This window comes from Solea senegalensis, unplaced genomic scaffold, assembly GCF_019176455.1.
Source record: "Solea senegalensis isolate Sse05_10M unplaced genomic scaffold, IFAPA_SoseM_1 scf7180000014146, whole genome shotgun sequence".
NCBI classification, from domain to species: Eukaryota; Metazoa; Chordata; class Actinopteri; order Pleuronectiformes; family Soleidae; genus Solea; species Solea senegalensis.
This window is the reverse complement of record NW_025320975.1, coordinates 2,535-65,631: the sequence shown is the minus strand read 5'-3', so window position 1 is coordinate 65,631 and position 63,097 is coordinate 2,535. Positions and strand designations below refer to the sequence as shown.

Sequence of the window (63,097 nt, the reverse complement as noted above, 5' to 3'; positions counted from 1 at the left end):
TCCAAAATCAGTCAAAAACGTCATAGTATAGTATGTCGTCCAAAATCAGTCAAAAACGTCATAGTATAGTTTGTCGTCCAAAATGAGTAAAAAAAAATATTAGAGTTTAGGAAAACTAATTTTGGACGACATTCTAAACTATGATATTTTACCATAAGACCTGAGTGACTTGGTGGCGTAGTGGTTTGTACGTCTTGACTATTTACGAAAATGTCAACATTTGACAGTTTTTAGAAAACCCCCACACATCCTATATCAAAACGTGCAGTTTGAACGAGAATGGCGGGCTTTTACTTTTCTTAGCGTTTCGAGCAACCATGGTGACAAAAATTGCAAAAAACTGCAAATAATTTCCACATACACATGAATGGGAGACGATCGACGAAATGATCACAACCCAGCCCAGTTTGTATCCTCACAGCTTTAGAGTCAGTCTCTTTTAAAGGGTGATTCCAATAAAATACCACTTTATCTAAATACTTCAAGTCTCAAAGGTTCAATCCACCCAAATGTTACTCCTTTACCAGCACAAGTCCTGCACCTGACGACATCGGCAGCAAGAACAGCAGGCATGCTCTAGTTTATTCAAGCATTCATTCATTTGTTGCTGTAAACAAAGTAAATCAGCTTTAGGAAATAAGAGGTATTTTTCTATAGGTTTGTTGATATAAAATATAGATTACTGCAGCTTCAGATTCATATATGATCTGGGTCCCTGATGAGCATTTACTCCTCACATTATGTTTAACACTGGAAGAAAGGTGATGACATTGATAAGATGTGATTAAGAAGTAACAAAGAGGCAGCACTTTTCAATCCGATCCATCATTTCCTCCCAGCTTTCCACAGCGTTTCCCAGAAAGAGCGTTAAACTGTAATCTGGTGCTAATTCCTCATGAGAAAAACAATAAGAAAATAACTACAGCGCCATTCAAACTCAAGCATGTGTGATTAATCAGATGAAAATGTCTCTTTTTTTTGAACCAAATCACATCACTTATACTTCTTGAAATGAAAATTTGCTTTGTGTAAGTTTCACAAGCGATAGGCATTTAATGTTGTGACACTAAATCCCCACTAGATGGCTCTCTTGGTCCAGTGTCCCGGCCTCCTCTTCAGCCTCCTCTTCCTCCTCATGTGAGCGCAGGCATTTTCTTATGAATATACACCTGCACAGTACAAACATTGACACTGACTCCTGAAATGAAATTCTATTATGGTCTGTCTTTTCTTATATTCTATGCAGCATAACTAATACCACTGGCTGTTAACACTGACGGATGATCGCTGGCTGAGAAATGGATGCCCACAGTGAACAGTGACAAGACTTTTCTGGATGATTGTCTCCTTGTGATGACTTTACTCAGGTCTTTTGTGTGGATGTGATGTAAATCAGCTCCTCTGCAGACACACAGACACAGACAGACGCTGTCAGTGAGGATACGTCTCGATGAACGAGGCGCTACATGAATCTCCAACACAGTCGGAGAGTAAGAGCACATTTAAAGATTAGTTTTTTTTTTCGTTGTTTGTTTTTTGTTGGGGGTTAAGTAAAGCTCAGCAGTAGACTGACTCAAGACACTTAACCCCACATTGCTCCTTGGCTGTAAACAATGTGTATGAGAGCAGTGTGGAAAAAATGAGTTGCACATAGATGCTCCATATGAATGGGTGAAGAGCAAAACCGTAGTGATCACCAAGACTAGAAAAGTTCTATATAAATGCAGACCATTTACCATTCACATCCATTTATTTGGTTGCTGAGCCACACGGTGGACCATGTGGCTAGCACTGTTACCTCACATCAAGCAGATAATCCGTTCACATCCGGTTTCAGGCCTTTCTGTGTGGGGTTTGCATGTTCTCCAAGTTCTTCAGTTTTCTCCTTCAGTCCAAAAACATACAGATGTTAACTAGACTGTGTCTCTGTGTGTTTGCCCTGGGATGGACTGATGACCTGTCCAGGATGTACCCTGCCTTTCGTTGTAGCCTAGGTCAGCTGGGATTGGTAGTGAGACACCACAGCAGCTATGATCAAGGCAGTTATGTCAAAATCATCTTGTTGAGGTTATTTTGAAAACAAAACATAAATAACCATTTCTAATTCTTGTTAAACTGGGAAACAGTATCAGAGTGTGTAAATGTGATTTCAAATAAGAGGCAAATACATTTAGCTCAAACACATCTGGAAAGTTTATTAACCACAATCATCCACCTCACAGTGAACAGAGCTCACAAACAATCACATGTTGTTTTAACTGAGAGAGAAGAAGAAGAAAAGACAGGAGAGCAAGGTTAACTTCTGCTGCTGTGTCGCTGCAGCCAAACACAGAGTGCGCGTCCACACACTCGTCCCATCTATGTGAAAACTAACCGTCGGTCTGCTGTTGGTCCTGATGGAAATGTGTGTGCTGTATGTCGTGTGATCGGCCACAGAGAAGGAGAAAGAAAGCACATGTGAAAAGCAGGTTCGGAGGAATCAGTCCATACGTCAGTCATGGACAAATAAATAATATATTACAGGATCAGTAACATTCAAGGAGCTTGTGGAGGAAAAACACAAATAAAAGCAAAACATTAACAAATGTGGCCTCGATTAAAATGTGTGTATGAAATCATTTACAGATCATCATCAAAGAGAAATGTACAGTAACTTGTAATGAAGTGAACTTAGTATGTCAGGGGTGTCCAAACCTTTTTTTATCAAGGGCCATATTTGATAATGTGAAGATTTCCGGGGGTCAATGGTGCTTTTTTATTATTTATTTTTTAACAGTAACACTGTTTGATAAAAATTTAATTTTCAAATGTAATGTAACCAAATCTTAGCCATGCAGGAGTGAACAAATGAAAAGAAAAAATGTTTTTTTTTCCACCTGTGGGGTCAAATAACATAATATGAGATGAGTCCCCCAAGTCCCTACCTGGCCATAAATAATAACATCTCACGGTCCGCAGGCCGTAGTTTGGACACCCCTGGTGTATGATGTTGACCAAAAAGTGATGCTGTTACAGTAAAAAAAATACAAATAAAAACAGGCTTTTGCACAAGGGAATAACATTTATACAAAATATATATATATATATATTCTTTCCCCAATTTGGTCAAACTGCCGGCACAAAATAAAAACACGCCACAGGTGAATCTCGGAGAGCGCCACTGGCCAAAAACATTTACAAGATTACAATCAGTAGCTTTATAAAGTGACATTTACCATAACCTTTCAGTCTATATCATGATACACCCTATAAGTACAGAGCAGGGTAAAGGGGCTTCCTAACACACAAAAAGATACCTTACAAAATATTAAAGAAAGACCTACAAATCAGGGATTGTAAACACAACCACAAGTTTATATTTCTCACCCGAAATAAACAAGGTCTCGATTGTGTACTGCAATATCTATCAACATCGCCAGGCAGAAGAAAAAAGCCTCCGTGTTCTCACTGTTAGGACACAATAATACATTTAGAAACTTGTGGTTTTGAATAAACTAAAAAAAAAAAAAATAAAAAAATAATCTTAGAATGATGACGACTATTGATCCAAAAACAAAACACAGACAAAAGTTTTTTTGTTTTTTTTTTACTTTTTCCCCAAGTTGATCACACTGATAAAAATGATTTTAAATACATAAGTTAACATTCAAATGTGAATTAACACTTCAAGCAGTAGCGTAATCAAACAGTAATGTGGGAGAAGGGATGTGTGTCAGCGTTCATAGCAGCAAGAGTTTGAGCCCCATTCGTTTGATTATCTACACAATGAAGAACAAGGTCATTAGAAAAGAAAAGTGGACTCTCAGCTCGAGTATGTCATAAGCTATGGCTTCACTGCTGAACTGTAGAACATACATGTGAAATTAGTGGGTGGGATGTGTCATAATATTGTATACTAGAATTAAAGGAATCTTACTAATATTGAAAATATGAGCTTTTGAAAACCCCCTTCTGCCCCTGACTGGATTCATGTAGAGTCTGTTTTGCTGGTGAAAGTCTTGTCACAAATACTTTTCTACAGTGTAATATCTAAATGTCATTGATTTGTGTTATAAAAATAGCTAGAAATCAGTGTGCTTTTTCACGTCTGTGTGAACATTTTGTGACTGCATGGGGGTGGGTACGATTAAGGCAGGAGGTTGAGTCATGTCTGTGGTGGCTTCCTGAAGCCATGGCAACAATCCTTTGACTAAGTTGCGTATGTGAGCTGTTTTTTGAGGATCTGTTTGTTTGTCTTGAGTGATCACAGTGCACCAGGCTGAATTCTGGAAAATATTCACATACGATCGGCCCTGAGGAGAATTCAAATAACTGCTGTTTTTCAACTTCCTGTTTCCTTTCAGGAGTTAGGAGCTGCTGCTTCTGCTGGACAAAAGAGTGTTGGATAGTTTGACCACGTGAATGTCTTTGTCCTCTCTTATCTGTAAAGGGGCGTTTCTGAGAGGACGGCGCTGATTTCAGTCAACATGTTACACTGCAGAGCAAGCAGCTAGCTAGCTAGCACAACAATATAGCAACTACTGACTTTCGCAATAGTACCATAAAGGTACATTAGATTATAAGTACAACAGGTGTTACATTCCTACCACCTTGCATCTCTAGTCACATCACTTACTATAAAATCACCATGACGATTAAAGAAATCCATCAGTACGAAGCCAAACCAATGCTCAGTAACACACAGACACAAGTTGTGACATCCTGAGCCCATCACCTGCTGCAGCTGTGCTTTTTATCGACTGCTGTAGTCACAAATAGCCACCGGGATGACGATATTCTTCACTCACCCACACAGAGAGCCGTTATCAAGACATTCAGCCCAAAAGAGACTCAGCTGCTTTGGTGCAAATGGGTCTTCATCCTGGATTTTTTTTTTTACAATATGGCTCAAAAAAGTATTTAAAGTTCTCAGGAGAGAGCAAACACCTCAGGCAATACAGTTCTGAGCCAAACTAATGGCCACTTCAAGTGCTGCCTCCATACTGAGGCTGTAACGATGACTCTGAAGTCAAAGAGACCTCAATGAAGCCGTACCAGCTTTGGAAAAAGGTCATGAAACAAATCCAATATACAATACAATAATTGTATGAAAATAACAAATCAAAGTTACAGAGTTCATACTGAGTTTACTTGGGCATGTCCGTCCTTGACTCCTGAGGCCGTCACCACCTTACGTGCTGCGGTAGGTCTTAATAATGTCTTTGATCTGTCTCCTGCAGATGGGACAGCAGGCGTTGGACATCTTCTTGAGTTTGAGGCCACAGGTGTAGCACAGACACATGTGTCCACAGGCGTAGATGACTGTGTCCACCGTGTTCTCATAACAGATGGAGCACTCATCAGACCAAGGCCCACGGCCTGATGGGAATGTAGGAGACTTGGGGAGGCTGATTGGTGAACTCGGGGTTGTACCTGTAACAGAAAAAAAGTGGTCAAAACAATACCAACATGATAGCATATACAACTATCTTGAAGCAGCTGCATTGGTATAAAATGTTATAGTAATCATATACTGTATGTACATATATAGCTCTGGAAAAAATTAAGAGAAAAATTAGCATCTTCACATGTTTGACAGCCATTCCATCCCAGGTTCTGTTGAAAAGTACTGATTAGGTGATCATCTGAACCAAATCTCAAAGAAAAGTGTAAAATGGCAAAAACAGTGTTTGTAGTACTTCAAAAGTAATTGCAATCAAAAAATAACATGGCAAGAACAGTTCAAAACCGGCTCCTAGGGGCAGGGCTCAAGTCATGTAAAGCTATAAAAAAGCCCTTCACCGATGAGAAGCAAAGGAGAGGCAGGCTAAGTTTTGGAAAAGACCAAAAGGATTGGACCACAGAGGACTGGAGAAAGGTCATCTTCTCTGATGAGTCCACTTCTCAATGGTTAGACAGAGAGCTGGAGAGGTCTCTCCATGTCTCTGTGAAATTTGGTGGAGGATCGGCGATGGTCTGGGGGTGCTTCAGCAAGACTGGAATTGGACAGATTTGTCTTTGTGAAGGGCACATGAATCAAACCACATACAAGGTTATCCTGGGAAGAAGTTATCTGCTCTGAAAATGTTCCACAACTCTTGAGTATTTGTTTTTCCAGCAGGACAATGCTTCATGTCACACAACCAGCTCAATCAAGGGGTGGATGAAGGACCACCAAGTCATGACCCTGTCATGGCCAGCCCAATCTCCAGACCTGAACAACATTGAAAACCTATGGAGTGCCCAGGTACATCCAGTGTACCTGGGCACTAAGTAGGTACTAAGTGGGCATGGGCTTTTAAAGTGGGCAAATTGTGCAGGTTCCTTATGGTTTCAGTAACATGGACTTCACATGAGAAGTCCATGTGACCAAGCATGGGTGGAGTCATCATGGAAACCATGGATTTGAGTAATACTTGCTCAAATCTGCCATGACTAGAAAGGAACCAACAATATCAATACTGAGCAGGGAGGTGAGGTCTGACCACAGTCACAGGAGACACAGATTTGATTGAGACTGTACAAATGAATATTAATATACAGAAATACCCCTCCAGCTGTCATGACAATTGCATCTGCTTGAATAAATAAAATGAGACCCAAGTGAAACTTGATGACAGTTGATTATCCGGCTTAAAAAGCAGCCGTTTTTCCTGAACTCATCTCAGAGGAGAGGTACATTTACCTAACAAAACCATGTGACACAACGGCACCTGCCCAACATTATTCCTGCATCAGCACCAGTGGGAGACTGAAGTGTTGGCCATTATTCTGAAGTACTGCTCACTGTCCCATAATGACTTCCATTCAGTCCCAAGTGTGGTGTTGGCGTCTGCCTTTGTAGTAGCTGCTTGCTAACTGGGTGTACCTACCCCCCGCAGAGCTGCAGTAAGCAGCAGAGCACAGGCCTCCATTCAGGACAGGATCAGAGCTGCCACTGCCCAGAGCGCTGGGCGTGTGTGGGGAGGAGGAGGGTGAACTGGGGTTTGACGTGGCCTGTGGATCTCCGGCATGAGTGGAGCCTAAAAGTAGACAAAAATGTGGGGGTTACTTTGGGTGAAACTGATGCTAAAATTACCTCAGAAGACAAGATCACAGATTTCTGGAGAACATGCTAAACTGTATCACATCATCTATCATGGGGTCACCAACCTCCTAACCTTAAAACCAGGACCGCAGACTGAGAGCTGGCTGAAAGGTAGAGAGTGATTCAGAGGACTACAATCCCAGAATAATATAAATTAACTTATTTCACCGCTGAGCCACCATTGCCCCTTAGAATGCTTATATTCTCCTGTAGCTTTCATGTTGTCAAACCTGGAACTGTTCACATTGCACTGCATTGACTGATTTGATAGTGTTAGAATACATCACACAGACTTCATACTCACCGTATGTTACTGTTTGGTAGCAAGAATCACACTGTTCATACACGTATGTTCAATCTAAAATCATACATTAAAATCAACATCAGTGGTGAGCATTTTAACTCCAGCTTAAGTCATGGAGTGATACTAATTTTTACTATGGATGTTTATTAGTAGTAATATTATTATATTATAAATAATACTCTACTCTAAATGAAAACTGATTATGGCAGTGGACACTCCAGCTCCCGATAGCAATGTGCGTTTTATGTTAAATATGTGCAAGCGGCAAGAGAGACCTAGCATGCGTTGCAATCGGTAGGCTAGACCCAGCAAGCGGGGCAGTCGAGCGGGTGTCAGCGCCAGGCTAAAAGCTAACCCACACAGCACTTCCTTCTATTCTGCTATCCAACGTTTGTTCACTGTAAAAACAAAATAAACTACCTCAGACTGGATTTAATTACACAAAGAAAGGTGAGAGACTGCAAGCCATCATCCTCACAGAGAGTCGCAATAACACCGTGGACAGACTTATTACATTCCAGGCGGACAGGAGTCATGCTCTTAGCGGTGAATCTTGGGGTGGTGGTGTATGTATAACAACTGGTGTACAAACTCCAATTGTTTCAAGCCACTGTTCTGAGGACATTGAATTTCTTACACTTAAATGCCGACCATTCTACATGCTGAGACAATTTACATCTATCAGCATCTCAGGTGTGTACATTCCACCCAGTGCAAAACAAAGGAGGCACTGTCTACATTGTATCAGTCTGTCAGCTCAATGCAGAACTCTAATCAAAGTTTTGGGCTCAGCCAAACTGAAGACAGTACTAGCACATTACTACCAATATTTGAACTTTGCGACCAGGGGGGAGAACACTCTTGACCAGGTCTACACCAACACAAACAGGCATTCAGAGCTGAGAGAACCATCTCTCTTTTATGCTAATTACATTTTACAGATCGTTACTGACCAGGAACAAGCCGTCTGTGAAGCAGATCAGAGCATGGCCAGAGGAAGCCACATCAGCCCTCCAGGACTGTTTTGACCGCACAGACTGGTCTCTTTTTAGAAAGGCTGCCACCATCGACCAACATGTTAATTTAACAGAATATACCGAATCTCTGTCTGGATATATATCCAAATGCATGGAAGATGTGACTGTTAAAAACATCACCACAAGAGCAAATGACAAACCCTGATTCACTAGGGAGGTGCGTGAGCTCCTGGGGGCACGGAATGCCACCTTCAAGTCCAAAAACAAAGACACACTTAGATCTGCCAGGGCCAACTTGAACTGGGGAGTGAGAATAGCCAAACGTGCCTATGGACAGAAAATCCAAGCATACCACAGGCACAAAGGACCCCAGGCGCCTGTGGCAAGTCATCCAGTCAGTCACCGACTACAAGCCAACACCCCCTCCTTGTGACGACAACATAGACTTCCTCAACACACTTAACACTTTCTTCAGGCGGTTTAAGGTAAATAATGACTTCACCTGGACCCAGCTGACGTGCGGCGGACCCTACTCAAGGTGAACCCCAGGAAAGCTGCAGGTCCCAACAATATATCCCGGGGCGTGTGCTAAGAGACTGTGCTGACCAACTCACAGATGTTCTCACGGACATTTATAACACCTCTCTGAGCCAAGCCATCATACCAGCATGCTTCAAAGCCACCACCATCATACCACTAACAAAGAAACAGTGAATGACTACCGGCCCATAGCACTTACTCCCATCATGATGAAGTGCTTTGAAAGGTTGGTCAAGGCCCATATAACATCCAGTCTCCCCACTACACTTGACCCATTCCAGTTTACCGTCCCAAATGTTCCACTGATGATGCCATAGCAACAGCCCTCCATCTATACCTGGCTCATCTGGAAAGCAAAAATAGTTCTGCACGGATGTTCATCGACTTCAGCTCCGCATTCAACACAGTCATCCCCCAACACCTGGTGAATAAACTCAGCGAAATAGGCATCAGCACCTCACTATGCAACTGGTTACTGGACTTTTTTACCGACAGACCACAGACAGTAAGATTCCACAAAAACTCCTCAGAGATGAACACTAGGTTCCCCCAGGGTTGTGTGTTGAGCCCCCTCCTGTTCACGCTGATGACAAATGACTGTTGTGCCAGATACAATTTGAACCACATCATCAAGTTCGCAGATGACACAACAGTGGGCCTCATCAGTAATGATGACGACTCAGCCTACAGAGAGGAGGTAAAACTGCTTATCCACTGTGTGACATCAATGACCTTCAACTAAATGTGGACAAAACAAAAGAAATAACTGTAGACTTTAGGAAGAAACACAGGCCACACACCCCATTCACCATCACTGGCAGTGCTGCGGAGTCTGTGAAAAGCACCAAATTCCTGGGAGTGCATATTTCAGATGATCTGACTTGGTCTACGAACACCACCTCCCTAGTCAAGAAGGCACAACAACACCTCCATTTCCTTTGCAGGATGGAACTTTCTGCACTCACCACCTTTTAAAAAGGTGCCATTGAGAGCATCCTCACCAGCAGCCTCTCAGTCAGGTACGGCAACTGCTCTGTCGCTGACCAGAAGGCCATACAAAGGGTGGTGAGGACAGCAGAGAAGATTACCAGATCAGCCCAACCATCCATCAAAGACCTGTACCCGTCCCACTGCCTCAAGAGAGCCACCAACATCACCGAACACCCCACTCACCCTGCACACAAACTCTTCTCCTTTCTACCTCAAGAATAACTCCATGATCAGTACTCATAATGACCAACTGAATGTTAAAACTCAATATCTATGCATAATAACATTCATTTCTACAATATGTATCTCCATGCTGCTATACTACACTCTGCATTATTATACCTCTACACCAGGGGTAGGGAACCTATGGCTCGCGAGCCAGGTGTGGCTCTTTTGATGATTGCATCTGGCTTGCAGATTTCGGCTTTTCAGATAAATAATCCATCCATCGATTTTGGAAGTGGAGGAAACGCAAGTGAATGACATAAATGCAGCACCGTTCTATTCCCTGGCTTTGGATGAGTCAACAGACGTAAGTCATTTGTCGCAGTTCAGTGTGATTGCAAGATATGCTGCTGGTGACACACTGCGCGAAGAAAGTCTTGCTGTTCTGCCAATAAAAGGGTCCACAAGAACCAGAAGTCGCATTAATGGTGAGTATTATAACAACATTATTTAAAAGAATAAATTCAGAGGCTTATTATACTCACATTTAGTTAAATTCAGTCTTAAAATATATTATATGGCTCTCACTGAAATAAATTTGCAAATATTTTGCTTTCATGGCTCTCAGAGTCAAAAAGGTTCCCGACCCCTGCTCTACACTGTGAACAGTCTATTTTTGCACTATTATGTTACTTGTTGTTGCACTATTAAGTTATATTGGTTATGTTATCTGTGAGTGTCATATGTTATGTGTGTGTGTGTTATATGTCATATGTGTTTGTCTTTTACTGCACATTTAGAGCATGGGGGAAACACAATTTTGATCATCTATGTAAATTACTTTCACTAATTGCATAGTCTGACTGACAATAAAGTACACTTTGACTTTGATATTGTCATTATCACCTGTTTAGAATTCTGACTTCTTTCTGAATTCTGACACAGTCAGTCAGAGGCTGCAACAGCTGAGGAAGTCATCCAATTTTTAGTTTACACTAGACTTTTTGCCATTCACCCATTCTCACTATGAATGCAACTACAGTATGTACAGAGCATATATCACACATCTTTCATACCAATCCACACACTGCCCGCACAGTCATCAGGAGCAAAGTAGGGTTATGTGTCTTGGCATGCCGAGAATCAAACCAATAACCTTCTAGTTGACAGACAACTCACTCTACCACTGACTCACCATTGCCCCATTGTTTTCTTTTTTTGTAACTGTGCTGTGGGTGTCTCGATGCCCGCGTGTACTGTGCTTGTGACCACTGTTCTAACAGTTCACTGCAAAGAGGTCAGTGGCAAAATGAGAAAGGTCTTCAAATACACTCCAGACTTAAATTACATTCTCTGAAGCCTTCTGTCAAGAGCATGGTGACTCTCTCCTGCACAAATGTGAAACCAGAGTCGTCTGGTGTGTGAAGCCAATTTCACACTACATGACTTTTAGAGTCACAGAATCTCTGACTGCAAAGACTTTCCATCACTGCACTGTATTTCGTGTGGTGTGGGACGTACACAGCACGGTGAGATCACAGTACATGTGAGCAGTGACGGAGATGTCACTGTCTCTTCAAGAACACATCTTCACCTCCAGATGCAGGAAAAGGGCCACCTGCATCATGAGAGATCCCACACACCCAGCACACACACTGTTCACCCCCCTCCCCTCAGGCAGGAGGCTGCGGAGCATCAAGAGCACGACTACGAGACTGAGGAACAGCTTCTACCCTGGAGCTGTCAGACTCCTGAACTCTCTGTAGCCCCCATTGCCTTGCTGCCCCGCGCACATGCCCCCAGTACCGTACACCACCCTTGCACAAAATTCTTTTTGCACAGCACCTTACCTCCAGAGGTCTAAACTTTAAACTTTTTAAAATTTATATTTTGTTAAGTTAAACTGTTGGTTCTTCTTTCTTATTGCTGGGCCGACCGGGTTCTGGAGAGACTGATTTTCATTCTGACCTCATATCTAATGTGTGTTGGTATGACAATAAAGTAATCTTGAATCTTGAATCTTGAAGAAAACGTGGTCACAAACACACACGTGAGACATTACATGGGAAGTAACCAGGCTTCATTTAGCTTACTTTCATGTCTACAGTTTGACTGCTGTGTGTGAACTTTACCACACAATTTTGTTGTAATTGGTCTTAAAACTGAATTACTATTTTTAATCATTTAGTTTCATAAGTGTAATTCTAAAAATCTATGAAGCAGGACTAGCACATCATGTAATATTCATTTCAACCTAATTCTGCAGGTCTTCTACAATCAATGTGTGTGATATGTGCTATGTGAAACATATATGCACAGTTATTATTTTTAATATGTAGTATTGCAATATTTGTATGTGCAAAGCAGATTATAAGTAAGTTTAAATACACTGTATTTTCGCTGCATCAAGAATTACTGAAGGAGAAGACGAGAAAAAGTCGCTCATCTATTGGTTAATGCAGGGCAACTTCTGGCACATAAGAGCAACACATGGAGCTAATTAGTTTAAAAACGTTGTTGTTCTTGTAGGCGTTCACAATCAGTTGTGATATATTTTCGTCCAATCATATTTTTATCAGAGATTTGACCTTGTTCTCACTCCATGTTTCTCCCGGCTATCATTCTACATGCTGTTCTCATTGTGTTGTACCCACAATGCCATGCTTTGTAGTCTTTTTTAGGCAGACCAGAGTTCACTTATTTGTTGTGCATAGGGATGCGCCCTAAATACACACAGACAGAGTCTGACTGTGCAGCTGTATTAGATGTCAACGTATCTGCGTGTGCACGTGTGCACCTGGGAATGCACTGTGCATGAGTGACAGTGAGGGAGAAATAGGAGCCAAGGGTGAATCAAAGCTCCAGTCACAGTGATGTAACATGACATAAGTCTCAATTGTGCCAGTGGCTGTAAATAAATTTAGATAGGAGCGATGAAACTGAAACTACTGCTGTAAGATAAGGAGGGGGTCTCTATTCGCTCTGAGGACAGATAGCGTTCATGCAGCTCAGGAATCCTTAAACTACCTCTGAATGTGGCTCATTGGGACTGCTTTGATGTGGTCCTTGACAACCCCCAGGGGTTGCACTGGTGCCTTGAGGAGTGTAAATGATATGTACAGTATCCACAGTGTGTGTAACGTGACGTACGAGGTCACTTAGGGCACTGGTGTTGAGTGAGTACATTTTGAGCAGGGGAGGCTGCATTGTCCTTCTTCATACAGTACGTGTGAGACGGTGAACCCTTTGTCTATGTATAGATACAACAACAGCTACAAGTATGAGTAAACACTGACCACATGACACGGACACATCGCCTCTTCATCACCAGCTAACACACTTTACCTCTCATCCAACATTCAAATAGAATCCATACCAGGCCCAGAGTCCACAGGCATTATCTTAATTTTGCATAATTCTCAGTTATCTGCAGTGAGGTTTTCTTAGTGTGGTTCCTCATGCAGTCAAATTATTCTCACAGTGTGCTGTGTTCAAAGACCTGTATGTTCAGTACTCACAGTCGTGTTGTAAATGTGGTTGTTTGGTGATCATAGTCCCTTTCAATGACAACGTGTGAAATAGTTCGCTTATTACATATAACAGACAACCATGTTTTAAATGAACTCAGAAGCCTTTTTTCACCACAGGAACTTTTCTCATTTACCCGGGATTTTGAAAAACATTTGCGTGTTTCCATCAAAATCACCCGGAGTAAATGTTCCTAAATTATACATCAAGGTTGAAAATACTCCAGTCTGTAGCATGAGTCCACCCCCCCCGTTAATCCCCCTGGCAGCCGCTCAGCTCCTGCCCGGGGCAGCTGTGCCCGGCCTTGATCCCGCCTGTTCACTACGACATTAAATCGAGCTGCGTGAACAGCTGTGAAAGCGATGATGCAACGCTGTGGCCACATCTCTACTACTCTCTCCTTCTACACGTCCATTTAATCAGCCAACCATCCATCCATCTTTAGCACATGTTTGGAGGGAGCCTCTTCCTTTCAAGCATGGCAGCTATGCAGAGTATGTGACAAGAGAAATGGGTGGGGCCAGCAACGGGGAGGGCGGGGGTTAAAACAGTATGTTTGCGTGTGTAAGGATCACATTTGACAGCAGCCTGCAGGCTTGTGCCAGTCATAGATTACAATGTGACATGAAAAAGCGAAGGAATCTGCTGTCCTATTACAACAACAGCACACTCAGTGTGTGTGTGTGTGTGTTTAAATGAGAGATAAAGCAGCTCACAAAGGTATAAGTTTAAGGTTGCATTAAAAGTTAATAGTCTCTCTGTGTCTGTGGTGGAGATATAATCTTAAGAGACAGAGGAGCTGATTTGGAAGGAGGACACAATCATTCCTCACCTCCATGCATGTACACATGTGTACACATGTACAGGGCATGTGTGCTTGAGGATGGAAAAGAAAACACCGTGCTTGAGCTTCAGGAAATGGCTTTGCAGTTGAAAAATGATCATGAAGAGCTGTTAGACTGCCTTTTCCAGCTGGAAACTACAGTTTGTGTAGATCCCACAGCCTCCTGCCTACTGACTCCACAGTAGAACAGCAGCTCCTGTGTCCACACAGGCTGGAAAAAAAAGACTTAAGCTGGTGTAGACTTTAGTCTCCCCACTGGCAGCCATGTTTACAGAGAAAGTGATGATGGTTTCAGGTGAGGACGCTGCTGACCGTGTGTCACTATCTCATACGACCACGCTTCAAAACAAACCGGGACCGTTTATTACATGTTTCAGTTTGATTATTGTTGTTATTGTATTTCTGTCTTTCTCTGAAGTGGCACTTCATAAAGTAGATCTGCCAGAAAACCCAAAGGAGAGTGGAGTTCTGCGTCTTTACCAGGGACAACAAAGGACTGTATGCCTTTAACTCTCACAGTAAGACTACGACATCATAGGCCACAGGCTTAGATGAAGCCCTGAACTGTATACAGTATAACTCCTCGAGGAGAGGAGAGGAGAGCAGCTGAGATGGCAGAAGAGGAGAAGAGGAGTGTGGCAGCTGCAGTGTATGAGGATGTGGGGGGTAAGACATCAGCTCTGACATTTTAATAGAATCTATAATACATGTGAAGTAGGTCACTGGACGGGTGTCCTATTTCCTCACCACGAGACACAGGGTCTCCTCAATATCTGTCAATATCTCTATCAGCTCATCTATTTATGCGTTTGGATTTAGCCACATTAAAGATATGATTGGACAGCAGTCTATGAGTTCATCCGCATTGGTAAAATGTCTCAAGATGAAACATCTTACCAGAATAAACCATCCATATACTGCATGGGGGGTGTTCTGGCTGTGGGTCAAGCAGTTTCCACCCCAACTATTTTCCACCCCTGGCTTACAATATGCAAATATATGTGACTTTTAACCTCCCACATGTAAGCTGTTATTACCTTTCATTTCAGATAACACCTGGTTTATTTCTTCCTTTGGCTTTTTAATGTTAAATGAGGATATTTACACGTGATAGAAGCAGTAAAATTGCCTGCAAATATGGCCAAATTTGGACTTTTTTTAATACATACTGTATATATATCATTTTGTTGATGCCCTGTAAAACCAGGAAAAGTCAGCAGAGATTTCACAATATGACGATATCCTAAGACCATATCCTGCCTCATGTCACAATACAGATATACTGTAACATCCATATATTGTCGAGTACTACTTCATGCCTGGTTTGACGTGAGGTCTCTGTAATGATTGCTTTATATTAGCGTCAAGTGCAACATCACTCACTCCATGTAGAAGGTGAGGATCAAACTGAGTCCAGTTTCTCCCCAGTCAACGCAAAGTAATAGATCAAGAGCTGCAACCATGTGATAAGAGTTGCTTCCTAATTGGAAGCAGCTGGAATGTAAAGATGATTCACACTTCAGTGGGAATTCAAAGATCTGCTCCGATAAGGAGATGAGCCTCTGACCTGCTTTCATTGTTCTGCTATTCCTGTTTTGTTGTGCTGCCAAGGCTCTCTCTGGTTTCAGTAAATGACTGTTAGAAGTGTACACAGGGAAACTAGGTGGTCTATGATCTCACAGTAAAGAAACACATCCCGTATATCTGCTCATCGCACCATCCACGGAAACACACAATATACAGTTTGTATGTTAAGTGCCTATGGTAAACCCAAAGTGCAACATACAGAGAGGATTATATTGATAAATGAACGTAACATGTCAGTCCGTGTGTTCTCGCGTGTGGAGTCCCAGCTGATGCTGTTCCCCTCTTTTAGCCTCTTTTAACCTCAGCTTCCTTTTTCCGCTGCTATCACTGACAAAAAGCAGGATGTATTTTTAGAAGATTCTTCCTCCACAGACAAACACTTGAGACATCCAAGAACAGGCTGCTGCCACTGTTGTGACTGTTCTGCACATCTTAACTGCAGCATTAACAAAAGATGTCTTTTACTGACAATTTTTCGCTGCAGAGCTTTCTTCACACGTCAGTGACAAACCTGTTTTTTTAAATGCAATAGTTTGACGTCTCGTTTGCGCAAGAGCAATTTTGTGGCTTCTTCCTTTCAACAGGACTTTGCATGTTTTCTTTGACAGTTGTGGGAGTTAATACTGTGCAGAATGACATTCAGGAACAAAGCCATTTAAAGAGCGTTCTCCTGCAATTCACACGCTTGAAGTGCCATTTTCTGATTTTTTGAAGGCTAGTGGTTATGAGATACTCACATACTAATCGCTGCTGACTTTGTTGTGTGTGCCTTGGGTGCACCACCAACACCAGGAGACAAAACATGGCTTTCGGCAGGAAAAACTAATTTCAGCCACTTAACAAAAGGCTTGCTGACTAAAATCTGCACCTGCTTATGTCTATGATATCTTAGAAACACGTTGCCTGCTCAGCTGCTGGTCTACTGCTGCCTCATTTCCAAGTTTGTGTCACTGAGCGTCCCAAAATAACACATTTAGATCCCCATGGAAACACAACAAATCACAAACAACCTTTTTCCTTTTTTTCGTAAACACATCACCGTTTCAGGAATTTATTTTATTAGATTTTTTTTTAAAATAAAGCCTTATTCAAATAAGTATACATTGCAATGTATACATTCAGAGACAGAATGAAGAAAGCCAGGGTGACTAAGGAAAGAAAATAAAAGTTATCGCAAAGCCAACATACCAGACAACCTCGAGAAACAAGAAGATGAAGACGACAACGACGAAGATAAGAGACCACGAATGCAAGCACAAGAGAGGTGACACTGGGCAGGGGTGGCATTTTTCAAATATATGCCATTTCCATGTGGATAAAACAATGATATGATGAAAAAATAAATAAATAAATTCATATGGAGCCCCTCAAACTATTGATGGAGGCAGCAGTGGATCAACAACTCTTCTGCTAACAGTGAGCCTCTATGTCTCAGGCTTGTGTCCACCACGTACACAAAAACATGAACCGTAACTCCCACCACCCCTCGCCTCGCCTCAGGAGCCCCTCCACAGCCACCACCACCTTGTGTCAACACAATAAATGTACAAGTGCAGATGCAGGCCTGACACACACAGCTTTCCCCGCTTCTGTCATTATCGTCGTTTTAAAAAAGGGTAAACAAACCACAGGTGTCCCGGCTCAGTGTCCATCCTGCAGAGACACCGTGTCCTCCCTGCTGCATCTACTGATTTATGTGCATTAACACTTCCTTTCTCTGAGCATCTGTTGTGACACACACAGTAACAACTGACTCTCTCTTGCCGCTTAAGCATTATTCATGACTAGGGCTGCAACCAACGACTGTTTTGATGAATTCGATGTATAAAGAAAATGTGCGCAGGACTTGGCGTACGCACAGTTTTATAAATCTGAGATTTTCTTTGTGTACGTACTTTATACATGAGGCCCCTGATCTCACTCAAAAACTTAAATCCAGTGGCCTATTGTGACCTTTGTATGTCCCCAAATGCACGGAAGCGTCATTCAAGACCTCTTTCAGTAAACTATGCCCAAAGATGTAATGGGAGTTATTGGCTTACCCAGAATCCTCAGCTGAGACACAGCCCCGTGAAGACCAAAGAACATCCAGAGTGGGCGGGAGTTGTCCACACACACCTGCATGCCCACATTAGTGCCATTGTGACTGAGAATGACCTCCCCTTCCTGGTTCACCAAGAAGCCCAGAATGTCATTGCTTTGTAGAGGAGTGGGCACCCTACACACGGCCCAGAACTCCTTCCTGTCCACCAAAGCTTCCGGATTGTATGGCAAATCGCTGGGATGCAGCACCGCCGGATCACAGGACGTCACGCCGTAGGACAAGGAGCCTGCACGCGCCGGGCTGGATTTAGTGACATTGATGAAGACAGTCTCTCCGGTGCGCAGGGGCCGGTTGGTGAAGACCAGCGTGCGCTCGTCGCGTGCGTGTTCAGAGCGCGCCACCGTCTGCTCATTCAGCGTCTTGATGTGAGCACCGCGCAGCTGGTGGAAGTGGAGGTCACTCTCTAGGGCAGAGGGCAGCAGAGATGACTGGTGGGTATTGAGAGAGTTCTGGGGAATAGGGCAAGTGGAGGAGGAGGAGGCGGAGGCCAGGTGGAGTGTGTGGCGGTGGGCGTGATTGTGAGCGTTGCCTCTGTCTTCCTGCTGCAGGTTGAGGTCACACAGGCTGATGGACAGGCGGGAGTCATCCGCTTCGCGTCGCAGAGAGGAGGAGCGCACCGTGGTGAAGGAGCGTGGACGCAGGCAGTCAGGCGGAACAATCTCACTGCCTGGGGAGGAAGGAGAGCAGAGGACATGGGATTTAGGAGAGAGGACAGCAGTCAGTGGCAGACGCACTCTGATTTGCTTTGATAGACAATTTGCATAAAGCCTGCGGTGAAAAGTTTACATTCAGCTGAATCCTACTTGTGAACATCCATTCCAAATACACGACATACTAAATATGACATTGTAAAAATACCACGAATCAAAACATTTGTATTAAATGCTCTTAACGACAGCAGCTGTGACTGTGTTACTCCCATCATGCCTCTGGCTGTTCATGAGCACGCCGAGCAAGTGGAGAGGCTCGTTCACATATCCAAGAGGCATCACACAGCGCCTGCAAGTTAGTTTTTGAATTGTTTTATTATTTGCTCTTCTTGTATGCTGCAAGTTATCGTTAAGTAGAGCATTTGAATGTTTACCCAGAGTTCAATGTTTCAATCAAAAGTCTATACTCTTTTAAAGTTAAAGTTTAAAGAAAATAAGGGTTGTTTTCCTAAAATCATCATCATTGATCTGTCAGCAGCAATTAATGAGTCATAAAATGGTATTGACTAAATATCTTTATCTTTAGAGCTAAAACAATTAATCGAATTGATTTATCAGTTCAAAGCTTTTTTCACGATTAAACCAAGATTTCCGATTGTTTAAGCTTCTTAAATGGGAGTATTTTCTTATTTTTTTTGCTCTGGATAACAAAGAAATCATTAAAAGTGAATCAATTTGGTTTGTGGACAAAACAAGACATTTGAGAACATCATCATTTCCAGGTTTGATGAACACCGATCAACATTTTTTACAGTTTTCTGATTTATGGATATGGACCAAACGAAAATAATCAACAGATGAATCGATTATGAAAACAATCGCTAGTCGCAGCTCTAACCAAGATATTATTGTTTTGCCCATATCGCACAACCCTAATTCTAACTGATGACAGGCTGCCAGTGAGACACAAGGAAACACAGATTTTAGCCTCTTAACAAGTACTCAGCCTATGCCACTCTATTTTACTGTTAGAAAACCATTTCAGCCTGGAGACTGAAGTCTGTGTTGCCTTCAGTTTGTTTACAGCTCATCCTACTCCCTAACACTGCTGCTCAAAATAAAATCTCTGAATGTGTGTCCACCTCGGCTGTGTGTGGGCTAAAATTAGCCGGGTGTTGTTAGAAAGAGAGATACTGTTTCGACAGATTAAGCAGGTATACACAGGTTTTTTTTTAACATAGGTAAAAGTCAGTAAAACAAATGTGCTGTAAACAAGAGGCCACATAACTACATTTTCATTTTAATTACGCAAAACGATATTAGGGGAAACAACAATGATGGAGGTGTAGGAGTGTAGGGAGTGGGTTTGGGGGACACGGGGGATGAAAGACCAGTCACTGACCATCTCTGGAGAGGCTCTCCACATCCTGGTCAGCTCTCTGCCCCTCTATCAGACCACGACCTAAGAGCCTTAGTCCAGATAAACCTCTTAGCTTCAATTACCATAGCTGTGGGACAGTCCCCCTCCCTGCAAACTGCACCAGTGACAACAGACCAGCCAAGCCTCTTATGATGCTCTAGTCCCACAACTGACAGAGACACGAGCCACAGGTGGACAGATACATGACAGCTCTAAAGAGAGCAGACGTTCTGAAGCCTGAAATAGGAATGTATGTCACAATAACCCATTCATACGGTGCACGCCAACAACAAACCCTTAACCTTCGCGTTGGAAGACGACCCACTCAACCACTGATGCACAGCAGCCCGAGATCATATTGGAGGCCTTATATAATTATAAAAATACAGTATATAGTTATTATCAAGCATGTTCCTTGAAGAAGGTGACTGTACAGTATTTCAGGAAATGATGTATGTGAGAGATTTGTTGAGACGTGTAGGCCACCTACAAAGACAAACTGAACTGATGCAGCATCTGTAGGCATCATGGGGCGATGAAAAATGAAAAGAAATGGAGTGAAGAGAAAGTAGTGGAGGTTAGCACTCTTGCCTCTGCAACCAGACAACAAACAAGGGTCATCATGGCGTTTGCATTGAAAAGTTGAATAACGTTTGTGAATATTTGGAATTGTGAATGGTGTTTCTACGTGAAAGTATGAATGAGTATAAGGAGTTGAAAGATGTATGAAAATGTTTAAAAAAAAATGTATTTATTCCTGTGGGGAAAAAAATCAGTCGGAAAAGTTCAAGAATTTGGAAAATATTGAATATTTTGGAAAACTAAATACCAAGTGATTCCTAAATGAGCTGTAGACGAAGTTACATGTCAACAAAAACAACAAAAACAGAACCGGTAGAAGAACATTACTGATAGTCCTTTTTAATGTGGACTATTAAATATAAGGTTACTCTCCTCTTCAAATACATTTTAGTAAAGACGTAATAATCGATCATCATATTGATTATTTTGGTAGAAAATATGAATCTAACCCACCTACTCGTATCAATACACAACTGGAGTCGGAGCCATTTTTAACACCAGTCTATTACTCAAGCCCAAGTCTAAACCTCAAGAAGAAAATGGTGTCAGACTGTGATAAACAGCTGATTCTGAACAAACTAGTCATATAGTTGATCACTTTTAATAATGACATGTAAAGACAAGAGTACATCACTGATTTCATTTATTTTATGACACTTTAGAGCAGGGGTGTCAAACTCATTTTTGTCCAGGGGCCACATACAGCACAATTTGATCTTAAGTGGGCCGGACCAGTCAAATAATAGCATAATAACCTATGACCAACAAGAACTTCAATTTTACAAAACATGACATTTCTTGAGAAATATAAGTGCAATTTCAATATCATGCCAAAATGTACTATTTACACATCACACTGGATCTATAAAGGCACAAACATTTAGTCAAAGGTATCTGGAAGTGAAAAATATTGCATTTGACATTACGTTTAGATTGTAATTGTAGTGTGAAATTTTAACAAAATTCATCCTGTGGGCCGGATTGGACCCTCTGGCGGGCCGGTTCTGGCCCCCGGGCCGTATGTTTGACACCCCTGCTTTAGAGGAAGCAGAGTTTTCCTTGCTGTCTTAGAGCAATCGCCTCTGGTTAAGGTTAAGGTTAGGCCAGTAGTAGTTATGGTTAAGGATAGAGTAAGTCTCCAGGAAATGAATGTCAGCCAATGTAATGCCCTCTGAATTCATGGAAACCAGACTGTGTGTGTGTGTGTGTGTTCCAGAGTGGGACAGCTCTCTGCTGCTCATCACTTGATCCAAAATTGGATTACATTGTGACAGACTTCACTGCAAGGCCATAGGGCAGGGGGAGCTGAGCTGCACAGAGGATGAAGACATGTCCCAGGGTAATAACAATGGACGGAGAGAGAACAGAAAAGGAGAGGTGACGCCAGGAATGACAGGCACGACAGTCTGTGACAATGTTGGATTTATGTTGAAGGGAGTCAGCAGAGGCTTCCAAAGAGCTGCACATCAGTTTGCTCTCCCTCTCTTTCTCTCTCTTTCTCTGTCACTATGACTTTAACTCAAACGCAGACACAGACAACATGGTCAAATCTAAGGGTTTATGCTTCATTTATTCATTTCAAACGCACTCTGGCATTTTGCGCCTTCTTTAAAGGCTGGTGAGAACCACCGTACTGTACGCGCTCCTAATGCTTGTTGTTAGCTTGAAAGAGGAATGAAAGAACAGTTGATCATCCACCCTGCATGAGAAAAACGTATCTGTGTGTGTGTGTGTGTGTCCGTTTGTGACCTCAGCAGCTGCTGCCTGCTAATCATGGTGCACCTGCGTTTTGAGCTAATACAGTCCCTTTGTCCTATTGGTCCCTTTCAAACCCACAATACACATGCTCTTTTCCATTGGACGAGGCCAGAGCATTAAACTGTTTGTGTGTGTGTGTGTGTATTTGACCAGAAGTACTCATGGGAAAAACCTGGCCCTCATGAGGCATTTCTAAAAGAACTGGTTAAGTCTAGGGCTAAGATTTGAATTGTGGTAAGGTCAAGGTTAGGGTTAGGCATTAACTGGTTATGGTTAAGGACAACGCTTTGTTTCTGCTGTCCAAATGAATAGAAGTCAGTGTAGGAGTTCTTAAAAGAAACCCTGTGCGTCGGAGAGAGAGAACGATGCATCTGCTGACATTGTTTGTCTGGACAGGTTGAGGAGTGGGTTTCATCACATGAATCTTAATTGTGCTTACATTTCAAATTGAATGCAGCAACTGTCGGGTTGGACCATTCATTCGTGCACAGGGAGCGCCCAGTGTGACATTTATTTGGCATGTACATTTGTACTCAGCTCCTCCTTTTACCATTTTTCCAGAATAAACACACAGACGAGTGGAGCAGGTGACGGTCCATGCAGGCTTTGTTTCACACCATAATGTTTTTCATTAGGGAATAGCTGCAAAGCAGGTTAGCTAATGCTGTGCATGGGGAGGTGGATGGAAGAGGAGGCCGACTTAGTGGCTTTCCTAGCCTGAGCAGATGGGCCGTGCCTGGGGTTTGAGCCGGCATTGGAGAAGGGGGGGTACGTAGAGGTGTAAGATTTACTCTCTCTCTCTCACACACACACATACACATTCAATCTCACAGGGCTTATCTTTATCCATACTCTCTGGGAGGGTTTCATCTAAAGTCAGCAAAGGTGAAGAGAGGGCTTCAAGTATTGGAAGAGAAAAAGGAAATGGAGCTCTTGTGAGATTTGAAAGGATAGATAAGAGGAAGAGGAGAAAAGACGAGAGGGGAGCAGAGAGTGAGATAAGAGGACATGTGAAGCAGATGTACAGAAGATAAAGGGAACCGGTCAGCTGGGGTCAGCTAGGGAGGAAGAAGGGAGAGATGGATAAATCAGAGAATTAGGGAGACAACACAGAGTCTTTGAGGGAGGAAGACGTGAAATACAGCTCAATGACTGACCCCGGAATAAAGAGACGAAGACTGTCCGGTCAAGTGAGTGAGGATGAGTTTGTGTGAGAGGGATCATAGATGAGAGAGAGAGAGAGATGGAGTCAGAGGGTCTTTGTGCTGGATGTTTGGGATGTTTTTTATTCCCTGGCACCAAACCAATCCCCTGTCTCTGATCGGGTTGGGCAGCTTTGAACACATGGCTTCAGGAAAGAGCAGCAAGCTCCCAGGGTGACACATGGTGAGAACAAAGAGCCAGGCAAAATGCCTGCTAAGTCACAAAAGCCCTGTCCCTTACTGTAGGTCATTGGCACCAGTGGCGGCCCCGTCCATCACATGAAGAGGGAGAAGAAATCCGAATCATCTAATGTGATTTATAAAAACATGGAACATTTAAGTAAAAGGCCTACACATTAAACGTTCCGTGACTAACGTGTGTAATCTGCATTCAAATGTAGTTAAAAAACGTTCTCTCACTCCTTTACAGCGTGCGCCGGTCAGGTAACATACTTTCGGTTCCTTTGGGGCAAACATCTTTACCATAAACTCTCGTTATAAATGGTGCATGCGCACTAGACCGCCCTCCAATACGAAAAAAAGGAAAACGGGGGCGCTGTGTGCGCGTCTCTCTCCCTGTGTGTGTGTCTCACTCTCCCTGTGTGTGTCTCACACATACAGTTCCCTGCCCGACAATGGGTGGAGTGACAACAACGGACTGGGTGTTATCAGGTGGAGAAGCACTAGTGATGTTATTATCTTCCTCCTCACCTCTGTCACTGTGCTCATTTCTCCGTCTGCATGTCCACTCATCCATCAGTTGCTCCTTGTCCTCTTTCAATGATAAAAAGAGCATCCATTTGTCCTTTCCGTGCGGCCGGTAGTCTCTCCAAGTATACACAGCGTCTCTGAGTTCATGGAGCTTTCGATCCAGTGTACCATTTTCGGCCATTTGCTGCGCCCACGGCACGACTTCACCTCTACCGAGTGCCTCAGCTCGATCAAAAAACGACTTGAACTGTGTTACGAGAGCGTCTATGTCCGGTGCTGCATACTTGGACCACAGCATTTCCATGACTGGGTTCTCAGTTTCAAGGAACCGTCGCTCACTGCCGTCTCTCCTCGCCTGGGCGTCCAGTGACTCGTCACTGTCGCCTGTTGGGTCTATCTGCCCCAGTGCATCAATATATTCATTGCTGGCATCGAGGAGTTTATCATAAACGCCCCTCAATCTTGCCATCTCTTCTGACAAATCGACCTCACCTAAATGGCCAGCGTAGACATTAAGGCGGTTAATCCGTGTTGTAAAGTTCTGTTGCGCAGTTGAACGCCTCTGCTTTAGGCTCTTTAGATCTGGCTTATTGTCCGCCATATTAGATTCGTTCAAAAGATTAGGTTTGTTACGTCTGTGAACAACACACGGACGTCAACGTCCTGATTAGTAAGTGAGACAGTTAGTTGTTAGTTAGATGGTTAGGTTGTAAACCGACAAGGCGTACCAGTCCTGACGATCAGTTAAACAAACTGCGCTTTGATGATAAACTGTGCTTTGATGATAACCTGGCTTTGATGATCAACTGTGCTTTGAAGACAAACTGCACATGCTCCACACACACACAGTAGAGTTCTCAACGGGTCGGGCCGAAAAATTGTGCAAATAAGGCGGGGTCGAGTCAGGCCTCGGGCTTCCTTCTTTCCCCTCATAAAAACACATTTCTTGCAGGGCAACAGTTTCACCTGTTGTCAAATTCTCTCACTCTGGGACCAATTTTCCAAAAAAATTGTGTTTCAGTGCTCCCACAATGCAGATTCCGTGTGGAAAAATAAGCAATAATAACAAAAAAAAAAGCTGTCCACCATCTGAAAGCCCAGACGGTGTCTTCGTCTTTCTGAAGCCAACACTGAACTCTCTGCCAATGCAGAGCAAAGTGACATCCATGAATCATGGCTTACTTTTGCAGATTTAGGATCATAATTAGCATTTTAGCCACTAACTCTGCGACATCCTGCAAATCCAACAAATAGATTACTTCTGTCTGAGTTTACGAAAGTAAATAAACTCAGTAGAAAACCATTTTGACACCTGACACAGAACTAACACTCTGTGACTTCCTTTGTCCCAGATAATGTTCAGATGCTGCACTGTGGTTTGCTGTTTTTTTGGCTTTTACTGCATAATTACAGGGGAAACTCGTTAGTCAGTTTTTTTATGTGTTGATTATGATTTACTCTGACCCAGTAACATATACAGTGAAGCTTATGCATAAATCTCAAGATTATACATAAAGAACGTGTCGTTTTTAGGCGTATGATTGTGAACAAAAGCATGTAAAAATGTTGAGAAAGGTAGACGGACAGCAATGAAATAAAAGCAGTTATTAAAGAAGATATTGACAGCTATACAAAAATATTACAATCAAATGTAAAATATTACAGTGTCAAAATGTTATTGCATAGACCACAAAAAAACAAGGAATAAATATTTAAAAAAAAAAAACCCACCAAAAATGAATTTTAAACCTTGTTGCAATTCCTTGTATGGACATCCTGGGCTATGTGTTTATAAGTCACATATTCAGGCTTTTTTCATCTTTTTATCATCTTGTTATGTGTTGTTGTGTCAAAGTTAGGTTTCATTTTATAATGCATATTTATTATTATTATTATTATTATTATTAATAATAATAGTAATAATAATATTAATAATAATTGTGCAGAAGTCACAAAATAGACTAAAATAATTATTTAATTTTTGTTCATAAAATGAGCCGAGGGAACTTTGACGTATTTACATGTTTTAAAATAGTAATTAAAAAAGCAGCATAAATGTTGTGTGTTCTAAAAATAAATACTAAATACAATGTGTTTTCTCTTGTGTCCTCACTGGCATCTGTGTCTCAGGCTGCTTGTAGCTGCAGTGGCGTTCACACGGCCAATGTCAAACTACAAGTAACTACAAGTTTGGAATAATCACAGCACACGGCAAACACAACAACCCAATAATACAAAAAAACATTTTCTGACCATGCCACAAGGAGCACTGCTAAAGCAAAAGGGTCTAAGGAGAGGGTCTGAGCCATGAGATGCTGTGCTGCTTCTAAACTTAGTATGGGATGTAAACATGAACATAAGTGAGCTGAAAAACACACACACTACAGTAAACTATACATAAATCTATGTTACCTCTGGTTTACCCCCATTAAAACAATCTGTTCAATTTCAACTGCCTTTACGGTTCGAAATGGAATTATTGAGCTAATATCTCTTATCTGTGCCTTTGAAGAGGAAATGAGTGTACTGGAGTATCCAGCCAAGGTACGGTCATTTAAAACTGATTCCACCTCATGCCAAATCATACAAATTTGGTTTGTTGGTCTTAGCTTTTGGAGCTCTTTAAGCAACAGCCATCATAAATGATGTGAAGAAAACTCAAGCCAGGAAACACAGAGGTTACGACATGTGCTGGGCTTGATTCGGGTTCAGCTCTTTACAACACAAGAAACAGTAGATTTCCTCCACAAGTGGAGAAAAGTCCGATTCTCTGCTCGGTGTATTTTTGCTGGACGGTCTGAGTGAAGCATCAAAATTTTCTAAGTGCTGCGAGTAAGTGAGAGGCTGAGTTCTGCCAAATCAAACACCAGAGCCAGACAAGTGCTCGCAATAATCAAATCATCGTCCATCTCTCTCTCTCTCCTCATTCCAAATGACTTCATTTTTTGTTGAATTCCAGCAGTGGAGCCAGACCTCAGTGTGGAGAGAGTAAAATGGCATTCAGCCAGAAGAAGTGTTTCAGAAGTTATTTCATACAAAAGAATCCACACATACTTAATAACAAGTGCTTCTCGGATTTTACATACAGTACATGCTGGGAGTGACATCACCATAGCAATGCCAGTCAATAATAATGCTCTATTTTATTATCTTTTGCCCACATAAACAGTCAGGGTGTCATCAAGGCTGGACTAGCACAAAAAAATGGCCCCACTGTCATTGGTGAGACAGTAATAGTCATTAGTTATTATTAATAGATATTAAAATGTTGACTTTGTCTATCAAGTGAAGTGTATGCACATAAAGATCAGATCATTCCAAAACCTTTTTTGATGAAGACAAACGGTTTGGCACATCAATATTTTGATGCCAAAAATAAGAAGTGTTTTCTGCTGCTCTGCTATCTCGCAATCCTTGTCCTCAAGACAGCAGGAGCAGGGAAACATCTAAAACATGCAGGTTACTGCGGGTGTCTAGGACCAGGATTAAGACACACTGATCTCGAGTAACAGCAAATCCTGTTGTGAAAACTCATTCTCTGGTTAAAAGCTCTCAGGTATTACCTGTATAAGCAGCCTCTCAGGACGCTGCAGTGTGTACAGTAAATGCAGTTTCCTGATGGAGTCAGCCTGGTTGAGGGATCTTAAAAGCCTCTAGGTGCTACAATCAGGCTCCATTCTCTTGCCCTTCAGGGAGGTCACACAGGGTCTTGATTAAAGCTCCACTGTGACTCATACAGTCTGGGTGGCTTCACAAGAGAAGCAGCAATTACTCAGTTATTACTCAGTTATCCTGATGTCAAGTTGAGTCCTGCTGTGTGTGTGTGTGTGTGTGTGTGTAGTAAGCGTGCCATAAATGTTTCTGTGAGTTTCCCTGTCCTTTTCTGAGGAGCTGAAACCAAGCCCAGATGGCGTTGGGACAAGCATCACGCCCTGCATGATAAAGGCAATAGTGATGATGATAATTGTTATTAATATTATTATAGATTATAATATGTTGATCTGCTGAACTTGTGTCTGTATGTGTGACACCTACTGCACGTCTATCTTCCTCTGAACAAGGGTTTTTGTGGAGACTTCCCTCACACTAAGAACAGAGGGTGTCACGGATTGTAAAGACCTTCAAGGCAAATTGTGTTTGTGATGTTGGGTTATATAAAGAAAAAATGGACCTGACTTCACAGAATGCATTGTTCATGAACACTTGCCTGCTCTGAAACACTAACAAAAACAATTAACTTGATATGATATGACCTTTTGAAATATTACAGACACAAAATGTTGCATTATTGTAAGTCAATTTACCAAAAGCCAACACAGATCACGGAGAGGGTCAAAAACGACTCTACATCCAGATTCCTTTGGTAATATGACTGTTATTCCAGCATCAGGAAACACCATAGGAACTCAAAAAAAACAAGTATAAAAAAGGAGTTGGACAATAAACACAATAAAACCTGTGCTGAGACTGACAGAGATGGAGAGGTTGCCCCGAATGTGTCCACCTGTGGTCATTTGATGAAAGTGACACAGGACAGAGGTCAGTCAGTCAGTCATCATCTAACCGCTTTATCCTCCACCAGAGGGTCGCGGGGGGTGCTGTGCCAATCTCAGCTACATCGGGCGATAGGCGGGGTACACCCTGGACAGTTCGCCAGTCCATCGCAGGGCCACACACAACTAGAGACAAACAACCATTCACTCTCACACTCACTCCTACGGTCAATTTAGAGTGTCCAATTTACCTAATCCCCACATTGCATGTTTTTGGACTGTGGGAGGAAGCCGGAGAACCCGGAGAGAACCCACGCACACACGGGGAGAACATGCAAACTCCATGCAGAAAGGCCCTTGTTCCAACCGGGGCTCGAACCCGGGTCTTCTCGCTGCAAGGCGAGAGTGCTAACCACTACAACACCGTGTGGCCCAGGACAGAGGTGTGATCTCTAAATCTGAGTATTTAAAGAACTCAAAAGCCTTTCCAGCAACCCTCCCTGCTGCAGCTTTAAATGAGATGGCTGATGTACAATGAACATAATGCAACACCTGGAAGGAGAAGCATAGTAGTGATAAACAGTATTTATGAATAGGCAGCATGCGCTGCTTTTGAAGGTGTGGGCATAACTGTGTGTGTGTGTGTGTGTGTGTGTGTGTGCGTGTGTGTGTGTGCAGCAGCTGAATGAAAACACTCGCTGCTCATTTACATGAAGAAGAGGCTACACTCTCACACACACACACACACACACTCACACTCACACATAAACTGTGCAAGATGTCTTAATCCACCAGGGAATTTCAATCTTCATGAAACCAGGATTATAGGCATAATGAATCATGTCAGTCACTGATGAAATGGAAAGAATACAGCACGCTGTAAACGAGATTAACACGAGAGGAGAAATAATAGCAGCAGAGAAGGCTGAGGAGAAAGAACAGCACGTTGTCAGGGAGAACGTGGCACAGGATATAAATCTAATTACTCGAGTGGGCCACGCTTTAGAAGAATAAACAATAAACAGCAAAGTGGCTTTTTTTACTGAAATCACCACCACAAACAGGAAAACACAACATCATTAGGGCTGCGCCATGTGTCGCTTGAGCATCACGATGTGCACATGTGCAATAGTCACACAAGCCCCTCCCCCTCACACATCACGAAGAAGATGAGCGATACACAAGAGGGAGAGACTGTGGTCACGTTCTCAAAACACATAAACACGTGACAGGACTGTGACACCAAAGCAAAGAGGAGAAGACGTTGTACACATTACAGACATAGTAACAGAAAAAAAAAGCGCCCAAAAACGTTGAATCCTTGTGTGTTGGGATAATCCTGAGGTTTGTCTATGTTAATATTAGAGATATTTCTGACCAGTTACACGTTGATAAAATGACTGGACTTCATACGAGGCTCTTTGTGCATCAGTCTATGGTCTGTCATACAGAAATCATAGACAATGAATGAAGCGATTGCACAATTAGAATCGAGTATTAAAATGAAGCCGTGTAATAAGTCATGTTGATTAACATGTTTATTCCCACAAGCACTGGTGAATACTGAAGCTAGGTAGGTAGTAACAGAGAGAATTATGAATGATGAATCAGTATTTTGTCATAGAATAAGACATTTGCACTTCATTGCACTAAATTATTGTACATTACAATCGTGACTAATCGGAAAAAATAATCAAGTGATTAATCGACCAAAATAATGGTTAGTTGCAGCCCTAAAGAAGACTATAGCAATGACTTAAACTTAATTTTACCAAAGATATTAGCACTTTTTCAGAATTATCTCTGCATTATTTCTTAAAAATTGAAAAAAATATAAAAAGTTTAAAAAAAAATGCAGCATCTCACAATGTGAATAAAATAAATATAATAATAATAAAAAAAAAAAATCTGAATCCACCCCCTTAACTGGATCAGCCCTGTATTTTCACGAGTTTATCCTCCACCACTCAGTCATTTTGGAGTAATCCTGCTAAAAGCCTGAAAGGTTATGACAGAACTAAATATTAAAATACTATACTAAAAAATAGGAAGCATGTAAAATGGTGCTACATAGTTTTTTATATCAGATTTTAAACCATGAAGTGAATGATCAATTTAAAGCGTGACAAACAAACTGCTGAGACAAACCTGAAGAGAAGGTGAGCGAATGTGAAAAAAGGGTTAATAAGGAAAATGAGCTGTTTGTTCCATAAAACGTCAGAACATTTTGAAAAATGTTGATCAGTGTTTCCCAAACCCTCGAAATAATCATGTTGTTTTGTCCAGAAACCAAAATGTCTTATTTTTAATGATTTCTTTGTTAAATGGAGCAAAGAAACCAGGGGAAAAAAATCAGTGAGCTTGTTATGATTCATTTAGTAATCAGTTAATTATTGATTAATGGTTGTATCCCACAACATAAATGTCTGTAGTTGTCGACTAAACCTGACAAACACTCGACTCCTTCCGCCAAAACCAGTTTCTAAATTTAAATAAATCAACCACTGAAAACACGACAACGGCGTCAATCAACACAGTGCACGATTACAATCAAATGTGTTATCTACACAAAATTTGACCCCAGCTCTATTTATACAATAGCAGAGAGTGTGTGTGTGTGTGTGTGTATGCTAAGCTACCTAGCATCCCTTGATAATAGACTACCATGAGCTCCACATGCTGAACCAGACTCCTCTGTTAAATATTGCGATTTTAGACATTTCCCTGGTAATTGTTGGAGATTAACACACATTTTTAGGATTTTGTACGTCTCTTTAACTGATCTACTGTTCGGTTCCCCTCTATATCCAACAGTTAGTTTTTTATATCTACATATGCTTCGACATGACTACGACAAATATTCTATTCATTTCACTACAGAAGCGAAGTCGTACGGTTATCTGCAAAAAGTCTAGTATCGTGCGTCCCTCAACGACACCCGATAAGATCTATCCATGCTTAAATCTCTGATATAAGAATACGTCTGGTGCTTTATCTCACTATAATACAGCCTTTTTCCTTCAAGACCTTCACTATTACAGGCTTCAGTTTTGTTTATGATTACATTTGAGCCAAGGTTTGTCCTACCCTGATATAACTTGTTCAGATTATACCCAGGTTACTTGGTCAAGTTTGACTTCAATAAATGTAATTTCATCTTGGAGTCGCACCTGACAGAGACTTTTAAACTCTAAAGTCACAAAAAAACGCATGTTATTTGTTATGATGGCGGCAACAACTTAGCAAACACTCTGTCTCTATATCAGTACATCTCTCATGTTACTAACTGTTTTCCACAATCAAATTACTGTTAACAAATGGCTTATCAGTACACATGAGGCCTCTGGGGCCCAATCTCAAGGCGGTACCCCACTTTTTTAAATTTTAGATACTTTATTAATCCCCTTTTGACCCATCCTAGAATTAGGAGCAGTGGGCTGCCACACTGAGTAGCGCCCGGGGAGCAATGGGGGTTACCTTGCTCAGGGGTACCCCAGCCCTTTCGACCTGGTGGGGACATGAATCGGCGACCTTCCGGTTACAAGCCAAGTTCCCTCACCACTTGGCCACAGTCTGCCCTGCTTAAAATGCTGCTCAGCAGTTTGACTCTTACCTAGCAGCTGCACTCCACGGGTCAGACCATACACATCGATCAGGGCCCACAGTGGGTCGGCCGTGCGCACTCCGCTGAAAAACAGCATGGGACTGGACTCATTTATGCGGTAGAAGACTCTTCCCTTCTTGTCGACCCAGAAGGCGATAACGCTGCCCTCGTTGGCAAACTCCTCAGGCAGGGCCTTAGCCCAGAAGCCACTCTGGGAAACCAGATCGGGGCAGGCATACTTCGGCAGGTTGTCTGGGTTTATCCTCGACGGGTCTTTGGAGGTGAAGCCCAGGCGCAGAGCCCCGCTCCAGCAACACTGCTTTTTAGTAATCTGTGGAGAGGAGAGGAAGGTGGGTATGATTGGATTATGTCATAGAAGGTAGTGCAGATTATTATTTGACTAAATGGCTGTAAATCAACTCAACTTTTACTCCTAAAGTGACTCTATATGTTTTCTCTCTGACACAGAAAATATACTGGGGTCTAAATGATTAATATTTACATTTTAGAGACCGTTAAACAGAAGATTCATTGATTATTAATTGATTGTTAAATTTATCTGCAACTATTTTGATTATCAGTTTGAGTGTTTTTTAATACATTTTTAATAAAAAAAATTTTTATTGTAAATATTTCCTGGTTTCTTTGCGCCACAACAACAAAGAAACTATTAAAACAGAACAGAACTGAACAGATTGTGGGCCGAGCAAGAAACTTCATTATCTACTGGTCTGTCTGTCCTCCATGTGAGGGTCACGGGGATTGCTGGTGCCAATCCCAGCTGACATAGCGTGAAAGGTGGGGTACGCACTGGACAGGTCACCAGTCCATCGCAGCGCTCACATACAAACCAATGACTCACACCCTCACACCTATGGTCAATTTAGGGTGTCCAGTGTCCAACTAAGCCCTGCATGTATTTGGACACTTTGGACACAGAAAATGTTCACATTCAAACCTGAGTGTGGGAAGAAAGCGCTGATATTGATCACATTGATAATTGAGTGATTTACCTTGAGGCGGACTTGCTCATACAGTGCTATGGGCCTGTTGCTGAAGGTGATGGCGTTGCAGAAACTAGCCTGCCTCTTTACTGATTTTTGGGCAACGTCCATGACAATTTGGGAACCCCTGGCGTTTGGATGGAATAGAAGTGGGCTGATGGGAAGTGGCCCACCGACACTGCCACACTGGATGGGCAGGCACCTCTTGGGTTTGTGGTGGCATCGGTGTGACGTGGACGGGAACGGGCCGCCCAGGGAGTCTGAGGCAGAACAAGAAAAAACACAAAGAAAGATTAGTCTCACAAAATATGTCATAAGAAGAAGCAGGAGCACACACATTCACATCAATCACAGCTTATAGTTTTTTCAGATTTAATGAACAAAAATTGGATCAGCTATCAATGTGTAAACTCAGATTTTATGAGCAGTAATCAGCAATAATCCCATTCAGAATATGAAAATCATATCTCTGTCCAGGCTCAGACTGTGCTCTGTTGTTCTTCAAGTGTTGAGCACAGACTATGGCTGATGATATTCAGCACAAATCAGGACAACAATAGCAAATGATTTTGACTTAAATTAACATTTATTGAACAAAACTTATGGTCTGTTTCTCCAATCAGCATTTTGCTTCTCCATCACAACGCACTGAGCACAAAAACCTTTTAAAACCAAAAAAAATGACATACCCGACAATGATATAAACATACTAATATCAGAAACTGGAGTATTGACATCAGTGGTTTTACAAACGAAAACAAACTTTATAGTCCAAAGAACAAGACATCTTTTTTTTTTTAAAAAAAAGAGCAGAGCATGAAATACCAACACCCAAACAATCCTGTCACAAGTTCCCAACAAGACTTAATGTCCCATAAAATTGTGTCATGTGATTCATCCCCAAACCCGGCAGCTCTATGGCTGCCTGCCAACACTCAGGAGGATGAGCACAGGAGGAACGTGATCACCACATGCATGGTCAGTACGTTTCTGAATAGCGTTTGCATTAAAGAAGAGGGGAGGGGCTTAGGGCTACAGCAGCTGCTAGAAAATAAATGGACTGTGGAAGCTTTTATAGATTTTCCAGAGCTTAGAAATGCCAGATTAAAATGACTGAATTAGTATTCTGCGGCCAAACTGAGCTGATACTCTGCCGCTTTGTTATATATTATCATTCACGCATGGGAAATGATTTCCTGTAGTTTGGGGATTTGTGTTTGATCATTCCAGGATTTTGTGGTGAACGAGTTTATTTATCATTTGGTTGTGCCTACTTTCGCTCTCTTGTTCGCTGACGCACATTTTCCACACCGACTTCTCACCTGGAAAAAACACTGATTAATGGCCAGTCTCAGGACCAATATTTATACAAAACAAATCACTAACTTGGGCAAACAGATCCGTCTGTCATAGAAGCCAGTAAAGATCTGGGCACAGAAATCTTCATGTGACACGGTTCACGTGATTTAAATACCATGCTCTTATGGGACCATGGTTCACATGCACAGAAAATAAAGGTTCAAAATATAGGTTCACTTATTGTGTCTGCCCCCTTCAGAGACCATTCACTCTCACATTCACTCCTACAGTCCATATTTGGTTTTGGACTGTAGGAGGAAGGATTTGAACATGTGACCTCTGTGCTGTGAGGCAACAATGCTAGCCACTGCGCCCACCGTGTGGCCCTGAGGGACATTCAGCTCCACAATGAAACTTCATAAGACAACACTGTACGTTTAAGTGATGAAATATTGTTGAATATTATCTCAGATTTATTGCTGCACCAAAATGTTTTAAATCAGTCTTGGGAAAACATTAGCGAAACTTTTGAGTGGAAATGACCACAATCACAATTTCCTGTTGTGTGCTTGTTTCATAAATGAGGAACAATAAGAGTTCGAGAGCAATTTCAAGGAAATGTCTTAGAGCAGACATCCCATTTATACTGATTTGATATCATTATTGAAATATTTGCAATGGAAAGAATGACCTTCCCTATCAGAAAGATCAGAACGTGTATTTCCCCGAAATGTCCTGCTTTTGTTTAGGTAAAACTGCTGTTTTTCAGATTTTATTCTATCATTTTTAACTATCGTTTTATGCATGACAAAAACTAAAAAGAGGTTTGAACAAATAATTGAGCGACGCACGCGTTTTCCCCTGCACAGCTGCAGATGTCATTTAGTTTCTTGTGTAGCGAGATTAGCATCATGTTGTGCAAACTCATGTCACAGCAGACGAAGATAGAATTTTCCTTCATTGTGCGAAATAAATATACATACACGAATAATAGTTGCAGAGGAGTCAAGGAGGCAGCAGCCTATTCAGCCTATGTTTGCCGATATGTGATGATAGGTTTTAAAGCCAGTATCATGCGTCACGAGTGGGCATCACTGTGATGAGCTACTGTCACAGGAAACATTAGTTCTCTGATTTCTCCCTGTGTGATTTGCTGAGGTTGTGATGATACATGAGCAGAACCTCGTGTTTATTCTTGAATTGTCTGTTAGTATCACACCACTCAGGTCTGCTGGGGCTGGTTTAACTCTTCAAATGGTTTAAAGATAACACAGAGAATCGTCATACATACTGTATATAGTCAATATTCACACAACAAACAGATGAAAGCTAATACTGTGGAGCAGCAGATGTCCTGTGGAGACCTGATAAGAGCATACGGCCAGTCTTAGAAAACAGAATGCTCTGTGTTCTCTTCTTCTTTGTCTTCCCTCTTTTCCCTCCTGTCTGTTTCTATCTAATAATGACAGTTCCAGTTTTACGCCCGTAAGCGTGTCTGGTTCAATCCGGCCAAAAACTAAGAGCCCGGTAGAGGCCTTTGTCTTAGGCAGAGCGGCAGGAGAGCAGTTGTTGAGAGCGAGGCACATGGTCCTGGGCAGCTTGAGCTGAATGCATTACCAGGCTCTAAAGAGGCGCAGCTGCTGTACATAGAAACAGCCAATGTGTGAATTCATGTTCCTTAGCAACCACTAGTATTTCAAGGACTAGATCAGCACTATCAGATACAACAGATGCCTTTTGTTTATTGTGACACATTCAAATGTTTATAGTCTGCTTTGTTGCTTCTATACATGCACCAACTGTACTTTATTTATATATTCAGAAAGAGCTTCTAATACATTTTGAACAACCAACTTAACTGCAACTATTATTTCCTCTCAATTCTTTTTCTTAAAAATATGATTTATTTGTTAAATGGAGCAACAACAGAACATATTCACATTTCAGAAGCAGAAATCTATATAATTCTATAAAACAAAATATTGATTATCAAAATAGATTAATAACATAATGAAATATACTTGGAATGTACGGAATGGACAGAATGTACAAAGTCAAAATAATCAACAAGTTTCAATAAGAACAATAAACAATGCTGGCTGTGACGTTTACAGAGTGTCTGCACTATACTGTAATTACAAAGATATTAACATAAGCAGGCATGGATTTTATTAGGTGAGCCTTTTATTCAGTAGCTCTAATGGATTTGTGTTTGTTGTTGTTTCGTTTTCCTCCCGTGTGCAGAGCGTAGTCAGTGCCGATAATGGCTGCATTTACACTGCAAAGTCATTTCCCTTCCATGTGGATTTGTATGTGGAAATAAATCATGATTATGAATGTGATACATGCATTTACATCTACAGATCAGATATTCCCGACAGATCCTCCAAAGTAAGACGGCGGCAAACGACGTAAACACATGATTACACTATCGACAATCATATGACGAGGGCTCATACCACTGCTTTCATGCTTCATTTTGGTCTATAGGAGCCAAACCTGATATGGGACACTTTTGAAAGAAACTGTGAGCAGGTTATAGGTAAATATAAAAGGAACCAAAGAACTTTGAACTGTGCCTTTATTCCTTTAAAGGTAAATTGTGTAAAATGTATTAAAGAAGCAGAAGCTGAATAACTCTTTGTTGCCCAGACTTGGCTCCTGATATAAATGGAGCCAATATCTATGTCATGAAAAATCCATACAATGAGGTGCACTGCAGCATCACAGCTGATCTAATTACTACAAATCATGCATCCATGTACTCTGATGAGAACATGTTAGCATCATTCAGACAACTGCCTCTTAATAAGCCTGCGAGTGCACACAGCGGGTTAAAGGTCAAGGATATCTTCTTATGAACAAACAGTATCTCACACACATCACAATACACAGACCTGTGTGTGGCTACCACCTGTCATACCTCACTGAGCATCTCTGTGGAGCAGTAAGCTAATCTCTCACCCTTTCATTTAGTTGACGGTGAGTGAGAGCTGAGCTGTGTGTGTGTGTGTGTGTGTGTGTGTGTGCCCTCTGTAGACTAGTGTTACTCCTGAACCATCAACTTAGTGGTCGACTGTGCAAACAGGAGGATGAAGGACAAGCATTCAAATATTTGCTCTATATTAGGTTTAAGCAAATCCAATGAACAGGTTGTGGGAAACAAGAACAAAAGCTAAGATTATACTGTGTGGACAAATATGGTGGGTGGTGTATTTTAAAGGGGTTTGTTTCTGTCCTTATATAAAGGTTTTATTGTTTGAAGAAGCAGCTGAAATTCACTTGTACATATTGCTGACCCACTTCTGCATTATGTAGCTAATTTTAGCAACACGTGTGTGATGAGTCTTTAGCATTTAATCATAGCAGCCTATCACTGCTTATGGAGCAAAGGTAGTGGAATTACTGAACCACTTCCTCCGTTTGTTGCTACATGAAGCCTGGTGACGGCCTCACTTACTTCTTCTAATTATTGGAGATGATAAGTGTGACTCAAAAGAAGACTTATAAGACTTAGTGATATGGGAAAAAAATCTTATCATGATATCATATTTTCTATATAATTTGACATTGATGTATATCATGATATGAATCAAATCAAAAGTTCTGTAAGGCTGGCCGATATGCCTTATAAATAATATCGGCATATTCTTAAACTACAGTATATCCTAAAAAGAATGATATAGGAACACATAAAGCTGCAAACAGGTTGTTTCTCTGGACTCATGAAAAGTGCGTGCTTATCAAAGGAGAGTGACAATACACTGTTAATACTCACACACTTAAAACAAGATGTGAGTAAACGGTGGAACGGCGCCTATTAAATGCTGGAAAGAAAATATTTTCATTACTTAAAATACATTTCACTTCAGGATACCTGGTTTATTTCCTTCTATGGCTTTTTAATGTTAAATGAAGGATGTTTACAGGTGTTTGAAACTATTCAATTGATTATAAATGTGGTCAAATAAGTGTTATTAAGTGACTTTCTTAAATATTTTGTCAATTCCATGTATCTCAAAGCAATGCTTATTAATGCAACAGCCTTAAGATAGTTTCATGTCACCATTGATAAAATACAGATATATTGCCCAGCTCTAAATACTTACATGTGTGTTATTTAGAACCCATTGGTTCTCAGTGATCCAATCGCCAATGTTCAGGTGACGGGTAGATCATGACCTTGTCACCTTGTTGAGTAATCACAAATGTGAATCACGTACACACTTATGTATGATATACGATGGAATAAATTGTGATAAACGCTGTCGCTTCAAGTTTTCATTTGATTTTGCTCTCGGCAAATTCATGGATATCATACAAGACAGTGCTCACAGGCCGAGGGTCAGAGGTCACACATGAGCTGCATCATGTTTATATAGCAGTGAGTGGAAGATAAAACATTGTTGTTTTTGTTTTCACTACAATTCCCAAAGTTCCTTGAATGTGTGAAAGATGTTATACAGCGCGTGTGTGTGTGTGTGTGTGTGTGAAACCTGGTTCAGTGACAGTAACTGTAGATCTGTCTGATTCGAGCTGGTGTTACGTTTCCAGGAACTCATTACAGACTCATCACTCATGATGATGACGGTTACGAAATGGCTGCTAGGCAACAGTCATGACTAATCCGTCCCTTCAGAGTTGATGCATGGACAGATGATTCGTAGCCATGGGGATGGGTGCGTGGTGGCCAGGGCTTTCTGTCACGGTCACCAGCCACACAAGCATCAGGTGATCATGTTATTTAAAACGTGACATATGCTATTTGGTGGCTGGCTGCTTTTTGTTTAAATCTGACTCATATTTTCCTCTTTTATTTACTTTATTTCACCCCACAAATTCTGTTCATGTTGGGGACAGGGACAGCAAATTGTTGTTGTTTCATTTGTGTGAATTAAATGGTAAATGAAAATGGTTTATTTATAATCTCTTTACTTAGCTTACACTACAGTTTTACCATTCACACTCATTCACTCACACTTTCATACTCACTCCACTGTCAGGAGCAACGTGTGTTGTTGCATCTATTGTCTTAACTCTCCCAGGCTGCATTTACACTGCGTGGTGTAAGTCAACCAATTGTGATTGATCATTCTCTTCATGGACAGGATTACACAACAATGATCAATAAGTAATAATAGTGTAGTGGCTACATACAGAGCAGCAGATAATTTTGACTGAAAGCAGCTAAGATGCTACTCGTGGCTACAAGTCATCTTGTTGGTCATGTGGATTTGTTTTTGCCCATCATTTGATATCATGATATTAATCAAATCAATATTTCTCTATGGCTTATAGATAATATCTGGATATTTTTAGGCAATATCCAAATACACAAGATGTTTGTGTTTCTCCCGCTCTAAAATAAATGATCTACAGTTTATAATATGCATTTCATACATGACCTGGTTTAATTGCTTGGCTTTAAGTTAAACGAAGAAAATGCACTTGTGTTAGAAATAATGAAATTGCCTATAAATATGGTCAAATTCTGTAATATTTAGGGTATTTCACAAATGTATTCAACATAATATCACAATATTACAATATAATGTAAAATGTAGATATAATATCCAGTACCAGGTACTATTTTTAGTACCTGCTCAGGCGAGGTTCCAAAAGCGTGCCGAGCAGGTACTATGCGATGATTGATCAGACTGCCGGCCACTGACTGGCCAGAGTGCCGGCACAGGAAGAGACGTCCCACACACAAATCAAGCCGAACAGCGTCAAACTATAGATCTCTTAAAACTACTTAACAATCCAAAAAACATGGGTTAATCTCCAACAACTACAGGAGTCTGGTGTAAAGTCACTAGTCACTGGTGTGCGTGTGTGTCGCGTATAAAACACAGTCACCGCAGTTTCACTCAGCCATGCAGTGATGACTCCACCCACGTTAAGTGGGTACTTTTTTTGTAGTGGAGATGCAACCGAATCGTGCCTTGGCGAGTAGAGCCAGTGGAAATACACCATATTAAACAAAACAACCAAAATACAATTAACAGACAGTAGAAGTGAAGTCCTAAAATGGTCAAGTAATACGGGGATTTTCACACACAATCATCTCCAGTGTTTACAGAGAATGAGTCAGAATAAGAAAAAAATATCCATTGGGCAGCTGGGAGGAAATGCCTTGTTGATGCCAGAGGTCAGAGGAGAATGACCAGGCATGTTTGAGATGATAGGAAAACAAGACAAACTCATAACAACCATGTATGTATGCAGAACACCATCTCTGAACAGTAGCAGAAGACCACAACATGTGACGCTGCTGCCTGTACCCAATAAAGTGACCGATGAGTGAGCAATAAATATTAATAAATACAAATTAATGAAGGATTTTCAATCAAAGTCAGTGAGTTGTGGAGGCGTGGAGAACGGCCTTTCACAGCAGTGCCCTATAATGGCACAGTCACATGGATCTCACTCAGTCATTTCCATGTTGCAAATGCATGAAGCTTAAACACAGGGGGGAAAATACAGCCGAGGGGCGAGCTCTGTTACTTCAGATCACATGGTGTGTGCATGCATCCCTGCCACTGCTAAACAACTAAATACATCTGATTATTTAATCATGAATCATTGTTATTCTGCCTCGGTTTGGTCTTCATGAAGACAAATTATATAACACTTGTGTGCTGCATACAGCTCTGTTAAGCAATACTATCAGACCTGAGACGCATTTATCCAATCAAAGTGCTGAATGACTGGGTTTCTTGACCAGTAGAATTTTCTAAGAATCTTCTAAGAAACTTATAAATGTTTCCTGTTGGGAGTTTCCTATATTGTTACGCATCAATACAAACACCTTTATTTTAAAAAGATGTAAACATATCGTCACAAATGTGAACAATATATCACAAATGAATATCATTATATAGTTTTAAGATAATATCACCCACACAATTGCCATTTTCCAATTTGCTGGCCCCTCCTAATTTAAGTTTGAGACACCCTGATATAAATTATTCATCACGCTTTAAAAAAAAAAAACATGGTATACACTGAGCTCAGTGCATCTGCATACTGCAACACACGCTGTTCTCACAGAGCAGACGGTTCATCAGAGCCTGTGCAGACACTGGCCCACTTTGAGTCAATTGGAAGCTGAGAAGTGGAGCTCCCACACACTCAGCACACTCAATTATGTAACACACTCGGCAAACACAGTTGGGACGGGCTGTGGGTGTTTTCCACCTTTCAGGAGGTGCAGCTTTAAACCGTGTCATCTGTTCCTCGGCAACTCACACCTTTCTTTGTGGTGAGCAAGAGAGAGCGACAAATAAAAGTGTAATGTGTAAAGCGTGGGCTTCCCTGGACACTTATCCAATCATAGTCAAGCTCACCACATTGAAAAAAGCTATTCTGTGCTGTCTCATAGACAATCTGTGATAAAGAGCTGATTCTGAACGAACTAGACGTATAAACCTAGTACAAAACATAAGGAAATTGTGTTTGGTCAATTATTTCTTTGTCGTAGCAATGCTTCTTGGCAATAAATCTTATCTGTTGGAAATCCTGTTTATTTCCTTTTTAAAATGGTGCCAAATTTCAACCAGCAGTTGAAGATCAGCCCATGTGTTGTGTTGGTCACTCTGGCACAAACAGCACAGCCAAGCTGATCCCACGGGTGTTCAACGGGGTTGATGTCAGGACTGCAGGCAGGCCATTCCATCCTCTCCACTTCCCTAGTCTCTGATAAACCCCAGCATTGTCATCTTGGTGACCAGCATAAGGAGGAAGTCCCAGGCTTGTAAACACAGTCAAATGTAAGCTATTTTAATGAAGTGTCTGTTGCTTTTTCACATCTCGTCACCATCACTCTGCAGCGAGACATAAGCAAATCCCTGACAAGTTAAAAGTCAGTTACAGAGCTATCAGGTCATAGAGCAGGTAACACTTCAGGTTTACTGACCACACATATTAGAATGAGTCATTTTATGAGGTGTTTTGGCTTTAATCCCCGGGGGATGATGCTGCACTCTCCTCTTCCCTGTTGCTTTAGACTGACCTTCTTTAAGTAATTGGATTTATAATGTGGCTTTAATTAGAACCATTAGCTGGTCAAAGAGGCAGAGGACAGACTGTGAGAGCAGGGGCTAGACTTAACTCCCATACAATATACAATCAGTATATTGAGTACATTTGTATTATAATTAGCACTGGGGCATATGTTTCAAAAAGGTTATGATGAAAAAAAAGAAAAAGAAAAGATTTGATGTAGGATTTCAAACATCAGGCCACATGGTTGGTGTGGTAGTTAGCGCTCTTGCCTTAGCAGCAAGAGGACCCGTGTTCTGTATGAAGTTTGCATGTTCTCCCCATGTGCGTGGGTTTTGTCCGGGTTCTCCGGCTTCCTCCCACAGTCCAAAAACCTGCAATATCGGGATTAGGTTAATTGGACACTCTAAATTGACCGTAGGTGTGAAAGTGAGAGTGAATGGCTGTTTGTCTCTATATGCAGCCCTGCGATGGACTGGCGAACTGTCCGGGGTGTACCCCGCCTATGACCTGAGCAGGTCTACATCGTCTGCATTGGCACTATGGAATTTCTGGTTATGGGTTTATGCCCCAAAAAGGTCAACAACATTCTACTTTACAGCAGTGACACTAATCTCACTTCAAGCATTTCAACAGACCTACACAGTGTTAGCCTGGCTAATGGAAGACTGCATTTCAATCTCATTTTAGAGCGAGTATGAGTCTGGAAAGGGTGTAGTAACCTCCCACATTCAAAAGGCGTGAAAATGCCTCTGTAAGCAACTGGACAGACCGACAACCAACCGACATGCAACTGGACAGACCGACAACCAACCGACGGGTGGAGTCACATTTAAAATGGAAGCAACAGCCAAATTGAAAGACAGCTGCTCCTTGATGGCCACCATGTTGGATGTATAAACATCACTTCTCTGTATTCATTGTGTTAAGCCAGGGGTTAGTGATTGGTTCCCCTTTTTAGGATAATCGCTCCTATTCCAACACACAACTCTTAGCATACATTGTTAAAAGGTAAACATAACCCCCCCCCCCCGGGGGGAATCAAATTCTCAGTTAGCCATAAATCATGTGAAATCATTTCACCTTAGTGTTAGCAGATAGGGGGATGCAGTGGCCAGCCGAAGGAAATCAATGTATGGATTTCCTGATGCATGGCTGCGCACACTGTTTACTACACAGACTGGCCCATTATTGAAAGGTGAAGGTTTTTGTAGAGTGCTTCCATGAGGATCTGAGACACACTCGGTGACGACTGTGCTGCGTTTGCCTTCCGTACTGAAAATCAGCCTGAGACAGGCAAGCTCAGTCTCTGCTGATTTTAACAACTTCATTTACTAACAGCACTCAGTTGTTGATCCACTGCTGATTCCCTCAATACGTTTAATTGAGTTATAATGGACTTTGGTGCAGGTGAGTGAGTGTGGTCAGAAAATGCTAACCAATGGCTGTTTAAATAATTTTATAATAAGCCAGACTTAAGCTGGAGGTGAGCCTTTTGGTCTGTTTTTTTTTTTACTTGTGTCCCTGCGAGCAGACAAGTTTTTATTGAGAATGAAGCTGCCCGTCTGCTTGTTCTTGGCTCAGAGGGCACACACAGTATCTCCAACATGTACAGCACATTAGGGCTGTACAGTATATTGAGAATGTGCTTGCATGTAATATCAGCATCCTCATTTACATATCCATATACATACATACATATCACAGGGACTGCTTGAACTGCAGCAAATTATAAATGCTCCTCATACTAGTTTTGTTTGGCCAAGAACTTAAAACAACACTTTTTCTTTGTTTTCCTTGTAACACGCTCATACCTACCTACTAACTGGTGAGAATTGTCTCTCCTCGGCTCTCATTGACATTACATTTTAATTATTATGTTATCATTACTATTATGTTTATTTAAATATGTATTTATTTATTCAACATTCAGTAGTTAAGATGTTTATTTATTTTTCCATAAAACCAGGTTTCTCTTTTCTTCAATATCAATGTTTATGTATCGAGTCAAAAAAAGCTTTATACACAACACATGTTACATATTTATATTTAGCAAGTGTTTGTTGTTTTCTGTCCACTATTAACCAGTTTATTTCACTTGGGAGCAAAACTTCATTTGTAATTATCTTGTCTTTTATTGCTATTATAATCTATATCAGCTGCTTTTCAACTTTGTTTATTGTAATAATGATTTTCAAGCCATACTGCCTGGCCCAAGTTTACGTATATTGCATGTTTTCTTATTATTCAGCCCAAAGAACACTTTCACAGTCGGCCCAGTGCATAAGCAAACTAATGCCACGTTTCCATCATGGTGCGGTTAGGTTTGATACATTACAGTACAGTGTGACGACGAATGACAACATCAGACACAACACAGCAGACAACACACTGTTTGACTACCTTAAAGTTAAGGTACAGTATTTAAACACATTTTTTACACTGGTTTAGTATAAATAATACAACTATAATTAACGCAATGAATAGTTACAGTGGTAACATTTCTATCAATAATAGTCAAGCACCATACTCTGGTGGTGGGAGGGGCTGGCTCTGCACACTGTTGTATATATTACACAGAATGTCCCTTCAATAAAGAGGGGGAAACCACAGCACAGTATTTGGCAGAGAGGGAAACCCCACAAGTTCTCACTTTCACTACTACACATACACGCATGCGCGCAGGTTAGCGCAGCTGTCCCTTTAAGGACTATACATTGACTTAACAAAGCCTGATCCCTCACCTTAACCTTAACCATAACTAGTCCATGCCTAACCCTAACATTATCCTAACCACAGTTCAAATCTTAGACCCTAAACGTAACCACTTCCTCAGAAAGGAGGTTCTCCCTCATTAGAACCAGGTTTTGGTCTCCATGAGGACTATTGTTTATGCCAGGTAAGGTCCTAAATACAAGTACACACACACACACAATGTACACACGCTATACATGGTCTCCGTGATCATTCTGTGTGTTACAGTCCATTAGGAAACAAGGGGACGCAGCTGTGTCTTATTCTAATTAGCCCAGTGACGTAACAGTGTCGGCGACTGAAGGATATGCTAAAGAAACAATGTTACCTGATATACAGCGCGTCTGTCTGCACGTGACCGCCAATGAATGAAATGTTTCCACGCGACGGAATGAAAAAAAAGCAGCCCATTTTTAAACGAACCGACACCAGCGTGCCTTACAATATACATGCACACAACACTGTCTTACCGTACAAGGCATTTCGCGTCATCTGTCCCCCCATCGCTTTATTCCTTCACGGTGCGTTTAAATGTAAAAGATTACAGTGGGATCTCAGCCGCTGCTGACATGGCTGCACGCTCGCATCAGAAGGTGGCAAGGTGTCTTCTCCGCTCTGACCGAACAGACACACACACACACACACACGTACACACCTCCGTGAGAGGACCAACACATCCGTGAAGACAAGGCGACTCCTCCTCCCCCTCCTCACCGCTGCCACCATTCACAGAGCGGCGTGCTCTCTCCCTCTCTCTCTCACTCACTCACTCACTCGCAGAAACACATACATTTACATAGAAGGTGGAGACTGTATTTAACGCTGTCACTGCCGCCACACGCCGAGTGGAAGAGTGGGGGTTTGAGGTTGAGTATGTGTCTCCTGGGAGTTTGAAAGGGTCGTGGTGGTTCCATGTACTGTATATCACACAGGACTAAACCTCCATGTCAGCCCTTTATTCCAAGCAAATGCAAAGAAGCCATTTGACATGAAAAGCACAGGTGTTAGTGACTGCCTTGACATAAAACTGAGTGGAATAGTTTGAATTGGAAAGAAATAGTACCAAAATAACAGACTGTAGAATTAAGCCCTCCCCTTTTTTTATTTAAGAGCCTGAAAAATATCTCCTGACTCACAGATTCTGTCGCTGAGACCCTCATCCCTTCTTTCATTACATCACGCTTGGACTACTGTAATGTCGTCCGGTTTGGGGTCCGAAGAAAACCCTGGATAGACTCCAACACGTCCAGAACTCTGCTGCCGGGGGTTCTCACTCAGACCAAACCTTGGCAACACATCACCCCCACGCTGAAACAACTCCCCAAGTTCTGGATCATCTTCAAGCTTCTCCTCCTCTGCTACATGTCTCTCCATTCACTTGCTCCACATTACCTCTCCGACCTCCTCCATGTGCACCGTCCCTCCCAGAACCTATGGTCTGCTGACCTCAGTCTCCTCTCCATTCCCCGCACCTGCAGGCAAAGCTTTGGCAACAGGGCTTTCAGTGTCGCTGCTCCAACCCTCTGGAACTCACTCCCTCTGGCTATTCGCCAGGCACCAACTCTGAAGTCATTTAAACTGTTGAAGCGACGCCTGTTCCTGCAAGTTTTTGCCACCTGATTGTTTCGTGTTTGTGTCATTTGATCTGTCTTTTTATGTTTCTAACTGCACAGCGACCTTGGGTTTCATGAAAGGTGCTTTATAAATCTAAATTATTATTATTATTATTATTACAACCTAGTCTCGCGACAATGTGAGAGTTCTATTCAGTTTTGTGTGATATTATAATTGTGAGTGAAGTTGCATGTCGTGAATGTATGTCCACTTCTGACCACATAAACTTCATCCATTAAAGAAATGTACTTTAGATCCATATCATCCATGTTAAGCATGAAATATTAAAATTTCATATACATAAAAAACTTGACAACTCCAAACCATTTTCAATATGCTGTCTCAATAAAAATAACAGTGCAAGTAAAAGCAATAACATTTTTAAGAAACATATATAACCATGCACATTAATTTGAAATGTTAGATTTATTTACTCTCAATTTAAAGCGAATACTTAATTACACACACTAAAAATTAAAGCTAATTTGTTCCTGTAGCATTTTTTTTCTTTTGTTTGGAAAAACCCTGCAACTGATACCCCTCCCATCTGTCTTCTGTCCAGCCATAATCTGGGTCCCACTCTCAGCTCGGGGCCCCAGGCAAACGCCTGCTCTTTCTAACCAGTTTTATCCGACCATGACAAAATCAACAGAATATAAGCTTCAGTTCAACTAAAGGTGTTTTAACCTGTAGTCCTATTTCATGCAATCCTTTCTGTGGACATAATAAATTAGATTACACTGCATACTGTCTTCTACATACAGTGTTAAAATTAAAATACAAGACAGAGGCCCTCGTGGGAGTCTAAGTATGGACCCAGTGCCAAAGAGAGCAAGTGGTCACATTCTTTGCTCTCAGCACTCTCTCTTTCACCTTCCATACTTCCTCATGTGCCTCAGGCCCCTGGCAGACAGACTGGGTGAACCCTACAGAGTAAGGCCACTGAATGAGCTGTCATCACATATCCATAGTGACCTCCAAGCCCTCAATCTCAGACACCACTGTGTTAACTCTGGGCCTGAAGGCACTCAGATAATGGCACTGTGATGGACACACTGCGAGGTAAACTACTGTAGAAGCAACGCTTGGCTCTGTAATTAGTTTCTAAAACACCCTTTTATCTTATTTGTTATAATCCTCGTCGTATCATGTTAGCCATTGAAAAATAAAGTTGTCTGGAATAAAAGGGAAATTAGATCTTACAAAACTGTAATAAACACCACTAGCGATGCACTGATGCCTCTTAAGTACTTGCCTCAGTTTCACTGTGAACAAAAAACAACAACATTGCAGCTATGCAGATACTATTGCAGCTGTTTAAACATTTACAGGGTTATTATTGGGTTTGCCTTCAAAAGACACAAGAGATCAGTATTCTACTCTTATTTCCAGGTATTTACACCCAGCAACAACTTAGAAGATGACCTTGTTTGTAATTGAACACCACATTGAATGAATAAAACTTAATATTTAGTGGCTAATCATTTGGTGTTTTTATGTTTTATCAAATCAAATGTGTTATGATTTCTTCTTCTTTTTTTCATGCAGCTGTCCCTATAACAAGAGATTGGGATTTCTTAAAAATCACAAAAAAAATATCTAATTTATCTGCCAAAACTGTAGACAGGAAGTTGCTAACAGAAGGATAAACTTACAGATGAACACTTATTCTAGTGATCCTGCAATTTAGAGCTTTTACGCTAGAGAATATGTTGATATCATTGTGCACTTACATTCTTACATTCTGAATTATGTGAAATCATATGCATTTACTAGTACGCTCTTATTGTGAAAAGCAGGCAGTTATAAGTTACACGCACAGCATCCTTGTGAACAGAGCAATTGAATGCTATAATATTATACATATTTGTTTATGCTCAAAGAATGAGGCAGTCAATCCTTCAGGTAATAATATTTACATGTCCCCATTTAACCATCACTTTTAATGATGCCAACTACCATCACAAATGGACCACAACCTTTATTTTGCTGAATCAGACACATGGTGCACACATTTGGGGTGAAGACAGTTGGTGGAAAGTGCTCAAAGCACAACGAGAGGCTAACCACATAGTTTCATGTGTCACCTCTGCAGATAATTGAAAAAACCTGGATACTAAAGAAGCCTGGTTAACTGAAGCCAATACAAACGTATCCTTCATGACATTTCACAACAACTGAGATTAGAATTGTGACTGCATTCATTTCTGTGTTGTTCAGTAAGTGCACTTCTAATACAAAGAATTCTATCCGCAAGAAAAGGATTCTATTGAGCTACGGACATCGCAATACTCCAACATGGCAGTTCATAAACACAGCACAAAGGAACCAGCTTCAACCTGTCAAGAGTTCACTGCATTCTTTAAATCCACAGAGATTGAATAATATATCACAAATAGTAAATAGGTGGAGAGGACATTATTCCAGCATCCTGACACCTTCAACTTCCTGATTAACTTCCTTTCATGTTACACCATATAGTCACTGAAAGTTTACAAGAGCCTGGAGGGAAACCAATGGACACAATCTGGCTTCATTCAACTCGAGTCTGTAATGTAATGTAAATAACTGCTGTGTTAATGTTGCTGTGCACACTAGCTTTCGGTAAATCTAGTCTTAGTCCATGAGTTAACACACATCTGCCTCCACTGTCTCTCTGGATCTGTGGGGATCTGATTTACGTGTTGTCTAGTATCTATAGAGGTGAATAGTGTCGCTTCCTGTCAATGAGCGTTACCTTGTTTGTATGTCAGCTACTAGAGCTCTGTTCCATCTTGATTACTTCAAGATTAAGGATGATTAAAAACAGTATAGAACAACTTCAAGTCAGAAGATGCATTTGTTTCTCTCGCTCATTCATAAACTGTTGGACTTTGAGTTCTCTGTCTGGTTTTCAGTTGTTTCCTGTTTAACTTTGAAGTTTTTTCTTGTGTGTACCTCGTGGAGTTTTGCTTCCTGTCTTGTCTTCCCTGTTGATTGTCTGCCCTAACCCTAATGTGTTTCACCTGTGTCTGTGTTAGTTTCACAGTCTGATTGTCCCCGCCTCCCATGTGTATTAAATCTCTGTGCTGAAGTATTGTTTTTAGTGGCTCTGTGTCTGTCTGTCTGTTTGTTTGTGTTTCAGCACTTGCCAATACGACCGAGGCTTGTTGCGTGAATGGGGTAGTCTGCCATCTCTGATTGCCTTGTTTTGGTTGTTTCGTGCCACTTTTCCGTCTGTTGCTCTGGCTTTTTCATGTGTTCCTCGTCTGCTCCATGTTTATGTTTTTGTTTTTGTTTATGTTATGTTTACAGAGTTTTTACCTTTTGCCTTTTTGTTAGTTTAAGTTTAGTACGTACTCTTTTGTGTTCTCCATTCTTTTACACCTTCTGACACATTCACCTGCTTTGGTCCCAGCTAAAGCACATGTGTCAAACTGGTGGCCCGGGGCCCACATGTGGACCATGTCCAATCGATTACATGTGGCCCACCCACCACTGTGCAAGGTGATGGAATAGAGACAGAATATAAGACTAAACGTATTTGCCGTCAATATTTTTTATAATGGTAATAAGACATTCGGTTGTAATCATTGCTTTATTAAATGTATTATTTAAGCTGTTTTAATCACACTTATCCTCGTGATTATTTGCAAAATTTTCAATTTAATTCTCCGTTTTTGTGCATCATAAATATGTTTTTATTGTGAATCATTTTATATTAAAACAAGCACTTTTACTTTGCAATTCTAATATCATAATGAATATCTTATATTGCCCACCGGCTACTAAAGCCACTTTTTTTCCTCTATGTCGGCCCCCGATTGACCAGACTATATGCTCATTGGCCCCCGGGTCATTTGAGTTTGACACCCCTGCACTAAAGTGTTTATGTGTCTGTGTGTCTGCACACAAAAAGCAGTCAGTGTTGGTCTCCATCAGTGTTTGAACAGAATAAGATTAAACACTCTCTCAAACCACTTGTCTAACAAACCTGTAGAGATGCAACATTTTCACCTCTGTGGTCACAGTTAAACAACATACCCTGCACAACACACCACTATTTTAGCTACATTCCTGGGGCCTGTTGCACGGAACTAGGATAAGGGATTAAGCAGGGCTATGTTGCTTATCCTGGCTGAACCTAGCCTCAGGTCGGTTGCACAAAAGCAATGGCGCATAAGTTACCATGGCGATTTATTATTTGTTGTTAGCCTGGTCCTGACCAGACTAAACAACATGATATGTTAATCCTGCTGCTCAATCTGTTTTTATTGTGATATATTTGTACAGTTGTTCAGATGATTAGAAAAAGCTGATGTTGTAAAGGTGGTTTCATTCAAGACAGTGACAAGAGCAATTATATAAAATATTCATTCATTCATCTGTGTTTGTGTCACAATGATGTTTTAGAAGATGAAGCTCTAACGCCATGACACAGTGTCATGAGATTATTGATTAATTATCCAAAATCAATCATCATAGCACAGAGCCATGAACTCAACACAGCTGCTTTTAATGCAGGTAACATATCTTCAGTAACTGTATGCAGAGAACACTATAGCAACTCCTACTGGCCATAAACTGCTATAACACAAATGTCACTCTAGAAGAATATTAATCGGTAATTTCACAAATAATCACGTTCTCTTACAATTGCAGTAATACTTTGCTGTCGTGTGATTGGTCACGTGACTGAACACAGATTCACATCAAACATAAAGGACATTTTTCACTGCAGAGTGAACAACTTATAAATTAAACTGCGAGGTGAGGTAACAATTTCAATTGCAAATATGATGATGTCAGTGGAGCAGTGGTAAGTGAGGAGCTCATATGCAGAAACGAAATTAAGTTATAAGTTTGAAGTTGTACGATACCTCTGCCTTTTTACATGAAATCTTGACGTATCCAACCTCACTTTACAGTATAAAACCAGTTATGTTATATTTATATTTGGCTATTTATACATTCAGTCCTTAAAAAAAGCGATTATTTTGTATGTATCATGTGTCTCATCTCTTCACAAGTTTCTGTATTGGCCCTTTGTCAACAAAAAATATGTTCAAAATGAATCTTAATAATCTTCACTATATCAAAGTAGTAGTCGTGTACTCAGGCAAAACTGAATGTCCCTGCTGGGTTATTGAGGTCTCGATGGTTTATTTAGTCCAATAAAACAAACAAACACATTTGTTGTCTCTTCCGCTCTGGTGAAAAAAAACATTTGCCCGCCACCCATGTGCACTGGAGTCTCCTACCAGCTTCCTGTCTTTATACTTATTATACCCAAACATTGCAATAAAGATAAACTAATAAATATCTCAACATTTTAAGCAAAGCAATATTATCAAAAACATAACTATGATTTAAACAAAATAAGCTATAATAAACAAACTATTCTATTAACTACTGAAATAAAAACAAAAACTAATAAACAGCTCCAACGGGAGCTTGGTAACACACGTCTTAATTTCTGCATCAGTAAATCTGTGATCTTTAAAGAGAGCTGCAGCCTCACAGCAGGAGTCTGCTCTTCTTTCTTCATTTCCTCATCTTTATGAATTTTAAACATAGTGGCAGAGTTTTTGCATCCATTTATGGGACACACACATCTCAGCTAGCAAAGCAAAGGCAGGTGTGTAGGAGCAGGTGTTTTACCTACACAGTGGGTAGTGTGAGGTTTTATACCATTACAGCATTTGAGGAGCTATGATTATCATAGGTCCACTGCGTCATGGAGCCATGTTTTTAAAGACTTAAAAAGACAATCGTGACTGTTTTCAGTTTTTCACATGTCCTCAGCCACTATTTTCTCACGATAATAATAAAATGTGCTACGAGGAGAAACTTCACTTCATGTGCAAAGCCCTGAAGGTGTAACCGCTCTTTGTTGTGCAAGTGGACGATGTTCAGATTAGCTTCAGGAAGAAACACTTCACCACGCAGATACACACGGAAGGAAGGGCCTGAAGTCAAGTGCACTTCCTCACTGGGACGGTGTCAGTGCTCAACATAAGGACACGGCTAAAACATCCTTCCTTTGTACAGTACCTTTTTCATCCTGTTTAAATAATGCAGACTTAACCTTGAAGTAAGAGAACCGCCTTTAGTGTGCAGTCTTCTAACTGAGCTTCACCTCTAGGCTTTTACAACTATAAGTTGACAGGACAGATGTTTTTTTTTCTGCTTTGGCTTTACTGAGTCTCTTATTTGGTGTTTGAATAAACAGATACGGTTGGAAAGTTACAAACTTCCATGTCCCCACGAGCTGAAAATGCAATTGTATTAATGACTTTGGTGCAGAAGAGTGATTGGTTTACAGATGTCAGTGTATTTATATGTTTACCTTGGTCCATCCTCCTGCTAAACTCAAACAGTGGATGTTGAACAAATGAGAGTAAACTGGGAAAAGGACGAACAAAGACTGCAACCTTCAACTATCATGTCACCTGATGGTACGACATGGTGGCTGCTGATTAACTAAACCTCATTGCCACATGTCCCAGCATGCTTAGGTGTTTGACAGCAGCTGGAGACCAGACAGACACAATTACCACGACGACCACTGCTGGGAAGGAATTATGTTACACCTGACAGGGATGTGTATGTGAGCACACACACATTAGTCCATGAGTCCAATGACACACAATGTCACAGCAACACAGTGGGACAAGAAAAAACAACTAGAACGCACTGGATATGTCACTGATCTGCAGCATCTCATACTCATGCTGTTGATCACACTGGAATTGTGTCTGCTCCAGCGAATGCTAGTCAACGCTGTCTCTCCTGGTCTGTGTCTGTTGTTCCCAAGGGGCGTGTCTTTCCATGGGTGTGGTTTCCCGAATGACAGTGGCTGCAGCTGGACGACGTGTTGGCAGATTTATAAATCCAGCCTTAATGCAAATCCCTTTTTTTCTATGCAGAGACATGCTCTCAGCAGGTATTGCAGAGACCTATGCTCTTTGTTATTAGCCAAGGTGAAAGTTAGGACAAAGGATGTCCTGGTGTAATGTGGTACTTTTCATCAGAGTTGGAGCTGCAGAAGTGGGGAAATGATAATTAGATCCATCACTCTGCTTTAATATCTCTCAGCCCGGGGCTGGACTGAGGCAAAGAAACACTTCATTGTCACTGATGCTGCTACTGCTGCTGGGAGCTGAAGTCGCTTCCACTTCTTAACTGCTGTGGCTTAATGTGCTGGTGAAGACTGATGGGCATCACAGGGTTTTCTATGTAATTTAATAAGGTTTGCGTGTTGTCTGGAGCATGGACAGTATAATCTTACAATACAAAAATCTTCTTATGCCACCATTTATTTCTTCATTACCTAGTCCCACATACTTGTAGCTTGTACTTTTCTAATTGGAATATTTCATAATGTCTGAAATATTCAGTGTTTTTTGCACATTTCTCAATCAAAATGAATTGAAGCTTCTTACGAGTTTCACATACTTCAAAGTAGAAACTTAATTCAAACGTCAAACTGTTCAGCTCAATAAGTAAGTGCATCACTCATGCACATACTTTCCCAAATATCAAACTTTTTTTAAAGGCAACTTCTCACTCAAATGAACTGAAACACACTTCAAACTCAGTAGTTACTGATTCCACATACTTCAATGTAGAAACTTCATTCAAACTTTAAAATGTTTAGAAACAATAATGACCCTCACAGCTGTTTCACATGTTAAAAGTCCATCCATGTGTATTGCGTAGACGTTAGAAAGGAAGCTTTTTGTTCAACTTGCTTTCTAGTTCACAAATTCCAATCTTCATACATGATTTCCCACCAGAACGTAGATAAATTTGTCAAGCTTTATTCAATGATGACCAAAGGACAGAGACTTACTGAATTTAAACTGCGACTTTTTGAGTGAGCAATACACTAAACTGACTCTATCCTCACAAAAGCTATATCAGAGTCTTCAGCCTTGTCATTTCAAACAATTCAAACTATGCTATTCACTTTACAGTGAGCAGTAAAGTGAAGTGAAGGTGCATTAGTGGTGCTGGACTTTCTCTGTATATGTACCCTGTAGGACGTGCCAAACGCTATAGCAACCACTGACTGCAGGTGCACCACACACACACACACACCTGGTTCAGATCAGTAGATTAGACTGCGCACAAGTAAACACACACACAGCGACAGCAAATATTCATCACAGTAAGAAATTAAGGATCTTTCGCGATAAAGGAATTGTCACCGTGGTAAATTAAAGTGGCTTAACAATCCCGCTTTGTATTATTGTCGCACGCCAGAGACAGAAATCGATGTTCCAGAGACAACTTGCTGAAGTTACAGTTTCAATGAAATAAAAGTCTCAATGATCCTTGCAAACTCAGGTTTGTAATATTTTCGGTAGGTGGATGAAGATTAGATCCATGTGAGATGTAAAAAAAAATGTCCATGCTCTTTAGAAGAAAATTAGGGGTAATTTAGCTGCATTGGGCGGGATTGCATTCGCAGGTTGTTATATATAGTTGCAGCTCTGTCTCATCAGATGAACAGCGACACACACACTTGTTTCATACAAATGATACAAGGCAAACTCTTTATCACTGAAACTTTCTGCTGATGATGCTGACTCCATGGCACGATGTTACAGATGTGGTTCATGTGGCTGTAATCAAAGCCCACAAAGGAAGTGTTGTTCTTTTTCAGATCACTTGATTTACATTATACTGAAAGGTTATTATGGAAATATTGTTCAGTAATTCCAAAAACATATCATAGCAGTACTAATTGGCTCATGTTTGTTTGTTCTGCTAGATGAAGATGACTTGGGATGATTTTAAGTGAGTGACTGCCACTCTCATCATTTTTAATAAGGAAATGTTACATTCAGGCAGAGGTATATGGGCTTTAATTCATCCCAGAATAAAAGTCCCAGAGACTCGTTAACTGCCATTCCGATCGTGATGGGGTGTTTATTGTTCATTACATTAGATTAACCTGGGACAGCTGCTGCAAACGGGAAACATATGCATGTGTTTTCATAGATGTTTGGTGCCATCAATCAGCGGCCCTGCTGCTTTAGAGGTTTCCAAACTGTGCAGTCTCTCAGTCTGTATGCTCTCCGTATACATTCAGATAGAGACAAATTATTTGTTTTATTTTTTTCCATTTATGTGACCCTCATTTAATATTTCCTCATATTTATCACAGTTTCAACCTCCAGGTTAATATCCTGGGTTCTGATCTTTGAGGAGCAGAGTACAGAGAAATGAGTTCAAAAGAAAATGTTATTCTTCTGTCTTATGATTGTCCCACAGAGCCGTCTTAGCTCATAATGAGAATCACCTCCATCACTAACACGACAAGCTTTTTAATGAGACACAGGAGAGAGCATCAAAGGTAAAGGTAAGGGCTGATCTGTTCCTTTTCTCACATAACAGGGAGATAAGCAGATCTGTTCCTCTTGTTCACACAGCCCAAACCTGAGTGTCACTTTCTCACACACACATACAAATACATGAAGAGATTTTATGCTTTTATGCTTTTCTTTTAAGAAAAGGATGGAAAAACTGAGAGGGAAGAGGTTTTCTGCACAACAACCAGAAAGTCATGACGAGCAGGGTGCTGGATAAAATGTGCAATGACTGATCTGAGCTTCCAAGGATTTGTTTAAGGCATAGTTCATGTTTTTCCAAAATGTGTTTGCATGAGATACAGACATGAAGTTGTAGCTTCACATAATATGTGAGGCAACCGACAGTTTCTGCCAGTGTACATGGTAATAATTTATAAAATGACATGGCTGTGCTACCCTCTATTGGGGAATGAAAAAATAAAGTAGTGACCATAGCTGTTCTTCTGTAACCACCTGTGTCTGGACTTCAGGGGATTTTCCAAGAACCCCCCTTTTTTCAGGTGTAAATCAGTGTATATGTGTATTTAGTGATGTTATTTGCATAAGAGCAAGTCTTTACAGCATAGTGGAAAGTGTTGAAATTATATAGTATGTTTTTTATAAATATCAGCATATCTAGTGCCTCTTTATTCATTATACTTCTTAAGCTTTTTCTTTTTAATCATTTTTTTTTTGTTGTGACTCAAACAAAAAAAGTACTTCCATGGTTGGCTACAGAGAAATGATGTCTTTTAATGTTACATCATCATGAGCCATGAAAGGAGGCACTGTGTTTGTGAATGATACACCCTGAGGGAAGCGCAGAGAACCGGATGAAACAGCCCTGAAACATCCCACAATATTTGACTGTATCCTGACATTTCAACACGACTAAAACTGCTCAGAAACTCAGTTTGGGATCGGAAAGGGTCGAGAGGTGAGACAACAGAAGGAGCTACACATGAGTCACAACTCCTTATTCACAATCACATTCTGTTCTCTTATTTAAAGATAAAGCATCGATACAACACTGTTACATAATAATCCCGACCTGCGATTTGTTACCTCAGCTTTTCTTTTGTTTATTTAATTTAGAACAGTGACATGCTGGATTTCGTCATTACTTGGATTTGATGGCCCACTCGCATACCTATATATAGGGAACCCGAACATGACGCTATGATATACATACTGTATAAGCCTAACCCTACGCTATGATATCCATATAACCCTAACCCTGTAAACACCTGGAAGGGTGCGTGACATCATTTTGGCATGTGAGATTCTGTAAAATATAAGAAGAGAAAATAAAGCGCAGCCAGACGAGCCACTGCAGCCACATCTGAGAGCCACACGGAGGAGACAGGAAGTTCAGCGCTTTGAAAGTATGAATTACTCATATTTGGTAAGTAGGTTGTTATTTCTTTGACGCTCATATTAGACGTGTCATTTATTTCAAACAGAGAGTGATTTATGTTTGGTAATTAACCAACGCATTTCTGTCTGTTTTTGCAGTGAGTATTGGATGTGGAGGTGGAGGACACAACCCCTCTCTGACTTGGTGGTCGCCTGCCTCTGTGGAGCTCGCTCAAGCTTCTCACACGACTCTGCATGTGATTCAAAAGAAAGAAATGTCTATAGGGCTATATATATTTCATCTATTTCAAAGATCATACATATAAAATATTCAAACTCTGCAGATGTGTGCTTCTTGAGAATGTGGCAAATTAAATATTTACCATTATCTGGCACACAGTTGGAGCATCTGTGCCGTGTGGCACTGAAGCTGACCTCAGGGTCAGTGATGGGGTCTGGCAGTTTTTGTTCCAATCAAACAATAAGCTTTAAAGTACTACATGGAAACAGTCGATGTTTGACCCACAAGTGCCCCTACAGTTGCGTTTGGGATACTACAGGACCCTGATCATCAACAACAAAAATCACCAAAAGTTGCACCCTGCAGCTATAAGAGGTGCATGGTTAATCTGCTGATTTCATGTCACAATCATCCTGACAGTGGACATTTACCATGCTAATCTTATTGTGATTGTTTATGCGATGAAAATAACATAGTGTATTTCTCAATCACCATAACCAACCCCAGTTTTGACCCTGAAGGTTTGTCAATCTATAGCCTAAAGATGTTAAATCAAGTCCAAACAGTGGAGAGCCAACAAGTCAGCTAGTCAGTCACAGCAGAATTTCCTAGGAAAAGTTATTTATTGAAGGTTGTTTGGGGAGGAAGTGTGATTTAAACTCATTTGAACAGAGGCAGAATCACTGATCAGGGATGAGTGTTAGTGGGAGTCTGTGTGTGATGGGGGTTTTGTGATAGAGGAGGAATGTAATGAGGTGACCGTGTAACAACAGAAATACAGAACAGATGTCGTATGTGGTCATAGAAACAAGGAGGGAAATGTTTTCTAAAATGTCATTGGGAAAAAAACTGTGGAGCCCTCGTCTCAGAAAGTGATCAGTTGAGCGTTGCAAAAGATGCTCCAAGAAATCCCGGGAGGAGTCACGTTTACAATTCCAGTCATGTTTCAAGGCCATTGTCAAGCTCTCGACATCTAATATGTTCCCCTGCTGTGTAGGAACCGAACTTAAGCCATAAATGAAAAACACACTTCCCAGTTGAATTTGATGCAACATGACAGAGGAAAATGTTTTTGGCACAACAGCTAACGAGCAGCAGGTTCTGTACGTGGCTCCAGGTGATCAAAGTTGACAAGCAGGTTCAAGAAAAGAAATATTCCAGATGCAATGAAATCATATTAACGCTGCAGTTCCACAATCCGATAAATACAAAGAGTAAGCCGAAAAACCCACTGTTGGCAGCGAACATGGAGACATGTACACAGGTGTGTGAAGAGACTTTACAGCAGATCACTGTATCCTCACGATGAGTGCCCATGAAACACATCCATTGCTTTACATTGAATTACATTTTGGTAATGGGACATTTTCATTTTCCTCATGTTAAAGATGCACGAGTCAACATTTGGATTAAATTATCTCTTGCATGTGCAGTTTGTTTATTTAAAACCAGAAATAATAAATTAGATCACATGTTTACAGTAAATGCATTGTCTGTTGGTTAATTTTGTTGCATTTAGTGGGCCTAGATCACATTCAGTATCCCACGTACTGCTATATCACTTTGAATATGAAGTGTAAATCAACCCCAGGCCACTCTTGGAATTGAATTTGCTACCATCTCGGAGGGAAAATTAAAAATAGATGGGTAGAAACATGCCAGGCTGACAATAGCATGATGTAAAACAACACTGTTACAACTGTGAAGATCTTTGAGCTTTTATGTATTGCTTCTCTGTGTGTCCAGTAGGGGAGTTGCTGGCTTTGCAAAATATTAATTGAAAGATCTTTCTGTAAGTTTGCAAATCTGTTGTCTGCTTCCATGGCCTTGGTCTCTGTGGATTACAATCTAACTACAACTAAAAGTTCTCACCTCTGGGTTTACAAGTGCATTCATAATGACAGAGTAGAACATGAAATATGTTTATAGTAGGTGTTTGAATATGACTAAAACTAGTATTATTGGCAGTAATGGAGAGTCCCAAAATCAAATTTTGCTTACGGCCCCAGGGAGACTCGGGCTGGCCCTGGTACTTATGCTTGTGTGTATGTGTGTGTGTGAGTGGGCTCCACAATCCAGAGCACAGGTGGTGTGTTGGTCTCACTCTTCTACCACGACAGGTAATTGCCCATCAACTGCTGACCTAATTACGCCCCTTTGCCATTGCTGCAATCGTGAAGGCCCGGTAGGTTGCTGTGACCAAGTCTATTAGCAGCAAATCTCTTGTATTACTGTCCCGGGATTTCACAACAAACACTCAGAAAAACACATCATGGATGCGAATAGGTGGCTTATAGAAAGTCCACCAGAAACAAATGCTACAGTGCTACATAAGTACGGTCATGTAATAATAATTATTGAAAACTGTGTTACATATGATTTCATTTGTTTCGAAACTGCATTTCAACTCCCCACCCTCTTGAGGCAGACTGGATGAGGCCAGTTCAGTACTGCAAGTGACAAAGAATACGATTATGACATTAGTGCTGAGCTGGGTCTGAAGCGACCTGCGACTTTAGGTACTGTCCCTTTAAATAAAGGAAACCCGTATCAGCTATCATCAGCACACTTGTACTCTGATGGTTTACAGCTGGACAGGATATGCTTGTTGTGTTAGAAAACTATCAGCTGCTCCCACTCGATAGTTTTCTCGATAGTTTTTTTTTACACAGTCATATACAATCTTTATCACACCCACTATACCTTCATATCAATCCACTGTGAAGCTCTTGTAAATGTCCCACAGCTGGTGACAGATGGCAAACGCAGTTTCAAACCTCCCCAAATAAAAGCTGTAATCCTCTCCTCACACGGGCCATCACAATCACCACAGTGTGTGTGTGTGTGTGTGTGTGTGTGTGTGATGATTTGAAAGCAGTGCCTGAATCCAACATTTTGCTTTTTGAGTGACAGAAGTGATGAGAGGCAAAGTAATGTTCCAGCAATTACTTTTGATTGCAGTGGATTCAGAAATCCCACGAGTGCTCGTTTTGTCATCATCAACGGACAAAAGTGTTGCATACATCAGTGCACATGACAGATTGACACTCCAGTACAACACTTAAGATGCATTCAAGTGATTTGTCCGAATTGCTTCAGATGCAACGGATTGTTTTTCTCAGCGTGTGTGTCAGTCAGGGAACAGCGAAGCACTTTTATAATCATACACCTAGTAGCTTTTGTCCAGGCACCAAACATGTGTTGATTTGCTCTCCATAAACACATTGCCTGCTTTAATGCAACATGACTAGTTTGGATTTTTGAACATCACGTCAGGAGAAGAGTGGATGCGACGTCGTTAAATCATTTATCATGAGGCGCTGGTCGAGGGATCTCGCCCCAGTTTTTGAGCCGAGAAAAGTAGCTCTGGGAGAGTTGGGGACACATAACTTATGGGTTCAATCTCTGTGGTATTTAATTTGCTATTCAGTGTTATTTTTCAAATGTGGTACAACGTCTGTCTGTTTGATTTGCACAATAAAGTCACAAACTTGCCTCCATCCTAACAGAGAGTCAGCAGTGACTATGCACTGAGAAGCAGCTGGAGACACTCTCGTACTGGAAATGCGGCAGGAAACAGGCCACATAGTTAAAAGGTTCACTAACTAAACCTACACCTTCTTATCTATGATATCTTATGAATATGTTCACCACTTTATCTTACTTTACAGACAGGAAACTCACTGTCCTGCACCACAGTTCATAAAGAAAATCTACATTTTTAGTTCAGAAAGACGCCAAAGAGTCTGCTGGTCAACTGCTGCCTTGTTTGGAAAGTTTGTGTCACCGAGGTAAATAAGAATGAAGGATTTCAAACAGTGAAGTCTGAAAACAGCAGTGGATCAACAACTCCAGTGTGCTGTGAGGATTTTCTTCTAAATACTCTGATGTTGGACGTGAGCAGTTTACAAAGTCATACGTTCTTCAGTCGCCTGCTAAAAGAGACCGACTAACACAAGATATGGATAGTATTAAAAAGGTACAGTGTTTAAAACAGAGCTGAAACAAGCAAAACTGAAGATAAAACAATTACGCATAAGTCTACAATGACTTCAATGTATGTGATTTTGTTTTTCATTACCGCAGAGTCTTATTTATCAGGAGCAGGGTCTATGGAGGATGCCATTATAGACCAACATGTTTTTATAGGAGCCCACGGACAAACTAAACATCTTTTGAGGTTTGATGCTAACTGAAGGTTTTATAGTTTCTCCAACACACTTGTATGGGAAGTGGGAGGTCAGGGAAATTCAGCTGCAACATGTTTCTATACCAATACATTTCAATACATTTTTCATAATGTACCTTAAAGGCATAAGCTTAGGCTTTTGTTAACGATTCCTTTTGTAGGATATTGACCCAAACGTAACATTTCCTTCATCTATTCTGAGATTTCCATGATTGTCTGAGGTACGTGTACAATATAAAAAGCACACATGACTGTGATTCAAGCTGCGATGAATGAGCCACTTCTTCTCTTCTAAACTATGTGGAGATGCAGAGAACACAAGGTAAACTGCTTGGCCCCATCACCATAAAGTACCATATAAACACATCTACCACTGGGAGTAAAAGCAGGCAATATTCCCATCTTTATAGGTGGGAAAGTAATTAAATGTGTACACTTGGATAACCTTTATGTGAACTCGGAGCCATATTTCTGTCCTGGCTACCATAGTGTAAACGCAGGAAAACAAACAGTGGCACTGAAGCGAGAAACTAAAGGCGTGACATGTTTATTTACAGCGATCAGTTTCATACATATTCCAGTCTCAGCCCTCGTTTCTGTACTTCTCAATCCCAATTTAGCATTTTCTACCAGTGGATTCTTTTTAGATGTTCTAAAATTGTTCATTCTCTTTCCATATGGTTTTCCACTATAAACTGTCCACACTTCTTTGGATACGACTTCTTGTCCACGTCTTTGATAGCGTTTTTCCAAATTATATTCACTTTTTGTGC

General features: G+C 41.1%; 1 protein-coding gene across 1 annotated transcript; it reads right to left on the bottom strand.

Moving 5' to 3' along the window:
- Nucleotides 1-2,891: 2,891 nt before the first annotated feature.
- On the bottom strand, nucleotides 2,892-46,307 carry neurl1aa (neuralized E3 ubiquitin protein ligase 1Aa). Its single transcript, XM_044016088.1, has 6 exons — nucleotides 46,057-46,307; nucleotides 33,539-33,789; nucleotides 32,535-32,856; nucleotides 18,044-18,772; nucleotides 6,852-7,001; nucleotides 2,892-5,412 (listed from the first exon to the last, which is right to left on the bottom strand). The coding sequence occupies exons 1-6, from the start codon at nucleotides 46,088-46,090 to the stop codon at nucleotides 5,171-5,173; spliced, it is 1,728 nt and encodes a 575-aa protein (XP_043872023.1). The 5' UTR covers nucleotides 46,091-46,307; the 3' UTR covers nucleotides 2,892-5,170.
- Between the last annotated feature and the right edge of the window lie 16,790 nt (nucleotides 46,308-63,097).

Excerpts from the sequence above, each read along its gene's own strand:
- neurl1aa (XM_044016088.1), bottom strand. The coding sequence starts at position 46,090 with ATGGGGGGACAGATGACGCGAAATGCCTTGTACG. Across the intron at positions 18,773-32,534 it reads CCGTGGAGTGCAGCTGCTAG|GCAGTGAGATTGTTCCGCCT; the intron begins GTAAGAGTCAAA and ends CTTCCTCCCCAG. Across the intron at positions 5,413-6,851 it reads TTACTGCAGCTCTGCGGGGG|GTACAACCCCGAGTTCACCA; the intron begins GTAGGTACACCC and ends TTTCTGTTACAG.